Source organism: Typha latifolia, chromosome 4 (assembly GCF_019914945.1).
Source record: "Typha latifolia isolate L0001 chromosome 4, TyphaL0001v2, whole genome shotgun sequence".
NCBI lineage: Eukaryota > Viridiplantae > Streptophyta > Magnoliopsida > Poales > Typhaceae > Typha > Typha latifolia.
Window position 1 is genome coordinate 6644232 of NC_133089.1, and position 72089 is coordinate 6716320.

The 72089-nt window shown below is 36.4% G+C and overlaps 6 protein-coding genes across 13 annotated transcripts in view; 5 read left to right on the forward strand and 1 right to left on the reverse strand.

Moving 5' to 3' along the window:
- Positions 1-71, forward strand: part of LOC140787365 (UPF0496 protein 1-like) — a 5773-nt gene extending 5702 nt beyond the window's left edge. For both annotated transcript variants that reach the window (XR_012108835.1, XM_073136254.1), the window contains one exon: positions 1-71. This exon is cut by the window's left edge and continues 448 nt beyond it. The gene's annotated coding sequence lies outside the window, so the exon portion shown is untranslated.
- Positions 72-11948: 11877 nt separating this feature from the next.
- Positions 11949-16366, forward strand: LOC140787699 (uncharacterized). The gene is made up of 6 exons (XM_073136782.1): positions 11949-12406; positions 13915-14041; positions 15321-15460; positions 15710-15772; positions 15869-15934; positions 16037-16366. Exons 1-6 carry the CDS (start codon positions 12203-12205, stop codon positions 16106-16108), a joined length of 672 nt encoding a protein of 223 aa, XP_072992883.1. The 5' UTR covers positions 11949-12202; the 3' UTR covers positions 16109-16366.
- Positions 16367-17211: 845 nt separating this feature from the next.
- Positions 17212-25736, forward strand: LOC140786723 (pentatricopeptide repeat-containing protein At2g01390). Of its 4 annotated transcripts, none has more exons than XM_073135347.1 (4): positions 17212-18071; positions 18206-19526; positions 21708-21853; positions 24238-25736. In XM_073135347.1, exons 1-2 carry the CDS (start codon positions 17366-17368, stop codon positions 19198-19200), a joined length of 1701 nt encoding a protein of 566 aa, XP_072991448.1. In that variant the 5' UTR covers positions 17212-17365; the 3' UTR covers positions 19201-19526; positions 21708-21853; positions 24238-25736. The 4 variants fall into 4 exon arrangements, with proteins under 4 accessions (XP_072991448.1, XP_072991449.1, XP_072991450.1 ...); XM_073135348.1 differs by having other exon boundaries at positions 24242-25736; XM_073135349.1 differs by having other exon boundaries at positions 25018-25736.
- Positions 25737-27499: 1763 nt separating this feature from the next.
- Positions 27500-28914, reverse strand: LOC140786821 (protein SOB FIVE-LIKE 5-like). Of its 3 annotated transcripts, XM_073135504.1 has the most exons (5): positions 28259-28914; positions 28085-28171; positions 27919-27993; positions 27738-27806; positions 27500-27612 (listed from the first exon to the last, which is right to left on the reverse strand). In XM_073135504.1, the coding sequence occupies exons 1-4, from the start codon at positions 28604-28606 to the stop codon at positions 27747-27749; spliced, it is 570 nt and encodes a 189-aa protein (XP_072991605.1). In that variant the 5' UTR covers positions 28607-28914; the 3' UTR covers positions 27500-27612; positions 27738-27746. The 3 variants fall into 3 exon arrangements, with proteins under 3 accessions (XP_072991605.1, XP_072991604.1, XP_072991603.1); XM_073135503.1 differs by having other exon boundaries at positions 27500-27806; XM_073135502.1 differs by lacking the exons at positions 27500-27612; positions 27738-27806 and having other exon boundaries at positions 27814-27993; positions 28259-28837.
- A 26483-nt stretch (positions 28915-55397) lies between these two features.
- LOC140786924 (probable glycosyltransferase 7) lies at positions 55398-57046 on the forward strand. The gene has a single exon (XM_073135640.1). It carries the CDS (start codon positions 55535-55537, stop codon positions 56930-56932), a length of 1398 nt encoding a protein of 465 aa, XP_072991741.1. The 5' UTR covers positions 55398-55534; the 3' UTR covers positions 56933-57046.
- A 12927-nt stretch (positions 57047-69973) lies between these two features.
- Positions 69974-72034, forward strand: LOC140786271 (cyclin-D2-1-like). 2 transcript variants are annotated; one of them, XM_073134571.1, is made up of 5 exons: positions 69974-70601; positions 70701-70787; positions 70877-71159; positions 71246-71379; positions 71612-72034. In XM_073134571.1, the coding sequence occupies exons 1-5, from the start codon at positions 70350-70352 to the stop codon at positions 71879-71881; spliced, it is 1026 nt and encodes a 341-aa protein (XP_072990672.1). In that variant the 5' UTR covers positions 69974-70349; the 3' UTR covers positions 71882-72034. The 2 variants fall into 2 exon arrangements, with proteins under 2 accessions (XP_072990672.1, XP_072990673.1); XM_073134572.1 differs by having other exon boundaries at positions 70030-70601; positions 71615-72034.
- The last annotated feature ends 55 nt before the right edge of the window (positions 72035-72089 follow it).

Genomic DNA, 72089 nt, shown 5'->3' on the forward strand with positions numbered 1-72089 from the left:
CTCTGAGAAACCACTCACGTCCTTTTCTATGATTTTGATCTTAGAATAACAATAAAGCTAATCCTTCCATATTTGTTGCTTTCTAGCAAACAACTTTGATTGATTCAATGATCAGCTCGCATGTGAATACTATACTTTATATCAAATTTCTAACAGAAATTTTATCTTTGAAGTTCAGAGAATATGCTATCAGAAAAGAGAGTAGGTGTGGTGTTTAATTTGCTTCAACTGTCCACAGAAACATGCAGGATAAGTTGTGAAATATTCAAATCTCATCAAGCTCCTTGCCGAAAGTCTTAAATGCCTCTCAGAGATATGAGAATTTTTGTGATGGTGGAAACTTTGTAGCAATCAATCTAAATTTAGCATCAGTTTACTTTCCCAATTTTAAAGAATAAAGAATGGTGCACATCAAGGGGGGGGGGGGGGGGCTCAGACTGACCCAAGAGTACATTATTTTGAAGAAAAAGAGAGATTAGATTAATTTACTATTGCGATTACAAAAACCTCCATTGATGTTGGAGGACAAAAACTGCAATAAAAGCATTGAGAAGACTCCTTTCCTATGTGCACCAAAACCTGAAACAACCCGAGTACTTTTTTACTGACCTGCAACTGCCATTTTGCTAGTTCACATTCTTGGAACTGTTGATATATATTCCCACAAATTACTGGAATAATTTGAGTAGAGGTAAAAGAAATAATAGCAGAAGTCCTAAAGTTTGAGTTAAAATATGAGTTAATGACTCCTAAACTACCTGTAATATTGTTTATTTTCATATAAATATTCTTATATTTTTTTATGACATTTTAAGCCTTCCATTATATAAAAATCTCCCACTCTCTTGTGGCATCAGAAAAAAAAAAACTAGATAAAACAATACTCAAAGTTCCTAAACTAATCAATCCATATTTTAACATAAAAGTTAAATAAATAACTAGTGGAAGAGGTATTTGACAAGTTTTATATAGTTGAGAGCATCAAGGTGTCACAAAAATAAATTAAGAGACTTATGTAAAAATGAGCAATATTTCAAAGAGATTAGTGTAATTATATTTTAAGTTCCTATGTAACCACCTTGCATTTCAGCTTAACTAAAGAATATATGTTCTTTTAGAAAGCAAAGAATATGTTTTTTCACATATCAGTTCAGCAGTTCATCAGAAATATTTCATATATATACATAATATGAAATGAAAATTCATAAAAGATAGAATTTTTAATTTAATTGGATTTATAGATATGTAAAATAAAAGTTTAAGTGAAAGTTAAGACAAAGAAAAACAAATCTGAATTTGTTTAGGAAAACCGAGTCTTATTATGTTTAGAAAATTAAGTAAGAATCAAACTTTGAAAACTGAACTCGAGTGGAATTAGAAAACAAAAAATTCGAGTATGAATAAAATAAGAAAAACACCGCTAACACATCACAATATACATTTTTAACATGAAAAATCTATCTCACATAGAAAGAGAAAGATCATGAGCCCGCTAAAATTGATCGATCTTATTTTTTATAGAAATAGAATTTACTTACAACCCATAGCAACACTAATATAGTAATACTCAAGTAACTTTTTAAATATCAACTCTGTGATTAACTATCTTTACGAAGAAGATCAAGTTTATTTAGCAAACATGGTAGTGACAAATCAAACCTCAAGATCAATTGTGTTGATGGTGATGGATCTCCTCAGACAATTCAGCTCCTCCAAGAGTACTTTTTTAAAAAGAACAATAGAGATTAGATTAATAAGCATCGCAATTACAAAATCCTTAGTTAAAGTCGGATGATAAAACTACAGTAAAGGCATTGAAAAGACTCCTTTCCAAACAAAAAACCTGAGAGTACATTTTCACTAACTTCCAACTGCCTTTTTGTTGGTTCATATGATTGAACGAATTATTATATACCCCGACTAATTATTGGAATAATTTGAGAAGTGGTAAAAGAAATAATAAGTGACGCTCGTTTGCTTTGAGTTTAGGAACCTCATTTAACTAATTTAGGAACCCTTAAATCGGTTTAGTAATTAAATTTTTTTTTATCTTTTTTATATTTAATTAAGTTTACTCTTCAAAAAATCAAGACTAAGAAATGAGACTAACTAATCGAGTTCGGGGCTTAGTCTCAAACAAAACAATTCCTAAAATTTGAGCTATAAGAAAGGTTAGTGATACTTATACTCCTAAATTATTATTGATTTTCATATAGATGTTCTTATTTATTATTTATAACACTTGAAGTCTTCAATTGTATAAAATCTTTCACTTTCTTGTGGCATACGCGAAAAATTAGATAAAGTAGTCCTTAGATCGTCTAAAATTGATCAAACGATATTTTAACAAAAAAAGTTAAATAATTATAACACCCACCACCAAATATACGTGCTCCTCACGTGAGTGGAACCCATGTGATGTCCACATGAGATGTTGGTCAATATTTTAACACAATAAATTAAAGAAACCCACATTTTTATAAATAATACAGACTACAAAAGTTCATAACACCAAAGGCCACAACAAGCCTCAATATACTTATCTGAAAATATAAGCACAACTTAGGAGCTAGAAGTCATCAAGCTTAAATTTACATTGAAAGAAATAATTAAAAGAAAATATGAAAAAGATCCTAGTTAACTTCTCCACGAACTCTAGCTCATCTATAAGCTGAAAAGTATTTCCACCAAAAATAATGAGTATAAAGTCCTAGCAAATTTCTACTTCTATAATCTAAAAATATGGTAAATAAGAATGCAACAATATGGTAAATATGAATATGTTCCTCATGATTACAATCAAGGCATCAGTATCACATACTCATCATGATCACATTAATGTGCACATACATTAATATTCAATAATACGACATACATCAATCTGAACTATCGTGTCCTCAACCTCGAGCTCACAACAAGCCCCCCTTCTTATAGGCCATGTCAATAATAAACAATGAGATATATACATCCTTTCAAATAATCAAGTCTTCAACTCACACCCGAAGGCCACATTAACACTCTAGCCGAATAACACAAATACTTCCAAGGGAGGGTAAACCCTAGTGATAACTTGCCAATCCATCACTCGGCGAATAGCATAACCGATTGTTTGCCACCACAAACTAAGGATCTCAATCGTAAATTCATCACATAAGAAGTCAGTGTCACACATTAATACTATCATCTGAGCCTCAGCTCCACACCCTGATATCACCGTGCGAAAACTCATGAAATGTCTCTCACGAACGTCTTCACCCTACGTCATCTTACGCTTTCTCTTTCTAACTTGAATACCTTAAAATGTGTGACTTTTGTTAATCGACAGTAAATCGCCCACCCGCCTAGCGAAACAGCTGTCTGATTATTTGTGATCAACAGACTAATATGTGGGCCATAATATATATAAGTATAATAATATCTCCCACTTCTTAACCTTGGCTGGGGAGATGTCGATTACTATCAAGACACAAAAGTCGCTCCCTTTTATGGTCGTACACGTATACAAGTGGTATAATATTTTACCACACAAATAAGCATAATGGAACACACATCATTATCATATTTTACATGCTATCATAAATAATCATGCTCAAGAATATACATAGAAATCATAATACGCGTAATTTTGCCGAACAACAAATAAAATTAACATGTACTACTTGTATCAATAATAATAAATAAAAATATATACACATGCATGATATGAATGCAATGATGTCATACGCTAAGACATTACATTCTCAACACTACTCCTAGATTATAAATATTTTACTTACCTAATATCGTTTTCCAAACAACAAGATGCAACTACATCATAAGATCATCCTAGCATGGTAGGGAGTCTACCTCGATAATGAAGAAAATAAAAAAATATGAGCGCCACATTCCTATCAATGATTAATTAAATAATATTACCAACGTCCGCTACAGACATATGTAAGTCCATTTAAGAATTCCTAACTCTTAGTAAACAAGTAGAGCTATAACATGGCTTGACTCATTATAAAACGTAATTGAAACATTTTACCTCAAATTATCGCTCAAATCATTATTATCATATTATAGTAAACCACAAGACAACATTTAATTAATTTGCTTTGTTAACTAAGGTAATTTGCTTAAATCATTTATTTACATTGATTTGTATTAATTCTCCGCTATGAGCAATTAATACAGATACACACCGACTCTTTTGTTAAAATTGATTTATCCAAAATTATAATTGATCGCATTAAACTTCAATTAGACTAATTTCTCATTAAGAAAATTTAGAAACGGCACTCTCAGGCCACAGTCTAATTCATTATAATTGATTTAATAATTAATATAGCTAACAAAGCTATCCTCTAGAATGATTAATTAAGACTAAAGTTTGACAATGATTAACTAAATAAAATAGTAAAATAAATTAAATAATAATTAATTTATTTGGGTCATTCTAAAGTAATACGTTAGCTGCAATTAACCCAAAAACAACCATAAAAACTAACATTATCAAGCCCAAAGCCCAACCAACAAAGAAAACCAAGTAAGTCACTCAGGCTAGACCGTAGCCCAACCCACCAGCCCATGAGTTGGGCTTCACCCAGCCCAAACTCCAAACCACTTGGGGTTGGGCTGTGGCCAACCCACAACCCACATGGGTTGGACTATAGCTCAACTCCTAAACAACATAGGCTGGGCTGCAACCCAACCTAGCCAACAACTTGTGTTGGGCTCAACCCAACCCAATTCTGCTTAGGCTCGATTCAGCTCAACTTGAGCCAACCCAAACCGAGCCCAAATCGAGCTTGAGCTTGAAATGAGCCTATTATCAAGCCTCATTCAAGCTGAGCTAGATCGAGTTGGACCGAGCCAGATCGAGCCCAAGCTGATGGAGGAGGACAAGGCGACGGGTTGGCGAAGGAGGAGGACTACCCCGTCTCAACCCTGGTGGAGCCTAGCGTACTCAAGATCCCACCCGCATAGGTGGGTAAGCAGCGCGATGGCACCGCCTAGTGACTCAACGTAGAGAAAACATGCCGTGACGATGAGTAATTAGAGCGAAAGGCATCGAAGAAGGCAACACAATCATTGACGATGGGCTCAATGTTAGGGATGTGGGTGTTAAGACCCTTGGAGAAGCTGTGGCCTCGGTGGTCAAGCCTACCACAAACCCCGCCTTGGCAAAGTGGACCGTCGTTAGTTGGACTGTCCAGCTTGACTCCCCTGTGAAGCCGTGGATTACATCGATGGTGCCAACGATCTCGACTAGGGTAGGGGAATCTAACACTGGGTGAAGATGCGGAGGTCGTCCAGGTTGACGAAGAAGGAGGAGTGGAAGATAGAGTGGCGCGCATAGAACTCTGATGAGCTCAGCTACCCAAAGGAGCCATGCTCGTCCACCTCCGCTTGGCGGGCCACGGTGGAGGAGGAATTTGGGAGCGACAGGTAGAGAGATTGGGATTTGGGAATTAGGGGTTTATTAGAGTTTGACTTATCCCTTTTATACCGAGCCTAATAAGCCAAGCCTGAGTGAGCTGGCTCTAGCTCAAGCTCGGCTCAAAATTATTTTCAAGCCTTCTGGGTCGACTTGGGCTTGGCTCTCAAACCCGAGCTACTCATTTATTTTGACAGCCCTAGTTGTAGCCCACCCCTAAGCAACCCAATGCTAGGCTCAGTCCAGCCAACCCCATGCCCTCCCTCCTCAACTTAGCCTAGCCAAGAAGGAGGAAAGGGGCTGCCGACGAGAATCGCTGCCAGTAGGAGGGCTAGCACACCGACCAACACCTTGTTGGCCAAGGAAGGCAACCACGATGTCGACTAGCCGGCAAAAGGGTCAATAGTTACCCACGTCCCTCCAAACCACCTGTCAGTGTGGTGAGAGAGCTACCAATAGTCGTGGCCACCGGTAGTCCCAATCGACCCCACCATAACCTTTCCCTCAGCAAGCTAAAGCTAGCCGAGGGGAAGCCTACATACTATGGGAGACCAACGGTGAAGATCGTTCTCACCAAGACCGGCGGCTAGGGCAAGGGTCCACCCAACAGCTCCGGCCGCAAGGGCACAAATGCTAGGGCCCAAAGCAACTCCTCATGAAAAGGAAGCAAATCCGCTAGTCGGGCAGCCAAGTCGGCAATGAAGGTGGTTGAAAAAAATGCTAAGAAGTTGGCAATAGGAGGCTGGCTACAGGGTGTAGCCTCCACCGAGAGCCTAGAGTACCCTAGAAGAGTACCCAACGAGAGAGGATGAAGAGGAGAAGCTCAACAGACTTGCGTGGCGAGGCATGAGGCTGCTGGCTGGCCAAATACCCAGCGAGAACGAGAGAAGGGAGATGCAAGAGGAAAAGTACTAAATGCATAATTAAATTAAAATTAACTTCACAAGGTTAAAGGGGACTCACCAATGGTGTAGGCCACAAGATCAACGATCTCCAAGAGCACCTCAGCGCGACGAGAAGAAGAAGAGGAAAATGAGTTGTTGCGGACGAGGGGAAAAGAAGAAAAGGAAAAAAAAAAAAGAGGAAAAGAGAGAAGAAATAAGGGAGGGAAGGAGAGAAAGGGCACACATGCCCCACATGTGCACACTAGATTTTTTTTTTCTAGGATGTTACAATAATAACTAACATAACATAAGAGGGAGAAGCTACAACGCTTAGCTCAAGGATGGCGCATGCAACGTCGGCACAGAGCTAGACACAGTTGAAAATGTGTTGGAGGTATGTCGCAGAGAGGATATGAGATAAAGAGATAAGGGGGATAAAAGTAGGGATCATCAAATTTCGTTCGAATTCCATTCGAATAGATTTTAAGTTCTAAACTGACATTGTGTGTCATGTTTGAAAAGCACATGAATTTTTTGTGGGCATTTGAATGACCAACATAGTTCATTCAAACACCCGATGAGTATTCAATTGTTTGGGATCCGTTTCCTAAAGATATTTTATAATTGTAAGTCTTTGAGATTCAATAGGCATTTGGTTTGGTAAGTCATTTGAGATTAGGTAGACATTTGGTTTGGTAATTCTTTTGAGACAAAGTATGCATTTGGTCTCTGTGTTTTTGCGTTAGTTTTTCTCTAGTTTACTATTATCTTATGTTGATCGTTTGGTTTTACTTGGTTTAATCTATATACTATAGTATTTCAATCAACATCTCTAATGCTAATGTCCTACCACTACACTATTGTTCTCAATGGGCTATAAACTTTGCAATAAATTTGGCTCGAATGTACTCACGTGATCGGACAAGACTCAAAGATAAGCTTAATGCATAGTAACAATCTATAACAATAGTACTCAAGAATACAGATTTGTTGTAATGAAGATAACATACAAACAGTTAATAGGATAGAATTCAATTGGTTAAAGAAGTTCATATGGGAATCTAAAGCTTAGCCCAGGGGTGGAGAGCCCGTGTTCATAGGACTGTGTCGTAGGGTAGGGCCAACCAACTCGGTGTCCCCCACTCGTGCAATTGCACCCAATTTGCTTTGGCCCCCGCGACCTACTCGCGTGCATGTGATCAAAACCCAGCACGACTTTAGTTTTGGCACCTGGCAGGAGTTAGCCATGAGAGATTGTCTCCTTTGTTTTCTTTTGTTTTGTTTTGTTTTATTTTACCAAGTGAATAAATATATATATATATATATAATTTTTTAAAGAAGAATTGTCCAATCCACCGATCATCTACATTGCTCACCTCAAAAGAAACAAAAAAGAAAGAAGGAAAAAAATATATATAAAAAGAAGAAGAAAGGGAAAGGGAGTTTCACATTCCATTTAGTTAATAATAAATGAATGTTCGAGAGCATCCTGATGACAGCTTTTTTTAAAAATAAATATAAAAATAAAAATAAAAGAGGCAACCGTACGAGGGCCATTCTTTTGCTCTTCTTCTTTCGTTTCCTTCGAGTGGGGCCCAGTCGACCATCAAAGGCAAGCCGTTTTGGAATTGGAAGTCATGAGTGCAGGCTGCGAGGGAAAAAAGAAAGGAGGAGGAGGAGGAGGGGGAGGAGGAGGCGAGGAGGGGTTAAAAGCTAGGAATGGCAGCTTTGCCTTTCTTGATTGAAGGAATATTTAGGAAATTATTGAGGATCCAACAACAAAATCATTTGCATTGACTAATGTCACTCTACCTAATCATGCCCAATACTAGGATAATGGCACTGCCATATCCAACACCATATATATATATATATATATATATTGGATTTTTTTTAATAGAGTTGGGTTTTTACGCACAGGCTTTTTATAATTTAATTATATTTTATTTTTAGACCGGTAATAATAAGTTTTATATAAATTATGTGCATTCCATGATAGTCCCTACCTCTAACTATCTATTTTTTTTTATTAATAAACTTTTCTTTGAACTTATTTTTGTGACACATAGATATTTGAACTATTTAAAATTTCTCACTCTTACGTCATAAATAGAAAAGCTGAAAATACTAAAAATACTCCACAAGAGTGTAAGCGTATTTTGTTAAACTAAAATTTCTTTCTACTTAGAATTTCCCACTTTACATATGAATACAATCGAGCTCGCACACTAATCTTACATGCTCGAACCTAATCTTAAAACTTTATAGTTATCCACCGATCCGATTGAACCACGCTGTAAATTAATTGTACAAAACTAATTACAAATACAAAATATTGTCTAATATAGTATTATAATTCGTTTGAGATCAAACTACCATAAAACAAGAATATATTTGCTCACCCATAAATAAATATGTCATCAATAATATCAAATCCTTGTGTACTTTAGACAATGACTCCCTCCAATACTTAATAAAATATTACATCCTTATGAGAGGATAAAATATATGACCATGTATGATGAAGAAGGATTAAACTCTTGTACATCCAAACCATTAAAGCCTAATCATCTAATTAATGCTAGATAACAGCATAGCAATAATTAATTTCTTTTGCTGTATGGAACCATACAACTCCAAAGAGGTCATATTGTCCCTACTTCCATTTCTTATTAATAAGATGGCCTTTCCCCCCCTCTAAACTTGGAAATCATGGCATAAAGCATTTGAAGCTGATAAAAGGAATGGCTCCACTTTTGAGCCTCTCTTTATGAGAGACTCATCAACCCAACTTGTTGCAGTACAACTATATTTATCTAAAATTCATTAAATTGGCACCCTAATGTATAATATTATATGGTGATCAGCATATTAGTAACAAAACTTATCTTCAAACTTTTTTGTTAATATATTGGGAAGTGTCCATATCTCTTCAAACAAATTTGTATATAGTATTATATCTATAATCCAAGCCAAACAACAATTTGGTCCTGAAAGCCAACAATGACTAGCTTAATCGTAACTACAAACAATGGCAAATGCTACAAAGGCATATAGTTTAATATAGATGACAAAATAATCTAAATGGCCCTATTTTTATTTAATAAATATATATTTGGAGAAAAGAAAGTTAATGATGATCTTTTAGTGATGTTAAAAAAAAAGTTCATGGGGTAAGATGATTTTAATTTAAAATTAGTAGCCGTTTCTGAGATTAAGAAAAATAAAATCATAGATATCTTAGCCCCTCATATTTTGGTTGATATTATCAAATGGGCTTTTATTTTTGACCTTCTTAGTTTTAATCTACGTGTAATTATTAGTTGCTTCCTCCAAAGATGATTTGGATGATTTTATGTCAAGAATTACCAACTTTTAATATTTTACCATTTATTTTTATTTTAAAATTATTTTGAGATATTTTCAATCCTTAAACTTTAGAGAAATTTTCCAATTCCTAGATAATTTTTTTATAAAAGATTATCTTTTTTTTTTCAACTTATTACTCTAAATGCAATGGTATTAATCCTCTTAAAATTAATCAAAACTATAATGACCCATTTAGTTGCTGAATAAGAAAAATTAGAATTAGAATGAAATTTTGGTTAGAAAATAAAATATTAATGCTGGAATAAAAATATCTGATTAGACCGTGTTTATTTATAATAATTAGACTAAGTGATAAAAATAATTAAATTAATCTTATAATTCTTTTGAGAAGAAAAAACCAGAAATTTATTTAAAACTACTTTTACAATTCATGGCCAAAAAATTTTAATTTGTCATAATAGAAATAAAAAATAATTTTTATTAGAAATAAAAATTGATGATTTTATTATTAAACAAGACAAATTATCAAATTGATCATTTGAGTTCTTTAAATAAGTGGCTGAGTTAATTTAAAAAAAAAATAATAATTATGGCAAATCAAAATCTAGAATAAAGATGTCAGAAAAGTTGCCTCTCTCATGCAACTAGAAAAGCACAAGAAGTAGGTGAGAAAAAAGAGCAGTGGCAGGAACAATTCAAAATTTTTATTTTTCTTTCTTTTTTCTGAGGTTCTTTTTGTTAATTTAACTCTCCATCTAACTCCCAACTCCCAACGATCACGACATGACGATATAATGTCGCATCACGGGATTCCTCCCATCCGACGGCTGGAATCCCTTCCCGCCTCGTCCGACGGGCCATGATCTCCCGGACCCGAGATGGACGGCTCGGATTGTCCCTACCGCGGAGGGAATGCCGCGGTGGGAATTCGCTCCCAGATATTTCCCAGACAAAAGCGGTGTCGGATAAGACCCTAGACCCTAGTTGGATTAACGGAGGACAAACGGACCGCGTCACAGCACGCGGGGCCTACTAACGGCGTTTAATTTGCATTCCGTCTTTGCCCTCGCGCTGCTTACGGGGTTCGGGGAATAAATGCCAAAAAATAACGGAAAATAATTTTAATTTGCGAATTAACCCCTCTTTATGCAGAAGGATATTATTTTTCTTATGTATCTCTTTTAATTAAAAAAAATTAAAAATAATTTTGTCCTTATCCTTTTGCCCATCATGACCGTTTTATAGATAAGATTGAAAGAAAAATAAAACAAGGTAAATTTTCTAGTATTAGCTTTTAAGAATAATACCCAATATATGAAGTTTGAAAATTTTAGTCCAAGACTCAAATGAGCGTTACAATAAGTATGCTAAAAGTAGTGTATAGAAAATTACAAAAGTATAAGATGTACCGCGGTATGATGATAACCAATTTGATCTTTGTAACTATATAAGATTAGCTTTGTACGTGGTCCAATCCGCTTAATTTATAAACTCAATCGGTAAAATGAGAAAGATAAATTATATTTTATCTCGCTTGTTGTTAGGTCAAATTCTAAAGTAGCTTTTTAAAAATTTTTGTTTGTCTCGCTTTGCTCTCTCCTAGTCCCTCTATATTTTTATATTCGAAATGATGGCAAAGATAATTTTTAATATTTAAATTATTTAAAATGTATTTTATAAAATAAATTATTTTCCTAATTAGTGGTTATAAAAATATACTAATATTTGTCGGGTAATTATGTATATATTAGAACTATAAAGAGGTTAAACAAATAAAAGTTCACGACGGTTCTACTTAGATCTAGTAAATTATTGTCTAAGTTCAGTTATATCTCTTAAATATTATTTCCTTAGATTAATATTGACACATAGATTTTTAAACTATTAAAAATATATCAACATTAGTTTTTCATTATATTTTTATCTATAAATTATGATTTACACTAATTGTTATTTTTATTTGTTAAGAAAATAAATAAAATATAATAATAATGTACCCTTTTATGTTATATATTGAGAGGGGTATACGGAAGATCTTAGTAGATTTTTGTTTTTGTTTTTCAAAATATTTAAAGATAATAAAGGTGGATGGGGGGGTGCTGGTAGCTAACGGCAGTACAGAGAGGGCATTATCGTCATTTTAGATGATGCCTCCCCCTCCGTAACCGCTAGGCCGTATCCGAGGCGCGCCCATGTCCTACAGTACACGAAGGGCAGCAGTGACGCGAGCGAAGGGACACGCGTCTCATTCCGATTGGCTCCTTACCGGTCGTCGGGATTCATAGCAGCAAAGCAGAAGACAAAGGATAAAAAAAGATAGAGAGAGAAAGAGAAAGCACACTCACTCTCATTTCCTTCTCTCTCTCTCTCTTAATCAATAATTCCCTCCCGAATTCCCCCAATTTTCCCCCAATTTTTCACGTAATTATCCCAAAATTCTCCACTCCAATGCCCCAATTCCGATCTCCCTGCATTCCTCGTTCCTGATTCCTCCAATTTGTCTCGAATTTTTCCACTTAGATTTGGCTCAGTAGAGTAGCAGTAGTAGAGGAGAGTAGTGGAGAAGAGAATGCTGGAAGCCGTTGATAGAGGAATGAATGGTGCATACGGGCACGTGCAGCAAAGCTGTGGAGATAGTAGCGAGGAGGAGCTCTCGGTGCTCCCGCGGCATACCAAGGTGGTGGTTACCGGCAACAACCGGACCAAATCGGTGCTCGTCGGTCTCCAAGGGGTCGTCAAGAAGGCCGTGGGACTCGGTGGATGGCATTGGCTGGTAATTCGCTTTGCGCTGTTGACGAAATTTGGTTCTTTTCGGATGCTCTTTTTCGTATCTTTTGGGTTGTAATTCGAATTGGGTTTCCTTCATTCATCAAGGAGGCGATGTAAAAACGTGTCCTTTTAGTGTCTTGATGTGTTATATTGGTTTAATTGCACAATGCGGTGCAATTAGGGTGTTTAGGATTTCGATTTGAGAGTTTCGCAATTGGTTTTCTATAATTTTAAACTTGATCACTTTGGATCTTGTTGAATTTTCACGTTGTTTCTTTGCTTCTTTGGATTCTGGTGCCACATTTTTGTGAATTCTGAGTTTGCTAGCTGCAATTTTAGGAATCCTACTTTTTAGGGTTTGCTGTACTGATATATTCAGTAGGTCTATTCTCATTTTAGGGTTGGCGTTCAAGCTTTCATTCGAAAGCTTGTAATTTTAGGGTTTCTCTTCCTTGAGCTTTTTTAATTCAAGCAGCACCAATTCGGTCGCTTAATGGCATCACATTTTACTCTTTATTAGCATTAATGCGTAGAATACTTCCACCTTTCTTTAATTCCCATCACAATTTGCTCAGTGATTGTTTCTAGAGTTTCTTTGGTGGCTGTAGAGTTGCTTTAAAAACTGCCTTCTCATGCACTGTAGAATGTAAAGTACTATAATCAGGTCGCACGAATACTTTCATAGATCTAGTGTTTCATGCACTTTATGAAAAAAAGTCAGTTTCTTTGGCCAATTTGGGTTTTGAAATCTTGGTCGTCGCTAGTTTGGATGGACACACTGATCCTTCTGTAATTGTACTCCAGTCAGATCGTTTGTTCCAATTAGTGGTCTTTTGATAGAAGAGCTAGAAATCACGCTTAGCACAGCATGTTCTTCAGTAAATTTTTTGATGTCTCACAATTATTTGTTATTTGGTACATACTTATATATCTGTGTAGCTTTGCTTCATTTTTTATCTTTCTCTTCAACAACTTTGGTAGCCTATTTGAGATCGACTATCATATCATCTAAATCACATTTGTCTTCTTTTTGCAGCATGTTCTCTTTTCACTTTAATTATTATTTACGTCCTGACCTGATAAAATAATCTAGTTTAACAATTATAGATAGATATACACTATAATTTACATCTAGTTTAAGGTACTAGATAGCATTTATACATGGAGAGTACTCTTTGGAAGGATGTGTTCTCTAGTGGTTCAGGTCATATGTTTATGTTTTATGGTTTAGAATATCAGTTTGACTTTTCTTTGAAATTGATTGTATTTTCTTGGGTTTTCAACACTGTATAAAAAATTTATCCTTGTCCCAGTGATGAAGTAGTTTATCATTTTGGTGTGTACTTGCCATTCTTCTTCCATCTATTGTTTATTACTCTTGTTTTCTTATGTTTCCTGGGGTTTCTGGATGTTCTTATGGTTGATGGTGGTTTCTGTTGATCTCAACTTCCTCTTTGATGGGCGTAATATTGGTAAGCGAATTATCTTTATGCTTTATTCATGGAATTTCAGGTTCTTACAAATGGCATAGAGGTGAAGCTGCAAAGAAATGCCCTTAGTGTGATTGAAGCCCCGACTGGTAATGAAGATGATGATGAGCTTGAATGTGAAAATATGCAATGGAATGTTTCAGATTTGGGTGAGCTTTCTCTTGGAAATCCATATTAGCTATGGACATTTTTATTGTTAGCTGTTCTTGTGTCATTTTAATTTCTATCTTGAACAAATTATTTCAACTATTGAATTAAGATCTGATTGGGGTAAATTATTCTAATTATTTATTTGGAATTTGGATATCTTTATTTGTTATCAGAGTTTTTGTCCATTGCTATTTTAGTTGGTTCATCAGCAAGTTATTTAGCGACTTAAAGATAATATTTCATAGGCCAAATAGAACTGATTTGAGCTATTCAAATCTTTTAATTGAAAAACGTCTGATCCCTTCAAGGGTGCTAAAAGCCTAAAACTATCTTTTGAACTAGTGCAGGTAAAACTTTTATATTTCACTTCTACCATTATATCTAACTGGTAGATTTTATGCAGTCCTAGTTATTAACGTGTCCTTTTTCTTCTAATAAGGTTATTATCATTACACCATCTCGTCTTCGAATGGAGACTTGTAATATATTACGAAAACTTGAAAATGAGGTGTTTTTCAATTTAAGTACTATATGAATCTTCAATTTTTAACCAGTTAAAAATATTAATTTTGGAGAATGAGCCAGAATCCTGTGTGAAGAATATTTGATAAATAAAACTATATGAATGATAACTGAAAGCTCCATCTGATAGACAGTTTCCCACTCACTCTTGATTAGTGGTAGGCTGTATCTTAAATGCTAGGTAAACACAATGATTAAATGTGATTAGCTATAGCCTTTTGTGTGCTATATAGTTATTTGATCAATAGAGTTTGCTACAACTTGTCTGATCTTTGTACAGGAGAAAGTTAATCCATCTAATTACTCAATTGCAACTTCCTAGAATTGTTTAATATCTTTAATAACTCTTAATTATCTAGAAGAGGTGATCTACTGCCAGAGGCTCCTGAGTTTTGGGGAGCCAAGATAACCAACCGTCTTACACATTTTTTTTTTTTGGGGGGGGGGGGGCTGTTATCATTGCTTGAAGCCATGCTACCAGTGATTGCACAAGCTTTTACTATCACATCGAGTAGCACCCTCTATTTTTTTTTACAAAACAGACCGTATTATTCTACTTGTGAACAAACCATATCTCATCAGGATTCCCATGTGACCATTGAAGTTTCTTTAAGATTAGTAATTAATGCTACCTAGGATGGATGTACTTGTGTCATTTGTGGACTTATATTCTCAGAACATTTTTTTCCTGTTGGTATCGGATCACATCTTGCTTGGACCTCTTTACTAACCCTTTTACCATAACCAACTTTGCAGCATCGGATGACACACAGTTACAAAAGCCGCACAAGCCCAGAAGCAGGCAGCATAAAGTGTCAACTAACAAATCTTTGAGTCGGTCCCCTTCCTGTGATTCACAATCCAAAGGTTCTGTTTCGTCCTCCAGGAGTACCACTGTACGGTTCAATCTTAACCCCACTAATTGAAAATATTACAGAAATATAACTATGGAAACAATCTGTTTGGAGTCTTCCAGCACCTGGCAGAATGCAGTCCTGGTGCTGGAAGGAGCCTTGCTAGATACTGCCCAATTTCTTTTACTGTTCCTTTCCTGCTATTTATTTGGTTCCTATGGTCAATGTTTTCCATTTATTTCATTCAATGATTTGTCTCTCACGATTGCGTTGTTTGAATGGTTGGTGCAGAGAGTTGATCTGAGCAAGCTGGAAACTACAGCATTGTGGAGATATTGGCGTCACTTCAACCTTGTGAGTTTCAAAAATTGGAAATTATTTTCTTTTTCACGTGTTTTCATTTTATGCACTGCTTATTCCTTTTTTTTTTCCTTTTCTTTTCTGTTATAGGATGCCAGTCCTAACCCATCTAAGGAGCAGTTAATTGATGCTGTTCAAAGGCATTTTATGTCACAAGTAAGTTTCCAGAATTTCTTTTTCGATTTGAGATTAATATGGAGACCTCAGACAAATGCTGACGAATTCCTTGACATACCAATTGCTCTGTTTATCCTGAAGCAATTGGATGAGTTGCAGGTTATTGTTGGGTTTGTGCAAGCTGCGAAGAGGCTGAAGACTGTTTGCAATTGACTCGAGAAAAGTGCTTTTCCAGACTAACAGATTGCTAGTTACGCTTTCGATGTCTGTAGCTATATGTTATGTGTAACATATGTATTCAGAGTTCAGTTGCTGGAACAACTTGGTGTTCTAGGTTTCATAGCTGAGTTTCCTGTTAGTTATGTAATATAGATATATATGCTGGTCAAGACCTCGCAGACACTATAACTCTTTAACATTGCTAATGATGCACTACTGACTATCTGAGAGTATAACATTCTCTTTCTATCAGTGATGGCACAGAAACATTACCAGTCTTTTACCTTTGGTGAATGACTTAGTTGAATGGCATGTAATTGTGTTAGTTGTCAGCTTATCTTGCCATTGTAATCAAGGTATTCCATTGATGTACTTATTTAGAAGCTAGGGTCTGAAAATGCCCACCTGATATGTTGCTTGGAACTAAGACCATCCAATTTTGCTTCCAGATACCTCATGGCTCACGCCATCGGTTACAAGATCAAACGCTATATATATGTAGTTTTGTTTTGGATAGATTTATGTGCCTCAAGGCTAATCATAGGCTAGTTGGGTTTAATCTAGCATTCTCTCTATTTGATTGGGTGAAAAATTTATTAAATTTTAATATCAATGTTCATGAGAGGAGTTGAATTCATAACTTTCATCACACAATAGTTCAATTTTTTTTATCGTGTCCTTATAAGTGTTACTGAGATGTAGGTTATTCTATATATAGGTTAAAATAGTACATCAACATACAGATACAGCGCTTAACATGTGTATGGGGGAAATTAAATTTATACTTATAACCTCAGTTATGAGTTATTAAGATCATGTCATTAGACTACAGTGCTTTACTGTTGCTATATAAGATGTGTTACTCAGTTTTTTCTATGAGCTAGAAGGCTTTCCAAGCCAATCGCAGAGACATTAATTGAGTATAATCGTTAAGCTAAATTACTAATCTATTAAATAATTTTCACTATAATATTATTTAGAGTTGGAGTTAAACTCTACTAAAATTAGTTAGTAAAATGTGTTACTACTCGGTAGCATTTACGGTGACAAAGGACCGAAAGCATATTCCTTTGCAAGATTACACAAGGTGAGGACAGGGCCAACTATCTGTTTATTAAAAACCCAACGAATCTATAATAAGATTCAGTTGATTTGACCAAATTTAGGAGTTCACAGGCCATTTGCTGAGTGCTGTATGCAAAACCTCTATACTTTTCGCCTCTCTCTTCTCCTCCCCTTAACTCGACCAGAATGCCTTCCCCTATTCCCACCGCTCGCGCCCTCTCAACCCTTCTCACCCGCCACCCTCGTCATGTCTCCCGCAAAAACCAATCCAAGAAGAAACCCCACAAGAAATCCCCTAAAACTCCCGAAGAAACCCCGGCCCAAGCCCCCACCACGTACATGCGCGCCACCATCCACAGCATCTCCTCCATCCTCCGCTCCTCTTCTTGGGACTCCGCCCGATCCCAACTCCAGCTCCTCCCCCTTCGCTGGGACTCCTTTACCGTCAACCGCGTCCTCAAGACCCACCCTCCCATGGAGAAGGCCTACCTCTTCTTCCGCTGGGCCGACGTAATCCCCGGATTTAAGCACGATCGCTTCACTTACACCACCATGCTCGACATCTTCGGCGAGGCGGGCCGCATCGCGTCCATGCGCCAGGTGTTCGACGAAATGTCCCAGAGAGGGATCGTGCCGGACGCGGCGACGTACACCTCCGTGATGCATTGGCTGGCGAAGAACCGAGATTTGGACGGGGCAGTCAGGGCGTGGGGGGAGATGCGGCGGAGCGGGTGCCGGCCAACGGTTGTGTCGTACACGGCGTTGATGAAAGTTTTGTTTGATCATGGGCGAGCAGAGGAGGCTGGTGGGGTGTATAGGGAGATGATGGAGGTGGGTTTGTCGCCGAATTGTCATACTTATACCGTGCTGATGGAGTACCTTGCGGGCGCTGGTGAGTGATTCTTTAGTGTGGCAAGCTTCAATGCTTTTTTGTATTAGCATATTACGTATTTTAATCCAGTTGATAGAGCTATAAGCCTATAATGTTAATATCAATAGTAACCACTTCCTCTTAATCAAGGTTAGGTAAATTTCATGCTGCTCTTGATATTATGAGAGAGATGCAAGAAGCAGGAGTCTTACCTGACAAAGCTACATGTAATATTCTTGTCCAGAAATGTGCAAAAGCTGGTGAGACATCAGCTATGACTCAAGTTCTCCTATACATGAAGGATCACTCGATTGTTCTTCGATGCCCTATATTTTTGGAAGCTCTCAAAGCTTTGGAAACTAATGGTGAAAGTGATTGTCTCCTCCGAGAAGTAAACCCTCATATGTTGTTTGAAGGCATTGACGATGATTACAAATTTGAATCAACTGCTACTGATTCTATCTCTATGATTGATAGGGGCATTATTGTTAACCTTTTGATGAGGAAGAACTGGATTGCTTTAGAGCATGTAATAAGTGGGATGACCAATAACCTTATAGATTTGGACTCCAGTATCATATTGGAAGTTGTGCAAGATAGCTGTGCAAATTCTAAGCCATCTTGTGCACTTGCAGCATTTCATTATTGCTTACAAATGGGGAAGGAGCTCAAAAGATCTGCATACAGCTGCCTTATTGGTTTCTTTATTAGAGAATATTCTTTTCAACTGGTCTTGGAGATTGTTGAAGAAATGATTAGGGCTGGTTGTAACCTTGGGACATATCTTTCTTCCATCTTGATATATAGGCTAGGTTGTGCTGGACTTCCTTCTTATGCTGCAAAGATCTTTAACCTGTCGCCTACAGACCAGAACACAGTTACTTGTACTGCCCTTATTTATGCTTATCTTCAAGCTGGTGAAGTTGATAAGGGTATCAAGCTCTATTCAAAAATGAGAGGTCTGGGAATTCCTGCTTCATCTGGAACATATGAAGTATTGATACAAGGTTTAGAGAAGGCTGGCAGAATCCATGATGCAGAAGCTTACAGGAAAGAAAGAAGGAAATTACAGTGGCGTGAGTATTCTCCAAAGGGGGGTTTACCAGAGGAAAGTTTGTGCAATTGTCTCTTCTCTGGAGATCATGCTTAAAAAGAATATGAGTACTGTATTGTGGTCTCAATCAATTTATTGTAGATCCTCTCTCAGCAGCGTTAAGATAAGAAGTTGTATGCATTTGGTAATCTGGTTATTGGATGGAACCAGGACAGGTTGAACCAATTAGAATATCGAGGTGCAATATTTGACCCACAACAACTTGGAGATCATACACGGAACTTCTTTAAGGATGGGAATGAGAAGGGACTATCAGGCTAGCAACATCTATGACTACACTGAGGGTTCTATTGAGTTGAAGGAACACTAAAGAAAGAAGTTACAGCAGTGTGATTATTTCTCTAGAGGCGCTTTTACCAGAGGTGAGTTTGTGCAGTTCTCTTTTTTGAAGATAATTCTTAGCACACTTTAACATATTGTGGTCTCTTGAAGTTCTTTGAAGCTCCTCTCTTGTGGGAGTATCAAGATGAATCATGAAAGTCATGCATATGGTTATCTGGTTATTGGATAGGTTTAAAAAATGAGTTAAAGAGCTTGAAGGAACCTGGTAAGGTTGAATATCTTAGAATATATGAGGTGCAAATAACTGGTCTACAAACAACTGGTAGACTGAGAAGGAGAAAGAATAATTGGTCTAATAACTTCTATGACTATCCTGGGGGTGTTATTGAATTTAGGAAATTCTGAATTTGTTCATCAGTATATCACCACTCTGAAATTCATCATTGCAAAGCCTTTTCATTTGGTAGTTTCAACTTTTGAGTTGAGAAGCATTTTGCTAAAAGGCAGCATGTATAAAAGGTACAGAATGTAGATTTATGTGCTTGCAAGTTGTTTATATAGTTTTGTGCTACTCAATGGCTTTTCATGTGCACAAGCATAGAATGTAAAAAAAGAAACCTTCTAGTAGCAGGATTAATTTTTGTCATTGACAATCTTATGAATCTTATTACCAATTTCTGTTTGAAAAATTTATACATATTTGCGAATGATATCGGATGGAAGTATTAGGTATGTCAGGTCCTCTAGGGAAAGTAAGAAGGGAGAACTGAAGGCTTAGCATCTTTGTTATGCAGTAGACACTTAATAATGGAAGGTCCTTTTCCAATTTATTGACATTCTAGCATAACAGTCAACATAATTCCCTCTGATGATGGATTTTTGGCTAATTGCAAATTTACTTGTACATATATTAATTAATTGGTTTTTTTCCCATAGCTATGAATTTCTTTCTGATTTTGTTCTGTTCTAGCAATTAATTATTGAGAAACTTCTTCATTCAATTGTTTCTCCCTTAGACTATTATTCTACTGAAATTCTTTTGCAAGAAAACCATTTAAGTAAATTCTTTTTCTTTCTTATTACTTCAATTATGCATGATTGACGCTGCTGTAATTAAAATATACTATATATAAATGCTTTTCCTATGTTTTGCACAGGCTCAGGAAGAAATTGATTTTGATGGGAGGTTTACGATAAAGTTGGTAACTTAGGGAAAACCTACTGTGAAGCGAATATTGAAGTTAAAAGAAATTATGTAGCTATGATGTAACCCTAGGTTATGCAAGATCATTACACATGTTTAGATATGAAATCGATCATGTTTGGTCTCATTTGGTTTCAAATCAATAGAAGAGAGAAAAGAGGATGAAACTTAGCTCTGCCAAATGGCCCAAATCAGATGAAGTATGATTATGATGCTTACTTGGAGCACAAGTTTCATGGCAACACATTTGGGTTAAGGAACAAGAAATAGAGTAAATCTGGGAGGAACAAAAGAAGAAGTTAAGATGAAGAAGACGAATCAATACATTTTCCCGATGTCATTTTTATATATTTATAGAGAGAGAACTACCCTTCAACACATATCATTTGCATGTCAAACCTACATCGTAAGCTCGTACTGGGTTTTATTTGAAGATTGATCTTGAGTAAGTAAGGTTTTAAAAGATTGTAAGTGGTAGCCGGGGGACAAGGGATCATGTAGCGGCTAGGTGTAGGTGGGTGCCATTATTCAAGATGGTAAACAAATAAACAAATAAAAGAAATAATAGTTAGAGAATAAGTTAAATTAATCCTATAATCTAAATAATATACTATTGCATTCTTGTTAAGAACTATAGTAGCTATTGTAATCCACTAATTCAACATGTACACTAGCTTTGATTTTCAGAGCCAATCTATATACTAAAAGTCTAAAATATGATACCAGATGCTAAGATGATCACTTAGATGGGATCTAAACATTAGTTATATTCTGTCTTAAGACTGGAGCTTGAGCATTAAGGTGGAACTTTTCTAAACCAGTGTGAGTAAGCCATCAGATTATGCCACTATCTTGTAGATCCAGACCTAAGTTATTTATTTCATGGATGTATGAAGCATACCATGGTAATCCTCATCTGTATTGCATGTAGTGTACCAATAAGAATTAAGAAAATACTAACGTTACTTTGCTTCACCCCTTCCTTTCTTGTTCATCTTTTAAATTTCCACTATGTCAATACTTAGAATTTTTCCAACAAGCTCAACTTGCATTTCAGGGACTAATCATCCTCAAGACTGTCCTTAGACAAGCAACTAAACTAGCCCTGTAAGTTTGCCTCAAAATTGGCCAATGATTTTCTTCTAGCTCCGCCCATTCATCAGAGGAAGCTTGAAACACAATATGTTCCTCCTGTTCTTTAAGGTATGTGGACTTGACTAACCATATGATGACTACAATTTAAAAGGTTTATTTTTGTGAATTTGATTTTTTTTTTCTCGAATATAGTATGATTTAGTGTTCTCACTTATGCATGGCCACTTTTCTTTTTTTTTTTTTCCTTTCCTTTTTCTTTTTTTCTGTAACATCAGTAAGCATTCCAGCTTATCATTATATTGCCTATTTTCCAATATAGCAGGTTTTTTGTGGTTTTACTTGTGATGCCTTTTCAAGCTTTCACGACTAAACAAGCTAAGCCCAAGCAAGCTGGCACGTGACTGTTTTGGCTTGAAATTGCTATAACATATATCGTACTCATCAGTTGCGGTTTTCACTTATTGAACAATAGGGTTCTAGATTAAGGTTCATAGTGCCTCATTCCGTAGATACATAATGCTGAGTTGTTGGCTAGCTATTCTGGATATGCTACCTTGTTATCCATTTTGGGCATGTGAATTATTTAATTGTTATATTCATTCTCTTAAAAAGCTTCCACCTTAGATAGAATATAATTAGGTCCGCTTAGATCCCGCTTAGGTGACCGCCTTAGCATCTCGTATCATATTTTAATATGTTGATTGACTCTAAAATTCAAACTTATTGTACATATCGTTGAATTAGTGGATTCGAATAGCTTATTATAGTTCTTGACAAGTATGCATTAGTATATTGTTCTGATTATATATATTAATTTAATTTATTCTCTATTTATTTATTTATTGATCGTCTTGAATTCTGGATGCCCACCTAGGCACCTGTGTACTCACCTAGTGCCTAGGCGCTACTTGATCCCTTGCCCACCCATCTACGAACATTGGTTAGATTTATTTATTGGCACAGATAGCTTTGGCAGATGTTGTTCAGAATGAGTTCAGTCTAGTTCTTCATAACTTGGATGGGATAGGTTTGAATCAAACCAAACCCTGATCCACTGGTTGGAATTGAGTTCTTTTACTCTTACTAGCCCATTTACAATGTAGGTCCTAGTAGTCAGACAAAGCAGCAGACAGGCAGGGAAATAAGCTTGTCATGTCAAGTTGGATTAATGGATCTAGCAACCATCATAGCTGGATCACTATAGGTTGGCCATCTTTACTCATACTACATATGTGCTGATTCTCATCTGATCTACCGGCCAGCAGATTAAGTTTTTGTGATCGGAAACTATCTCTTTAACAAAGGGTTCTGGTAGAGATTTAAACTGTGATCAGAATCTGAGTTTCTGTTGAGAATTCTCCCTAACTAGTAGTATGGGTTGGGCTGTGGCTCCACTGAGTAGTATTGCTCCCTCTTAAATGAAATACATGTTTCTAATAGAATTTATTCTGAGATGTGTTGCTTCTTTTTCTGAGAATTGTACCTCAGCTTTAAGTGTGGAATCATCTTCTGAAAGTATGGGTAAATGGTAGAGATTGGTATTTTAGTAAGTTACCGACAGATATTAATGGCATTAAATGTAAGTTTAATGGTCAGTGTATTGAAACGCGGTTTTGGCAGCCATCCTAGCAAACACACTATACCTCCAAATTATGTGGTTCAAGGCTTTGGCGGGTCGATTTGGTACTTGGCTGGCCGATTTGGTGTTAGTTAAAAAGAAAAAAAAACTCATCTGCCATAAATCCTCTCCTCTCAATCACTCTATCGATATCTCTCCTCTATGCCTCTAGATTATGTGCTACAAGGCTTTGGTGGGTCGATTTGGCGCTTGGCGGGCTAATTGACGTTAGTTAAAAAGAAAAAAACTTAGCTGCCCTAAATCCTCTTACCTCTCGGTCCCTCCCTCGAGCTCTCTCCTCTCTCAACTAGGGGTGCATTTGGGCTGAACTCTTAGCAAGATTGAATTGAGAATAATTTCGAGTTTAGATTTGTGATCTTTTTCAATTTAAGCAAATATTGAGCTCGAGCCTAAATAGGCGATCAGTAAACAATTTTGAGCTTTAATTAATTCTAGCTAAATTTCAAGCTTGATCAAACTTAAATTAAATTAAGCTTGAATTAGGCTTGAATCAAACTTAAAATAAGGCATAATTTAAAATGTTAATTAATAGGAATATTCATGTATTTAGAAAAATATGTATTTAAAAAAGATATGATATGATAATAATAGAGAAATAAATTTTACAAGATCAAAGTACATAACAATCCACTTAAGTAAATTTTAGCATATAACAAAAAAATATAATATATATATATATATATATATATATATATATATTAACTATTTTGAGTCTTATCAAGCTGGCTTATGATCAAGCTTGGCTCGAAATTATTTTCAAGCCCATTTTGAAGATTAAGCTTAGCTGACCCCATTTTTGAGCTAGCTTGATCAAGCCTTATTGAGTTGAGCTCGACCTGACTTGATTGTTTAGACAGCTCTATTCTCAACGGTGGACAACAAACAATGCACGACGACATGGAGGTCGGGCTCATGTGGCAGTGTGGAGGTCAGGCTCATGCAGTGGTCTGGAATGGAGATCCCCTTCTAGGATTTCCCATCTTCTCTAGCTAAAATGGAAGTGCGGAGGTGTTGGCAAAGTTGGGAACTTCCGAAGCTGATTGGTGTTTCTTTGCTTTGTGACAGCTTTGGTTTTCCAAATCCATATCCGCATTGGAGATATATGGAAGATCCAGTGTTGACTTGATCTGTATAGATGATGAACTTGTGGATTGGGGCAAGTCAGAGAAGCAATGATCCAACTGCAACTCCCGTGGAGATGCAATAATGTTTGTTCGTGTTGAGTTATGACTTAACTAATACATGTACATAATAAGAAAGGCCAAATTTGCAATCAAGATTTAGTTTATTTGCAGTTGAAGCTTAAAAATGCTGTGTGCAGTCGGAGCAGTAAGCTATTAGAATTAGGAATTAGTTGCTATTCTGCTGATTACAAGTGCTAATTGGTGTAAATTTTTTTAGATATACTATTATTTAGTATTATTATACAGTATGTATAATTTATTTTTTATTTTTTATATATTAAAAATGTTAGACTGTCTTAGCAACCGCATACTGTTTAGACGCTACGCGGTCGCAGCCGCTCGCAAATCATGGCTGCCTTAAAGTATTGATAATGATTAGTAGACCTCCAGACATTTTAATTATTAAATATAAGAGATTTAACAGAGATTTTATTATTTTCATGCTTAAGTATGTACAGAAAGTTGCACTATTCATCTTCTGACTCCTTTATTGATCTTCTTCGGAATATGCTGGTCTCTGCCGTCCCGGAAACAATGCTTTCTTTTACCTTACACTGGCCACTGGTGGGACCGATGAAACTTCATTCTGAGGTGAGATAGATCAGATAGATTCAAAGGTGTGGCAGAATGAAGATATAAGAGGAAAGCTGAGTCAGTTCTGGAAGTTCCGTTTATTGATGAGGCCTGCATGCTTGAGTCTTGACACCTAGTGTCCCCTCCTATCTGAACCATGCATTGCAGAATGGAGATGACCCCCATCCTGATCCTTCCAACAAATCAAGGGATTACAGCAGTCCCCAGTCTCATGACAAATCTGGGTGCTCTTAGGTTCCTACCTGCACAGAGGATCAGCAAATCAACAAAGTATTTCTCCATACACTTGAACCCTTATAAGTGCCAGCATTAAGGATATCTTCTTCTCTATAACTTTCAAGTGGATACTTTTGTTTCTTTGCCCTTATGAGTATCATGCAGCTGGCATTCAGATTATAGAGTTGGACATCAAAAAGATTTCTGTTGTAGAGTGTATATTTTTTAATGATCCAATTCCTATCACCTAACAGTTCTTGCATAAATTCTGTGTCTTGTGTTCTTGGGACCATTTGGTTATGAAGAGACACAAGCATAAATAGTGCTTCCAGAGCTAATCAAGTGAGGGAATTTAGCATCTCTGATTGTGTTGGCCACATTCTGCAATGCAGGGCGGCATGTGCCTGCCTGGGCTCAGCTACAGTATTCTTATTCCATTGTTGGTCAGAGACTACTACTACTACTAGTTAGTTGGCTTCCATAGTGTGTCATCACTGACCAACCCAACTCCAACTTGATCTGTGCTTCATCTAAGAGACTGTGTATTGGTTTAATATCCTATGACTGATGCATATGTAGCCTATTTTTATGAAATGAACGTTGGAGCGCATACCGGTGCTCGCACGTGCACATGTGACTGTGTGCATGCTTTGCGTACCGGCGCACGTGTGTGCATGTGCTGCTTGTTCAAAACGAACGAGTCAGCTTAAATAATGTTCAGGAGCACTAATTTATTTCTTTCTTTATATTTCTACAAAGGAGTTAAAAAAGGAGAATTTGGGTTCTTGTGATCCAGTATAATAGACCGGTGTTAGGCAGGGGTATTTTAATGCTCTCATTGCCAGCTTTGCATTTTTATATGTTCTTTGCTCAGGAGATCTTGCACTTGATTCTCAATTCCCAAATGTTCTTCTCTTTTTTTCCATTGTTTCTCTCTCGCTCTCTCTGTTTGTGTGTGTGTTTCGTGAGCAGAGCAATGCAGGAGACGAGATTGACTGCAAAAATACTTAAGATTTTGATTGCACGCCACATGACCAAAGGATGGGGTCAAGGGAGACAGCCTTGGATGTCCAAAATATTATAAAATGGATACGTATGCAGTTTGTGTTCTAACTTCGGTGACTGGCCATGGAATCGTATATAATTGGCATCACGTTTTGGGCATGGAAGATCGAAGAGAAGGATCTTATCTGCAGACTTGAAATCCTTGAGATATTCCTTCCACATTCCTTTGGAACCTCCTCTTTGGCATCTTCATCAGTCTACCAAGTATATTTTACCTTTAAGAAAAATTAAACCAAACCCAGTTCTATCATCTCTAGATTCCCTATATAAGAAAAATGATTCGAGTAGTTCAGCAAAGTGAACAATAAATAAATGAATGGTACCCCCATAAAACCAGAGTCCTTTAAATTTTCTTTAAAACCTCATAATAAATGTATTTACTTGTCCATATAAATCAATAGGCTGAGAAAATACAAAAGAAAATTAGCTGTTGCATCTTTGATATATACATTTATGTCCCTTTTGTTCAATTACTGCTGGCATTAGAAGGAAATCTTCCAGCTTGATTTCTCCATCCAATGTGAGGAAAAGATCACTCACTGACACACCAATAAGATACGCTGTCCATCTTGCACATCAAAAAGGTATGTCTTTGGGCCACCCTAGTATTGGAATTGGCCAATCCATTGGAACTCATTTGGATCATTAAGTTCCTTGTGTTGCCCTAACTCAATTATTAACTCTGTGAAGTTTCAATTCTCTCTCTCTCTCTCTCTCTCTCTCTCTCTCTCACTTTTTGTTTGTTAATAGTACACACAAAAAAAATCTATTTGTACTATTTTAAAAATTAAACTTTTCTCTTTTGTGCAAATGGCCCGTCAATGGGCATACACATGAATACAACTTTTTGACATAGTAATTGCACCTGAAAGAAATGACTGGATTTCTGGTTTAAAGAAGATAAGTATATTATTTATCTGAACCACACAAAGATCTCATTTGGATACACATGTTTCAATTGTAGATAACATTGTGAATAGCTAAGAGGAAAGCAGTGAGTAGTGAGGGGACACAGCCTGGTGCCAAATAAGACCATAGGCAAGTGAGGACAGGAAATTGAACAGAAGGTACCACTCCATCTTGTTACCATCATTCAAGACAAAAGAATTTGATATGAAGAAGAAAAAGAAAACAATTTATTTCCCCTCTTTTGTTCAGGATGTTTCCTACTGCATTAACAGGGCAAAAAAAAAAAAAAAAGATTAAAAGAAAGGTAAAATAAGGAAAATGACAGAGGAGAGAAGAAAAGAGAAATAAATGAAGGCCAAAGAAGGATCTTGGAAATCTATACAACCTCTTCCATTCATTTCTCCTGAGTAAAGGAGTGGAACTTATCACCTCTTTTACCTTCTTCCTTGCATGCCTGTTGATATAAACAACTGGAGTGAGAAGTTGAGAGCTTCAGTTCATATGAAGAAGAAACAAAGAATGAAGGAAAAAAAAGGGGAAAACAAATTAGGAATCGATGACATTACTGGTCTTGGTGCTGTTTGCTTCCTAGGATTAAAGGATTGAAGGTAGCCCGTTTGCTTCTGCAATGTAGACTTCTCCTGCAAGACATTGGGAAGAAGAGAAGAGTAATTAGTAGAACCAATTAAAAAAGTGTAGGAGAACAAAAGGAAGAACAGAACAAAAGTCTACCTTATAATGTGTTGCAGAGGATGCACAGGAGAACTCCACAACATTATCCATAGTTTCTCTCATGTTGGTAGTTGTGGCATTGATGCTCTGCAGAATATCCACAGAACCAAATGAGAAAAAGATGGATCCACAAAGAGGGTAACAGAGGGAGAGGATAAAAAATGGGGTCAATACCTCAGAGTAGCTCAAGAAACTGGAACTGGCAGTGTCATCAAGTAAGGAGGAGAGCTCCTTGTGCTGCTCTGACTCCACCCTCCTCTTCTTCCCGCCATTATTTCTATTAGACAAAGCAGCAGCATCAGAGGGAGTGGAGACACGGAAGCAATAGTATTGCTCCTCCTCATTGAAGTGTGGTGGCCCAGATGATGCATCTGAGACCATCGAAAGGTCTTCTTCTTCTTCTTCTACTTCTACTTGAAAGGAACTTCCTTTCTCATAAGACTGGTCTAAATACATGGTCCAACCGGATTGGCACCCACTGCTACACTCAGAACGCTCTCCTCCTCCTTCCCCTAGCATCATTGTGATCAATGGAGTAATGGGTCTCGCTCTCTCTCTCTCTATATATATATCTATCTATCTATACATACCCAGTGTGAGTTCTCTCTTCCTGTTATTGTTTGTAGTTGGAGTTGCAAGATTTAGGTGGAAAGTAGTAGGAGGGGGAGGGGTTGCAGGAAAAACGAACAGAATCGCACCCCGAATTCCAGACTTGTTTTGTCGTGTTGCACATGACATCCTTCCCACCTCCTTGCTTTGGTTTCCTCGGTGCAGATGATATTAAACTTGCCAGTTGGGCCTTGAGGCGCTTTGTTTGCTTTCTTGCTGACACAAGAGAGAGAGGAGAAAGAGAGAGAAGATAAGAGAAGGAGAGAGAGAGAGAGAGAGAAAGAGAGAGAGAGACGCACACACAACAACGCATCACATGAAACGCAGCAAAGCTGTGTAGTGTACTACCCGCCCATATTAACCCATTATTTTCTTTCAAATCCTCTCTACTAGCGCATGTCATTTGCATTTAGGAAAACTTATCAAAAACATCATTCATCTTAAGTACCTTTATTGTCATTCATACCGTGTTATATGAATATTTATTATTCTATCTCCATATTTTGCTTTCAAGGTCTATAAGCATTCCGATATTCAGACAAAATGACCTTCGTATCCCTTGATTAATTTATTATGATTAAGATTAAAAATAACTAGGGAACCGTGTTTTAAGGCTAAACGAGATGTATTTCTAAGCTCGCACCTCCAAAGACAATGTTGCCTCCTCCAAGCTCGTGCCTCAGAAAAACATGCCTTGAAGGTAAAGAAAGGTAAAGGATTTTCTGTTGTATTTTCTTTTTTTGGTCGTGAATAGTAGGAAATCTCTTTCCTTGGCATCTCGAGTTGATACCAGAGGGCCGCCTAATGCAACTGAGCCTAAGCCGTGTTTGAGCTTAAATTGAGCCTATTTTCAAACCAAATTCAAGCCATGTCATGTGGGTTCCTTAGCCCAAAATTCCTTAAGGTTGTTGCTAAGCCAACTTGTGATGGGTACCCGTACCCATACCCACCTCTCTTTTGGAAGCCATGAAGATGTGGAGGATGACTTCCTCTCTAATGCGCTAGATGCCTTGGTGCCCAAACAATGGGGTATTGGAAGATTTAGGTCAGGTTTGATAAAGCTTTGGGTTGTGCTCTATAATTGTAAATGGTAGTAGCTTTCCTCCTCCCTCATGTATCAACAGGTCCAAGGCTTGTAAACTAGGGAGTTGGCCGCCTCCAATGCAACTTTGAGATTGCTTGTAGGATTATTTCTAGATTGGAAGCCCTTGAGGCTTCTATTTGCACTCTTATCTAAGGAGAATCTCTAGTTGGGTGTGGAAATTAACCATTTTAATGCTTTGTCTAGACATATCTCTATTAAATGGATGTACAAATCTGGGCTCAATTGGACCAAAGATGGTGATTGTAACACTATTGGTCAATTGTTGTCATCTCTCCTATTGAAACGGTCTTGTCTTACTTCCGATCTCCCTCATTCATTGATCCCCCTAGTCTCCATAGGGTCGGCATACTTCTTCCCCATATTCACTTCTAAAGTATCAATCTACCTATTCATCACTAGCATCATCAATCATCCACACTCTCCCTCACCATCTACAAGCTGATCAACCCTTGCTACTCTTAACTGCAATCGCCACCACACCCGCCACCAACGCTTCCCTCGAACTTTCGACCAAATTCAACCTAGATAGAGTGTGAATCTATTGAGAGTTTGAACACCAAAAACGTATATATAAAAGTCATGAAGCTATTCCAACTGTCCATAAACTTTTTGGCATCATGAGAATATTTGACGAATATTTTCTCCAGATTGTGCATTAATTGCTTGTGTTTCGAATCGACCCCAACTCGATTCATATCATGTAATCCCTCAAGTTTGAGGTTGCCAATTTTTGAGCCATAACTCATTTTTTTAGGGTTATTGTTATGTTCGCAGACATTTACGATTTTAACATCCTGACAGATGGTTCTTAGGCCATTAATAGTAATATCCTTAATCTAACTAGGTGGAAGGGGAATCTTCGCCTTCACTAGATGCTTTTGACATAGTTTCGATCAGTCTGAATTCACTTCCTAGACTTTGTTGTTTGAATATTGGAGACTAAGCCTCTTTGACAGAGTTAGCTAGTAAATTTAGTCATCCCTCCATTGTGCATTGATGATACATCGATCTATAAACTCTATAGATCACTGAGGCCTAGGTCATAGTTGATCTCACCAAGTCATCAAATAGAGGGACACGTCTAGAGAAGGATAAATATTACTTCCAACATATAGTTGCTTTATGAGGAGATTCTTGTCTTTAAATGCGGGATGGTGGTGGCGGGTTGGGAGGGCATCGCCACCTAGATTGCCCTCAAATGAACCTCTCTAAGGTTGGTGTGGCTCTCCTTGTCTCCAACTATTTAGCTGATGGTCATGGAGGGGGTTGAATGCCTTACAGAATGCAAGGTTCCTGCCCTCAATGTAATAATTGTATCCATGGGTTAGGGAACACTAGAAGTATGGAGGGCACCTCTCTCGTAGAGGAGCTAGCTAAGAAGAGGCTAAGAACTTTATGTTGTTGGCCCTTGGCCAGGGATGAAAAACCTCCAACTTGACCTGCTATCTAACCTGATTCACATCGAATTTAGATAAAAAATTTCTACACGACTTGAATACGGATTCAAACTCGAATTCGGATACGTAAGAGTTTTGAAAAAAAAAACCCTAGATACAAATTTAGATACGGGTAATAAATTCAGATAAGGATATAGATACTGGTCGGATATAATAAGATACAAATATTAGATATCCGTTTAAATGCATATTATTTAAATAATTTATACTTTTTAATTTAGTTATTAAAATAGTGAATATTGATATTGTTGTTAATAATGTGTTCTTTATTGTTTTTAAAACTAATTTTACTAAATTGTTATGTATTTGACGAGTAAAATTTTTCTTTTTTAAAACTCTTAACGGTTTGTGTTAATTGTCTCCTAAAAAAATATCATAATTCATTTAAAATTTGATCCACATCCGATTAAGATTAGGTCTCCTATCCTAAAATTATGTGATCTATATCTAAAAATTATTCGTATCTATTTAGTCAGGATATAGTCAGGATATAGTCACTGACCTGGTTCCACTGATCTTGTTCCATCATACTAGGTAAATCAGTTTGGGGATCTCCTATGAACATATTGGCCCTTACATTGTCGATTGCTAAAATATAGAGTTAATTAAATAGAACATCTAGGGATTTGGCTGCCTCCAATGCAACTTTGAGATTGCTTGTAGGACTATTTTGTTAGGTTTTTATTTATTGGCAATTGTGTACAAAATATTTTAAGTATATTTTTTCATGTATAAGAGCTTTACACAAGTCTAGAATATCTCTGGTTTGAAGAATTGCAAGATTATTGGAGAAAAGCCGTCGAGTTCACACCACGTTCACAAATGCGTTCGAACGCGGGTACTGCGTTCACACAGATAGAGAGCCGCATTCACAAACGCGTTCGAACGCGGGTATTGCGTTCACACAGACCGAGAGCTACGTTCACAAACACGTTCGAACGCAACCTAAAGAATTCAAGTTGTCGCGTTCGAATGCACTGGGCCCGTTCGAATGCACCTGAGTTTAAGTCATACCGTTCGAACGCACCCGGGCCGCGTTCGAACGCACCAACGAAGTTTGATAAAATTGGACTTTTGTAAGTACGAATAAGACTTGGATTTAGCTCTATCTTAGAGATCATATATAAGGATTGTGATGCCTTATCTTGAGAGTGGTTGAAGAAGTATTATTGAAGGAGACTTCTTGAGGCTACATCGGTTCTTCAACTAACAAGGTTCCACTCATCATTAAAAAACTTAATCTTTCGTCTTAAGGGCTATCTAGACGAAAAATCAATCTCGAGGGTTACTGAGATTGGACTTCAATCACGAGAAGTAGTGAATCGTGGGTTCTAGCGAGCAAGACTGAGAAGAACAAAGTCGTTTGGATCGACGGGTTGTTTTGTGAGTTAGTCTTGTAATTGCTAATATTCTAGTGATTGTATTTTATTCGAGTTTGGATCCGTAGTTTTTTCCCGTTTAGGTTTTTCCACGTTAAAATCTTGGTATTCATCTCTACTTTCGTTCATAATATTTTTACGGACTTTTACTTAAGCGAACGAGTGATATCATTGCCTAGTATTTAGATGCATACTTGTGTCTATGGGTTTTTCAATTGGTATCAGAGCAGGTTCTCTCATCTTTGAGAGAGATCAGATAGACATGGATTTTCATAGAGATGGACCATCATCTATTAGACCTCCTATCCTAGATGGATCAAATTATGGATATTGGAAAGCTAGGATGAGAGCTTACTTGAAGTCTATAGATGAACGAGTATGGTTTGCCGTTGTGAACGGTTGGAGTCCACCAATGTACATGGTGGATGATAAACTTGTTGATAAACCGATAGAGTCATGGGATAGGTTAGACTATGAAAAAGTTGGATGGAATAGCAAGGCAATAAATATAATTTTTAGTTGTGTTTCCTCGGAAGAATTTAGAAGAATCTCTACTTGTGAGATAGCAAAAGAAGTTTGGATGATCTTAGAAACTACTCACGAAAGAACTATGGCTGTAAAACATTCTAAACTTCAGAGGTTGACTACTAGTTTTGAAACTCTACGAATGGAGGAGAATGAGACATTTGATGAGTTTTATGTAAAGCTGAGTGATATAGTCAACTCCAGTTTCAACCTAGGAGAGAAAATTCCTTAAAACAGAATTGTTCGTAAGATCCTTAGGTCTCTTCCAGAGAGGTTTCAGGCGAAAGTTACAGCTATTAAGGAAAGTAAGGACATTGATTCTATGAAAGTTGAACAATTGGTAGGAAATCTACAAACATTTGAGTCCAGCCTTTCAAAATCGAGGAAGTCCAAAGGGATTGCCCTATCCACAGTTGAACAAAGTATAGAGGAGTCTGATGATGAAAGTGATTTAGATTTTGAGATGTTGGCCATGTTCGTCAAAAAGTTCAATAAATTCTTTCGGAAGCCAAACAAGTTAAATGCTGAAAAACTTGAGAAAAGCAAAGCATTTGTGAAAAAGAAGAATACTGCTAGTTCGAACACAGGTGTGAGCAACAATGGTGTCAAACAGAAAAATAAGAATTCTGAGAATAAAGTTCGATGTTTTGAATATTCTGGTTTTGGACACATAGCACAAGAATGCCCTAATCGCCTTAAGAAGAAAGGTAAAGCTATGAAAGTTACTTGGGATGACTCAGATGAATCTGATGATGATTCTGGAAAAGATGAAGAAAACTTTGTTGCTTTTCCCTCTTCTCTACTCAATATTGATTCCGTTGTTGATACTAATAGTACAGATGATCATGATATGTTACCAGCTGAAAAAGATAAATCTAAAATATAAAAGGCATATAATGACCTGTACCTGGAGTCGTTTAAACTCAAGAAAAGCAATCTTAGACTACATCAACGACTCAAGGTAATCGAACTTGAAAATTTTCAATTTGAGGAGAAGTACAAATTGGAACTTGAACGTTTCAAAGACCTTTCTGAACAACTTGACAATGCAAAAAATAAAATGAAGGCTGATAAAATTGAACTAGAGCGACTGAATAAGAAAGTGACATTTCTAAAAGGGAAGAACAAACTTGACGAGATCATAAAGGCTCAGATCTCTGAAAAAGACAGGTATGGTGTTGGATACACTAGTAATTCAAATAATAATAAAACTGTCTTCGTTTATGCACGTATACAAAAGGAAGAATATCTAAAGTCATCAACCGCATTTATAAAACAATCCTAGATGAATGCTTCTAAACTGAAGGAGAATCTACAAACTGGTGAATCGTCAACGGCACCAAAGGTAAACTTTAGTCACACTCCTCGAGAAAAGGTGAGTAGAAAATGGTTTGTTCCGACATGCTATCATTGCGGCATTCTAGGGATATTCGACCTTATTGCAAATTTTTGCAAAAACCTAAAACTGCTTTTATTTATGGGATAAAAACAAAGGCCATATGGGTCAAGAAAAGTGATTTGAATTGTTATGTTGTGCATATAGCTTTGAAAGCTTTAAATTCTGATTTGTGGTATTTAGACAATAGCTATTCAAGACATATGTCGGGTGACAAGTCGTTATTTTTTAATCTTGAAAAATATGAAGGGGGAGTTGTGACATTCGGAGATGGTAATTCATCCAAGGTAATAGGTAAAGGAAAGGTAAGTTCTCCGGGGATTCCTATTCTTGAAAATATTCTTTATGTTAAGTGCTTGAAAGCAAATCTTCTGAGTATCAGTCAATTTTGTGATGAAGATTATGAGGTAAAATTCTCCAAAAATGATTATACTATTCTAGATCATGGTGGTAATGTTATATGTTATGGATCTAGAACATCTGATAATTGCTATGTTGTTGGAACGTCACATAAACTGAAATGTAACAGTGCCTCTTTTGACATTGCAGATCTTTGGCATCAACGTCTTGGACATGTGAATCACAATGAATTATTTACTTTGTCCAAACAAGAAGTGGTAAGAGGAATACCTAAGATGAATGAAATGTCAAAAAGAGTGTGCGGTTCGTGTCAAATTGGAAAACAAACTAGGATTTCACATAAGAAGGTAAATGCAGCTAACACCGACCGTGTGCTCCAATTAGTTCACATGGACTTGATGGGTCCAACAAAAATGGAAAGTCTTGAAGGTAAACGTTATATATTCTTAATGGTCGATGATTACTCCAGATATACCTGGGTTGCCTTTCTACATGAAAAGTCTGAAACCTTTGAAGTTTTTAAATCACTATGCTTAAAATTGCAAAATGAAAAATCTATTACCCTAGTTAGGATTCGTTCTGATCATGGTAGAGAATTTGAAAATGAAATTTTTTCCATATTTTGCGATTCTCTTGGTATTCAACATGAATTTTCAGCTCCTATAACTCCACAACAGAACGGGATTGTGGAAAGAAAGAACCGAGTTGTGTAGGAAATGGCTATGGTTATGCTTCACGCTAAAAAGGTTCCTCAAAGGTTTTGGGCAGAGGCGGTCAATACAGCGGTACATGTGATAAATCGTGTTTATCTAAGACCGGGTATAAAAATGACTACATATGAAATTTGGAAATGTAAGAAACCTAGTGTTAAATATTTTCGAGTTTTTGGTAGTAAATGCTATATCTTGCGTGATCGAGAATATTTGACTAAATTTGACACTAGAAGTAACGAAGGCATCTTCTTAGGGTATTCGAATAATAGCAGAGCCTACAGAGTATTTAATCTTGACACTTCTACTATTATGCAATCTGCTAATGTTATGATAGATGAATCCACTACTGATTTAACTAAAGCTACTCCTATTTCTGTTTCTGCAGATACATATGACGAAGAAATATGAAAGGGGCTGTATTTGGAAATTGAGAATCAGGACGAGGACAAAGTTGAAATGAACAAAGATGAGTGCAACGTACCGGAACCATCTGCTAGAGTGAAATCAGATCATCCACGGTCACAAGTGATCGGAGACGTAAATGAACCAATTAAGACAAGACGACAAATCCAAAGTGAGGTATCATTTACTTGTTATACATCTTCTTTTGAACCTAAAAATATGAAGGAAGCGTTGTTAGACGATTCTTGGGTTAATGCTATGCATGAGGAATTAGAGTAATTTTCTAGGAATGATGTTTGGTATTTAGTTCCTAGACCTAAGAATGTGAACGTCATTGGAACAAAATGGATTTACAAGAATAAAAGTGATGAACATGGCAATATAGTTCGAAATAAAGCTAGACTCGTAGCACATGGATATACTCAGGTTGAGGGTATAGATTTTGATGAGACATTTGCTCCTGTTGCTAGATTAGAATCTATTCGTATACTACTTGCTATTGCTTGTCACTTAAAATTTAAATTGTTTCAAATGGATGTTAAAAGTGATTTCTTGAATAGTACTCTGAATGAAGATGTTTATGTAGAACAACCAAAAGGGTTCGAAAATCAAAAATTTCCTTATCATGTGTTTAAACTGAAAAAGGCCCTGTACGGGCTAAAACAAGCTCCAAGAGTTTGGTATGAGAAGTTGACCACTTTTTTAGTGGATGCGGGGTTCACTCGAGGGGGAGTGGACAAGACATTGTTCATTAGACGGTCAAACAAGAGTTTAGTTGTGGCACAAATTTATGTGGATGGCATTGTCTTCGGGGCAACGAGTCGATTATTAGCCAAGGAGTTTGCAGACCTTATGCATAGTCATTTTGAGATGAGCATGATGGGTGAGTTGAAGTTCTTTTTGGGACTTCAAATTACTCAGTCGGAAAGAGGGATATTTATCGCTCAAACCAAGTATGCTAAGGATCTTGTGACTAAATTCGGTTTAAAAAATGCAAAATATGCTAGAACACCTATGAGTACAACTACCAAACTAGGTAAGGATATTTCAGGAAAAAGTGTCGATCAGACACTGTATAGGAGCATGATTGGTAGTCTTTTGTACTTAACTACTAGTAGACCTGACATTGCATTTAGCGTTAGTGTGTGTGCTAGGTTTCAGTCTGAACCTAAGGAGACACATTTGTATGCTGTGAATCGTATCATAAAATATGTCGGTGGCACAGTTGACTTTAGGTATCTGGTTTACTTATGACTCGGGAGCTATCATATCTAGATACACAGATTCTAATTGGGCAGGTTCATGTGATGATAGAAAAAGTACCTCTGGTGGATGTTTTTATATTGGAAATAATCTGGTTGCTTGGCACAATAAGAAACAAAACTCGATATCTTTATCTACTGCGGAGGCCGAGTACATTGCAACGGAAAGTTATTGTTCTCAGTTACTATGGATGAAACAGATGGTCAAAGATTACGACATTGAACAAGATACTATGGTGCTTTATTGTGACAACATGAGTGCTATTAATATATCAAAAAATCCTATTCAACACTCGCGTACAAAACATATTGATATCCGACATCATTTTAGACGCGAGTTAGTTGCAGACAAAATAATAGCACTAGAACATGTTGAGACGGAGAAACAGTTGGGTGATTTATTTACAAAACCTTTGGATTTATAGAGATTTGAGTATCTTCGTACTTCTTTAGGAATTTGTGCTTTGGATTGATTTTCTTTTTGTTTTGGTTTGCGTGCTTTGGTTTGCATGTTTCATTTTTATTATTTCTTTTCGTTTCTTTTTAGTTTTTATTTACTCTGAAATTTTCTTTGCTTTTAGTTTCAAATTTGTCGAGAGTTTGTCATATATAAAAAAAATTTGATGCACTCCTAGATTCAATAATATACTCTTGACATATAAATATGATTTTTCTCTTGATTATGAGTTATGATAGTCAATTCTGTCATCTTGCAGTATATTATATCATTTCTAATTTGTTCACTCTCTCGACTTCTATGACAATTAAATTAAATTTAATGCACTTATAACGTATGTATTTTCTTGAGTGAGCATGACATCGTGAAATTTTTTGTTAAATAGCTCACTATTGACGTTGATTTGCACAGTTTGACCTCATGCTTAGTCATCACAAATGTGTTCATAAAAGATCAATGAAAAGGGCTACAATGAGTTTGTGTGAAAGCCATCTTGTTTAGAGTCCAGTTTGACTCAGTATATTGCTTGCAAATTAAATAAAATTCTTTGATGTTTGTGAATATCTTCTTGCACATTGGTTGATATGTACTACAAGAAAAAGGCTATCTACTCATGTGTGAAAGCCATCATTGCACCTATATGATTTATATATAAAAAATAATAATATAGGAAAATTTTCTGTTCGGTTATGGAGAATAAGTCAAAAAATGCAAATTTAAATACTAAGTCGGTTTGACTACTGTGTTGTATCATTGTTTAAATAGAAAAATTTATTTAAGAATAATGTTTCATGTTATCTATGCTCACCTTGCATATGTATATTGTTATGATCAATCAAGATTAATTTAATTTTGAGTGATGCATTAGAATTGATTATAATATGTTTTTGATGATTTGATTAATCTGTGTATGACTTATTTCATTCGATTGTCATATTCTATATCTTGAATCTATTTTGAATTTTTAGAGGTGCATCTCCAAAAAGATTTTTTAATTTTTTCTTAGATTTTTCACTTAAAAAAAAGGGCGTTCGAAGGCAAATTTTTGAGTTCGAACGCGGTGACTGGCGCGTTCAAACGCGCAAACTGGTGCGTTCGAATGCACTCGAGGATTCTTTATATATTGCGTCCGAACTCAAGGGTTTTCATCTTCCATCTTCCAAACCCTAGAAACCCTTCATTTTCTCTCTCTCAAATCTTCAAGATCTTGGTATTTTTCATCAAATTTCTCACTACAAACCCTTTTAGAGGGTAGTTCTCCTCCGGATCTAGCGTCTTTCGGCCGAATTTCTTAGTTTTTATTCACTTTTGCGAGGTATGATCATCCATCAATTTTCTTATTTTTTATTCAATTAAGTCTCTTGATCTTGATTGATTTTGTGCGTTTTCGAGTTTTGATCACGTTAAAGTTACTATCTTGATGTTTCTTGTGTGATTGAACGTGATATCTTAGCGTTTTCGAGTGGATGATGGATTTCATTTAGGGCCTTCATGGTTTCTTAGATATTTTTTATTTCTTGCTATCTTTTTGTTTGCTTTGGGCATGTATTGAATCTTGCATCTTATTTCTTTCTCAAAAATGCCTAGAAAAGCTACAGTTTCTAAGAAACCTAGGCCGCCATCGTCACCTACTTCGGCTCCAAAGTTTTCTACTTCAACGGCTGCCGGGCGATACAAACATAATTTTGGAACCCGTCCTGTTATCTGTGAACGACCCGTGGTCATTTTCGATTTTTCTACTTTGGGGATAGAACAGATATTTACTGAGCGAGGATGGTTATTAGTGTGTCGGATGAGCGGGACTGCTTATGTGGAAGTTGTTCTGGAATTTTTTAATAATGCCACGGTTTTAGAACGCTATATCCGTTCTACTGTTCATGGGGTGTCTGTATACTTGGACTCAGATGTTATTCGCGTTGAACTTCGTCTTCCTGATGGTGAGTTCTAGCCCCCATGTCTGCTCCACTTCCTGATGTCAATGAATATGCTGACACTGTACTGATCAAAGGGGAACGTTGGAAGGGGAACATGATGCCGCATGCGAAGCTGACACTAGTGGCTCGCATGCTTCACCTGTTTTGTCTGTATAATGTCACCCCCAAGACTCGACATTCCAGTATTAGTCTGGATCGTGCATTCCTTCTTCATGCAATGTTATCTGGGAGTCTCGTTGATTTGGCTACGGTGATCTATGATTCGATTCTCACAGCTGCCCAGAAAGAAGCACCTCGTAAGGGGTTACCGTTTGGCATCTTTATTACAAATTTGTGCACTCAGAGTGGGGTGCGTGTGGATGCTTCGGAACCTTCCCTTACTTCGCACAAACCGTTGGATCGAATTACACTTAAGCGGAGTCAAGCTCACGACCAGTTGTCTCCTCTCAAGCCGTCCTCTTCCGCCGCTGGTCACTCATCGCACCTCGATAGTTCTAATGATAGCTCTGACGGTGACACATCTCACTCTGAGGGGGAGTTACCACAGTACTCTGACCGTTTCGATCAGCTTAGTACTCAAGTGCAGGATCTCCATTCGGTAGTGAATGATTTACGAGCTGAGCAAGCTCGTCAGGGGACTGTCCTTGATTCTGTGTTGACGATTCTTCAGCGTCAATTTCTTCCAAGTTCCTAATCTTTGGCATTTCTGTCTTTCTAATCTTACTTATAACTTTGCTTGGAGAAATTGTGAACTTTGTTTGTTTAAGTACTTTTGAACTTATGCTCCATTGATAACTTGTGTTTGGATTGTTTATTCATTTCAAGTTATTTTCACTTGATCTTGGATTGGTATATGTTTATTTGCAGGGATTGATGTGCAAAATATTCTAGTCTTGTTGATTGCTCAATTTGAAGTCTTTGTAATATCTTGTAACCTAGGTGTTTTGTCACAAATTGCCAAAGAGGGAGATTGTTAGGTTTTTATTTATTGGCAATTGTGTACAAAATATTCTAAGTGTATTTTTTCATGTATATGAGCTTTACACAACTCTAGAATATCTCTGGTTTGAAGAATTGCAAGATTATTGGAGAAAAGCCGTCGAGTTCACACCGCCTTCAAAAACGCGTTCGAATGCGGAATCTACATTCACACAGACAGAGAGCCGCGTTCACAAACGCGTTCAAATGCGGGTACTGCGTTCACACAGACAGAGAGCCGCGTTCATAAATGCGTTCGAACGTGGGTATTGTGTTCACACAGACCGAGAGCTGCGTTCACAAATGCATTCGAACGCAACCTGAAGAATTCAAGTTGTCGCGTTCGAATGCACTCGGGCCCGTTCGAACGCACTTGAGTTTAAGTCATACCGTTCGAACGCACCCGGGCCGCGTTCGAACGCACCAACGAAGTTTGATAAAATTAGACTTTTGTGAGTACGGATAAGACTTGGATTTGGCTCTATCTTGGAGATCATATATAAGGATTGTGATGCTCTATCTTGAGAGCGGTTGAAGAAGTATTATTGAAGGAGACTTCTTGAGGCTACATCGGTTCTTCAACTAACAAGGTTCCACTCATCATTAAAAAACTTAATCTTTCGTCTTAAGGGCTATCTAAACGAAAAATCAATCTCGAGGGTTACTGAGATTGGACTTCAATCACGAGAAGTAGTGAATCGTAGGTTCTAGCGAGCAAGACTGAGAAGAACAAAGTCGTTTGGATCGACGGGTTGTTTTGTGAGTCAGTCTTGTAATTGCTACTATTCTAGTAATTGTTTTTTATCCGAGTTTGGATCCGTAGTTTTTTCCCGTTTTGGTTTTTCCACATTAAAATCTTGACGTTCATCTCTACTTTCGTTCCTAATATTTCTACGGACTTTTACTTAAGCGAACGAGTGATATCATTGCCTAGTATTTAGATACATACTTGTGTCTAGGGGTTTTTCATATTTCCATATTGGAAGCCCTTGAGGCTTCTATTTGCGCTCTCATCTAAGGAGAATCTCTAGTTGGGTGTGGAAAACAACCATTTTAATGCTTTGTCTAGACATATCTCTATTAAATGGATGTAGAAATCTGGGCTCAATTGGACCAAAGACGGTGATTGTAACACTAAATTCTTTTTCATATATAGGACTAGGTTGGTGTATAGGCATAGAGATTATTTCAAATATATTGAAAGATAATGTAGGTAAACCTTTTATCTAGTGATAGTAGTGAGGAGTTCATTTCTTTCTATACTAAGATGTGGAATCTTGCTTCGTCCAACTAATAGAAATGGTTGGTGGCCTTCTTCGCCCATAATTGAGAATATAGACTATTTTGATTTGACAATGCCCTTTTCTATCTAAGGAGATTTAAGAATATTCTATGGAGTATACCTAATTTGAAAGTCCTTGGGATGAATGACTATTTATGAAACTAAAGGTACCAATTATTTAGTTCTTTGCTCAACTTTCTTTTGCTCTCCTAGGAACTAATCCCTAACTTGTTTAGGATTATTATTCTGCACACACAAGATCTTATTTGGGAAATAATTTAACACTGTCTTAATGATTTTTTTTTTATTTCTTTTACAAAGTTATCTCTTCTATTTTGGCACTCCACTGATTCATTGAGCCAGTGAAATGAGCTCAAGAATTGACTGGCGAGTTTGATATTAGAAACCCAACACTATATTATTTTATTGGAGAGAAGAGTCACGCAAATTTTGAATAAATTAGAGAAGATTGATTTAAAGTTAGATAATTAAAAAGGTTACCATGGAAGTCACAAATAGAGAATATGGAAGAATATGGATGGAGGACGAGATGATTTGGAATCCATGAATCACAGGATTCTAGTAATTTAAGGGGTGTATCTTTTTTTTTTTTTTTTTTTTTTCTTAAGGGGGTCAAAATGATTGAGAGAAAAAGATATGAGGGTCAAGATATAATCAAACCAATAGAAAACTCATACCTTAACAATGTGTGTTAAAATCTTTACTAATATGTAGACTTTCTTTGGATAGTTGATATACTAGAGATGTTGCCTAATTGACAAACAATTTATGCACTTTTTGGAAGAGCATGATCCTGAATTGGAATATAGCGTTTGACGTGTATTGGTACAAATAAATTTGTATCGATTCATAAATTGATTAAGTAGTGTACTCTTCTATGAAGAGTAATAATAATTCTGCATTAAATTGGTCTGCAGTGGTAGGATAGGCTTAAATGAAAATGGGGAGTTAATAAGTAATAGCTACCTCCAAGATTTATTAAAAATGGCTCTCTTCTGTTGAAATAATATTGATCATCTTCATTAAATCTACAAATTTTAAAATGAAATATATGATTTGTTGTGAGGTCCACTAGGAAGGAATAATATACTAAAATAAAGATTCTAATGGAAAAGACATTTTAAGAGGAACTGGTCTTAAAATTTTATGAAAATCAAAATTTTACGAAAATCAAGAATTCGTCGATGGGAAAACAACGAACTTACTTAAGAAAATCACTAATAAGAGAAATGGAATCAAGCTACTTACAACCCTCTTCATTCACATCGACCAAACATGGGCACTGATCACATACTATTAATTGTAAGCCTCCCCCAAGAGATGCTTATAATACATTTGAGCCCAAAAAATTAGCTGGCTCGACTCATTTAGAGTTTGATTTGAGCTCATTCCTTGACAACCCTAGTTATGTTTGCCTGAACTACTTTACCTTATTGATGTAGAGAAAGGAGAGATTTGGATATTGCTCTCTAGGTTCTCTTATCGGTCAATAACTCCAAGCTTGGTTGGAGATGATAATTGGAACACTTAGAGGCAAGATTTGCTTGAGAGAGAGTTAAGCAAGAAGAGATCATATGTTACAAACTAAATCTGGACCATTTGGACATAAGAAAACTATGAAAATTTAGGTGGTGATAGTCTCATGAGTTAGAGTTCTACGATTACGATTTACTCTTATGAAGATAAAGACAATCTAACTACTATGATAAAATGGTAAATATGATAATAAAAAATAATTAAACTTAATTAATTCTCAATGTTTGAATACTTGGATTCCTAAAGCCTTGCCCCTTTATATATAGAGGTCGTGTATAATGAGTCTTAGTCGAACTTAACACTAAAGACTTATATGACTCGAACTAAAATTTGTCTTAGAGGCTTACATAACTTAATTAAAGTTGCATCAGTGGCTTACATGACTTAATTGAAGTTGTCTTAATGGCTTACATGACTTAATTAAAGTTGTCTTAGTGGCTTACATGACTTAACTAGACTTGTCTTAAGGGCTTACATAAGTATGAATTAAATAAAAGATAAATAGGCTCAATCCATCGAGCCTACCTCATGATGCGATCAAATATGACACGGTTGGCATCATCATCTTGAAAGGTTGTATGCCCATTAAAGTAGAGAGATACTTGTATCTCATAATAGTAGCCGTGGATGTAGACTGATTTTGGATGAACCACATATATTCTTATGTTGTGGTTGTGCTTGTAGGTATTTATCTACATCCGTGCACTTCTTGGACACATGTTAGTGTTGCTAGAGACAAGTGATTTGGTGTTGGAAGTATTTTATTTATAGCAGTATGAAAAAACACCTAGACACACGTATGTATATAAACCCTAGGCAATAATACCACTCCTTTGCTTAAGTTTAAAATGCAAAAGCAAAGATGAACGCTAAGATTCTAACGTTAAAAAACTCAAACGGAAAAAAACCACGGATCTAAAACTAATCACTAGAATAGTAGCAGTTACAAGACTAACTCACAAAATAACCCGTCAATCCCCACGACTTTGTTCTTCTCAGTCTTGCTTGCTAGAACCCACGATTCACCGCTTTTCGTGATTGATATCCAACATCAGTAGCCCTTGAGATTGATCCTTCGTCTAGATAGCCCTTAAGACGAAAGTTTAAACCTTGTAGAAGAGATGGACCTTGTTAGTTGAAGAAACGATGTAGCCTCAAGAATTCTCTTTCAATTTGCCTTTTCAAACCCCTCTAGAGTTTGGGAATCATAATGCTTATATATATATCCAAGATAGACTCAAATCCAAGTCATATCTAAACTCACGAAAGTCCAAAAATTTGCATATTACGTAGGTGCGTTTGAACGGCCTAACTTGTTCTCAAGTGCGTTCGAACGGGCCCAAATGTGTTTGAATACGGTGGCTTGATTTTCACAGGTTACATTCGAACGGCCCTTAAATGCGTTCGAACACGCAAAAACAACACTCTCTGTATGTGCGAACATCTACGCTCGCGTTCGAACGGCCCGAACGCGTTTCTCGTATGTGCGAACACCTGTGTTCGCGTTCGAACGGCCTGAATGCATTCTCTCTATATATGTGAATTCCTGAGAGCGCGTTCGAATGCAGTGTGAACACGAAAACTTTTCTGCTTTGATCTTGCAATTCTTCAATCTAAATACTTTCTAGACTTGTATAAATGCTCATGTACATATGTAAAAATACTTAGAATATTTTGTATACAATTGTCAACACTAAAAACCTAACATAGTATGAAAAGGAGAAAAAATAGTAAGAGCATTTTTATCCATCTATTTAGTTAATTTTTTAAAAATATTTCAACAAAATATCTAATCGACTGCTAATATAAGAGTCTATATTTAGATAATTTAGAAAGTGTATATGTTGATTATTTTTCTTGAAGTGGGATAAAATGAATATCGAGTAATAGTTATCGAATCAAAATATAATCAACCCTTTTTTTCATTATTGGGCTATATCCCGTAAAGAAGAAATCAGCACCATTGATATATGAAGGTGAGCTATTTTTCTGCCACCTCTTCTCATCATTCCGCCTTGTGGTGGCTTGCACTGGCTACCGTGGACCTTGCCTGCCCTAGTCCCGACTCATCTGTGCAAGCCACCATTGACCTACTTGTATTTCGTCCGCCTCACCCCGCTTCAAGAGTAGATGTCTACCTAAATCGCTAGGATTTCCATGGCTTTGCTAATTTGGATTTTCAAATTCTCTGTTTGTGGATGTAATCGATAGGGAATCTACTATTTTCTAATTGTCCCCATTTATTTCCTTGTTGTTTTTGTTTGCTCTTGGTTTTGTTCTTAGTTTCACAGGTTGCTCAAATAGAGCCTTCAAGCGATTTCAATATAATCGTTGGATTTTGTGAGTGTTGAGTGTTGAGCCTTTCAAGACTCATGTTATTTTACCTGTAGTGTAGTTGGCCAAACGGGAGGCTTATTTCTAGAGTTTTGCTTTATCTCCTTTTTCTCTTATTTTGCATGAGTGTTTGTTCTTGATACATTGATATAATTGTACTTCAGTCTATAATACAGCTAAGTATAGAGCTTGTTATTAGAGTTCTTACCACATTTTTCCTCCTTTTTTTGTATCAAGTTGTAACTGGTTGATGAAATTAATGACACTATCAATCTGATAACTGTTTTTCAAGAAAAATAAGATGAACTATAGAATAGTTAGGACAATTAATAAGTGGATGCTCTTTGAGAAGAGAAGATCCAAATACTTTGATGCCTTTGTGTGTATTTTTTTTCTTATATAAATTGTGTGCATTTTATTAAAAATATATATATATTTAGTATAAAAAATAAATACATTCAATTTAAGAGCCTAATCTTAACCCCAAATTACATCAATTCAAGTTCGAATGTGAGAGAGTTGGAGGGAAGTTGGCATTGGTACTTCAATTTATGGCCCAGTAAAGCTGAGACAATAAAAGGTAGCAGAAGAAGTTATTAAGTTTCTAATCAAATGGTCACATGATGCAGTGGTGAAAGAGGTGTACTGTACCCAGTAAAGTAAGAAAGTCCATATCCAAGGCACTAAATTCTAATGAAGAGATTAGTACTTACTTTTGTTTTGTATGAACCTCAAAAACTCTCTTATTTGGGCATATGATTTTCTAGATTTCATATTTACATATGTACGCTATATAACCTATGAATTTTGCATGTGATACTCTTCAAAGTTATTTTCTGCCATTATAAGTCTAAAATGAGATATTGCTTAAAAGTCACTTATTTGGATATGCGATTTTCTAGATTGGCATTTGACTTTGGTAGCGTCAGTGGCCAAAGTCTATTTTGGAGTAAAGCATTAAATTCAAGGTTCATATCTTCACGCCACTTATGATTCTGAGTTTTCAAGGTTAGAAATAGCAAGGGAAGAGGATATCTAATAGTTCCATTTTGTAGGAATTCGACGTTTAAGAGTTACCATTCCATGTGTAGTAAGAGTTGGAAGTCCAGGAGATGGGGCAACGAAGTCCAATCCAAGAAGAAGAAGAAGAAGAAGAAGAAGAAGAAGAAGGGTGGCTGAATCTGAAATAACATTCATTGCAGGTGGCAATGTATCTTGTGCAGAAAATGCGTGATGAACGTTAAGAAGGAAGAGCAAGTTGAGTCGGTACGGAAGGCTGCTTATTTAATACCTTTTTAGAGGTCGAGATAGGTATACAAGGCATAGTGTTTGACATAGGAAGTGAAAGTAATATTGAGTGAGAAAGGTAAAATAATATGAGAAGAAATAGGAGAAACAGAAGTTGTGGAAGGAGAAGATTTTGCACCTGGGAAAAATGAATCATTAATTGAAAAAATGACATGTAAAGACACAAATACTAGCTCTATCAGCGATCTAAGTTAAGATATTGTAATCACGGTAATTATGACTATAGAGAGATACGGCCAACATGCTAACCTAAAATACACGTAAACAATGAATAATATTGTGAAATCTTACCAAGAAGATTGCGTAGAGTTGGGTAATCTATTGCTGCTAATGTATGGGCCAGGTAACAAGAAAGGAATTCTCCTAATACTTGTGAGGTGCGGAAGGTTGAGTAAGTAGTGATAATCTCATCTCTACAATTTGATGATGGCTTCTTTTAATAGCCCAATCTGTAGATAATACAAGGTCACTCGATGATCAATGCCACAGGTTTTAAAATATTGATTCAACCTTCTCTATTTCCTCCCCAGTAAGTTTGGATAACTTTCATTTTCTTAAAAAAACCTTGGCATTCTACAAAAGATTGGAAATGATAATAGATTCAACTTCAGACTAGAGCAAGAGGAAATAGCTAAATATATTTAGTGCAATCTTCAACAAAATCTCAAGGACAGAAATAGAGATTAAATATAAAGGCTCCAAGGGTTGAAAACTAGACAGGTTGAACGATAAACAATGCATCTTGGATAGGGTGAGAACCGATCGGATTTTATTCAATCTGACCTGCTATCCAGCCCGGGTTGGATCGAATACATGTCAAAATATTTTACCTAGTCCAAATTCGGATACGGTACGAATAGCAGTTTATTAAAATATCCGGATCCGAATCCAGATATAAGTATATCATACTTTTTGGATATCCGAACATCCGTATACTATATAATACTAACAAACATCCTACCCTTAAAATCTATCCCAACCCATTAATACAAAACCCTCACCCAATCCGTCAGCTTACCCTAACTCCTCATTTCCTCAATAGTCCTCATCTCTTCACCATCAAGCCACCACACTCCCAAGTCCCAGCCCATCCCCATTAATCTCTCTCACTCTCTCTGATGATCCATCGACTCCCACGGCCCCACCTCACTCTGTCGATGAATTGCATTGATCACCACCATCGTCCCTAGATACCTCCGCCTTGATCTCTGCCACCTAGACTGTCACACACCGCCGAGTGATTTCAATCTAATCTTATTCCGTTGACAATAGGATATGCAGCATGTCCAAGTCTTCGATGGCAATCACTAAACCCATGTTTGCTTTAGGTTTTTTTATAGAATAAATTTTTTAACCCCATGAACTTTTTTAGGTACACATTGACCCCCTAAACTATTAGAAACTTCACACCCCTGACGCCGTTGACGGACAAATTGCCCCCCTCCCCCCTCCCCCCTCCAACACTTATAATGGAAGAATAGGTATGTGGCTTAGCTAATATTAAAAAAAAATTTTTTAAATTTCTTCATTTCCCCATTAATGTCAGAAAGAGAAAGAGGAGGAGGTCCCAAGCCTTTCACCCTTCGTTGTTCATTTATCCCTCCATCATCTCAAACCCCTACCTTTCCCTCTATTGTTGAAGAGCTTGCCAAAATGAGAGGAACAAAGATTTGGAAAGCTACTGACTTTTTTTTATTTTGGGTTGTCTCCATTAGTTGGGTTTTTTTTTAAGATTCTCTTACATGAGTTAGTCGGGGAGGATCGGAAGCTCCATTGGGGTGCTTTAATGGTGGAAGAGAAAGTTTGGAGCCAAAATTATTAAGAGAAAAAAAGCTTTTGAGGTCTATGTGATTGATATGAGGAAATGGGATTGGGTTAGCTTTCATTTGAAAATCTAAAAGGAGATGGGAAAACGGGTCTATAAGATGCTACAGTTTGAAAAATAAAAGGAATGGAGGTGGGAGGTTGAAAATTTAGAGAAAGGATGGGATGCTACGGAAATTTGGAGAAAATTATGAGATCTAAGAGTATTTTCATCATCATAAAAGCTTCTTTTGAGTTGCACATGACTTGCACATGCATATCAGGGTATTATTGTCATATTGTTGTCACATGATCATCACATGATAACTTATTGACGAAATAGGTAATAGAACCCTAACGGAAGGGTTCAAAAGATAATTGTGTACCAAAACAAAATTTAGAGGTCATTGAGAAAATTGTGATAGTTTAGGGTGTGAAAACCTAATTAACCCATTTTTTATTTATTATTTTTAGATTAGGGAGCACTACTGGAGATTAGAAACCAAATATCGAATTATCTTTACTTTAGATTAAAAATACTATTTATCAAAATTAAATATTATATCGCACAAAATTAATTATACTTTTACCCTTGATTTGATTAAAATTATTTTTAAAATCTTCTCTCCTTTCTTCCTATTCATTTATCTCATTCTACTAACAAAAAAAAGTTCTCACCTATCTTCTTTCTTTTACTACACAGTGTTCTCATTTTTTACACGAATATATATGCATTGCATGCTTACAACTAGATATTGATATGTAATAATTGCATACATAAAAAAATGGTGATATATAACATTGCATACATAGAGAATAGATACGTAGTTATTACATATATATATATATAGAGAGAGAGAGAGAGAGAGAGAGAGAGAATGTTAATATATAGTCATGCATATATATAGAGAATGTTAATATGTAGTCATTGCATTTATAGATAATAGTAAAGCATACATAAATGAATAGATGCATTGCAGACACATGCATCAAGCCACTTTGTATTCCATATCAATATCAATATTAAATATTATACCACCATTCTAATTTATAACCAAACATTACCCTACTCTAAATTAAAGATGCAATTTTCAGAGTAAGAATCTAGAAAGCTACTCTAATTTTTTTTCCTTAATCCCAAGCCAAATGGGACCTAAGAAATACTTAAAAATTAAGCAACACCTAAGCATTTGACTACCGAGGTGGAAGAGAAAGATAATAAGGAGCATCAAATGGTGGATCTTGATATAGTATATTCTAGGAGTAATCTTTTATTATGAAATAGAAACCATGAAATATAAAAGAAGCATTGTCATCTTGAGCAAAACTTTGCATGGAACAATTCAAGAAATTTACAAACCCACACAGTATTGCTTAATTGAATGCGATCACTTCCTTAATATCCTTCATTTCTTAGTTCGAGATTACTCATACAGCTTAAGGATTAGGATTGTTATTGTTGTTGGTGGTGTTCAAACATCCTGGCCACGAAAATACAACACTAATCGCGCTTTCCATAATAGAAAATTGTCACAACTAAGCTCGACATAGTAACGTTAGTAGGATAATGATACCACGTACAAAACTAGTACAAAAACTCGTGTACATAATATACCTATAGAAGACACTCAGAATAAGAAGTAGAAAAAAAAATAGTATCCAGTTGAGAGTATTCACACTTTGTTTCTGTTCTGTTCCTTCTCGTTGGGTTGCCTAGAGAGCCCATGTCTATATAGCTAAACCCAATTGAGGCCCTCTTTGGCTTCAACCCAACCTTAATTAGCCTGCATGGTTATTGGATTATGTCGACATTTGGTTTCATGTGTTTAAAAAGAAACTGCATCTGTGCACCTAAAGTATTATAAATCATTTATCTTTCTACGTATTAGGAAGTATAAACTAGTGACGCGTGTATAGTTAAATGAGGCCATTGTAATAATAAAAGATAAAAGGAAAAAAGGTTGGCACAATCTCATATTGCTTCTCTTAATAACTCTAACATACGTGGTAGAGATATAATATAAGCCAAAAAATGCCAGCTTTACTTTGTACTGTTTTGGTTGCTGGAGTCGTCGTAGCAGGTGGTGCGTGGCACAAGAAGCACATCTTGGGGGAGATCTTATGCCAATATCTATCTATCTATCTATCTATCTATCTATCTAAATAAATAAATGAAGACGAAAAGAGTGCAGCCAAAGCCCAAAGGTCGAAGACGGTTAAGCAGTTAAGTGGATGGGAACAAGAGGAAATCGCGGAGATCACAGGCTTCGGCCACGTGTCGGCATGTCTGTCACGTCAATATGCAATGCGATATCGGAGTCCGAGGTCCGCAAGTTCCTCACCCCGCATATGTGACTCGCTCACGTGGCAATACTAGAGCCGTTGATTACTTTCCAGTAATGGCAGCCAGACGGTTCTTTGAAGGCCATATGTATCATTAAATTAAATTAAACTAAATTATTAAATAATTTTTTTATAATTATTATTTAGAGTTAATGTCAAACCCTACGACCGCTTTAATCGTGTAAGAGGTACCTTTTAACATAGTCGGATGGTCTAATGCTTGTAGACTTTCAAAATATTATTTTCTTAGTTAAATCTAACAAATTAGAATTAAAACGAGACTTTGATTAGAAAAACCATTGTGCGCTTTACCAATTATTTTAAATTGTTCAAAAGCTATTCAATATTTTCCCATCATCGTAGTACAAGAGAAAATATACTTTTTAGACAAGATAAAAATAATTGATAAATATTATGTACTCTAAATTTAATAAATAAAATTATTTTAGCCATCTACGTGTGTTTATTAACTTTATGTAATGAACGAGACGAGATTTGGGATCCATGGGTGGAGGCACGGATTCTTAGGTATAAGACTAAGTAGTTGATGGAGATGGCTCGGCAATAAATAATTGTGGTGGCGGCTTGCGGATGTGGATGTGGATGCGATAGATGGTTGAAGGCTATGATTGGCATACAATTGTGGTAGCGGTAAAGATAAAAATCATACAGGAAGTCGATTAAGATAGAGAAACGAAGGGAGAAAAGTAGGCCTGCCCTACGGGACTATAGGGATTGACGGTAGAGAAAGATTAGAAGCTAAACGAGACTGTGTCAACGGAAGAGGTGGCGCTGGCCGGTGAATAGGGAGGAGGGAGATGTAGGTGGCCTAGTTGAGAGAGATGCCAGGACAAAAGCCAATTAATCTTTCATTCCAAGTATATCTAAGATACAAGTCATAAGGCCCTAGAGATTAAATCAAAAAGTCTAAAATAAATTTAACTAAACCAGTCTTCCTTATCTTCTTAGATTACCTTTTTGTTTTGCCGCCGATAAATTCCAAATCTAGAGAAGTTGTGAATACAAATGTGTAGATTTGGCGATCTTATCCAACTGATTTGTTATTATTCGAATATCTATATAATATTCTGCAAATATTTTACTGAAACTGCGCAAAGTTGAATTTAGCTAATTAAATAAAATTTTAATCTACTAAGTTTCTAACTAAGCAAATAAGATAACTAGATTCAATCTATTGAGCCCAATGTCTTTCGAGATGATCCGATCTAGTCCGAATCGCATCACTTTAACAATTAATCTATTAGAAATATTATATTAATATTAAAGAATCAAAATATTTAAGTGATAATCATAATTTTTTTAAAATATATACCAATAATTATAATATTTAAAAAAATTTAGCAGTAATTATGTAAAATTGGTGGAGAATCCACAAGCTAAACATAAGGGCTAGCTGCTTATAAGAAAATTGGCCCACAGATGGGTTTAACCTATAAGCTACAACAAATTTAACCAAGCACATACATGCTCAATCTAATTTAATTTCTTTAATAAAAAATAAATGCTTAAAAGAGTTTGAACTTGTGATATCTTGCCATGGGTGCATGGGTAGTGTCCTACCATTATGTTCCAGTGGCAGTCGTAATTACTAAGAGACATTATCATATACATTTTTAATACTTTTATCTCATTGGGTGATAATTAGTTGCGAGCAAGATGTAGGAATGTTGCACTGGGATTAATATAGGCAATAGAAGGCTGCTGAATAAAGTTAGGTTTTAGGTTTTTGCCTAAAGATATAAATTTAAACATGAAGGATTTAAATTAAGGGATAAAATGATTCTACGAGATATATAGTTAATATCTAAATTTTATTGGATATAAGTTGAGAACTTTTCACTCACCTCAACATCTAAATACATATCAAATGGTTCTAGACTAATACAAATATGATGTTGAAGAATAATATCTCGACCCATATCCATTTATCTATTCAATTTAAATTATAATAAAAATATTAAATTGAGAGTATAATAAGACCTAACTTTAGAATTTTTAACTAAATTCAAAGATATTGTTTGGTTGGTGTAAATGTATTTATTTATGAATAAGATCTTCCTTAAACATATTTAAGGAAGAAATATTTATTTGTATATACTTTGGTCAAATCTTACATAAAGATAATTCACATAATAAATTATGCACAAGTGGAGGAATGTGATAAAGTTATACATATTTCTAAGCAAGATTTCTATGACCTAAATATCCTCATTTATATCTAACATTTTTACACTTTTTCTTTTCTTCCTGCCAGTGTGTAATTGCTTTTCTCTATCTGAGTGTTCTCATCTCTTTAGTAAGGTTCGATTTTGTGATCATATTTGTTCTAAAATAATTATGATATATTAAAATAATTTTTCATAGCAAGTTATAACTATTTATCTTACTTTTCTCTTCAGTTTCACATGATCTTTTATTTGGGTATTTAGTCTTTTTCATCTTAAAATAACCTAATTAATTATACATATTCACAATCCAGTAATCTAACATAAATTTTTATAATCAAATAATTAAATTTAAGTAAAGTTATAGAAGTATCTAATTTATATTTAAAATATATACATAAAGTTATATTTGGAAAATATTTTTTATGTATATATAGTAATTGTGTTATAATAATTAATGTATAGTTTTACAAGATAAATTCACATAGACCCGATTAGTATTTGTATCTATATTTACTAAATAGTAGACTTATTTATTTTTACTTCTTTTTAAACTTGTTTGGCGACTGTCAATATAATGTTTGTTGCCTTTATGAAAATAAGATTAACATGTATAAGTAATGTATAAGTAATAAGATTAGAATCCTAACACCGTTAAAATCACACATAAATAATAATAATAATAATAATAATAATAATAATAATAATAATAATTCCGAACCGTTACAGATCAGATAAGGCATGTTTGTAACACTAACATAATTAAAAACTAAGGTGGTGTGATGTGTGAGATTATCCTGAACTATTACCTATTTCCACCCATAAATAATATTAAATAGTCATTTTATGTTTAACTTTTTTTTTCTCTCTAAAATAATAATAAAATAATATTTACGAAACCTAAAATTAATCACATGACATTCACATAAAAATTTAAGGATAACTAACAAAATGGCACATTGCGGAAATTTTTTTATAGTTAAAAAGGTTAATATGTCATGAAAAATAAACCACGTATTTATGTACAAATAGCCAACCATTCGAGTAGTTTAAGTATAATTATTGCTTTCCTTTTAAAAAATTTATAAAAATAGCATCCCTTTTGCTTTTATTATTGCTTACAACTTATGTATATTTATTGGTACATTTTTTTAATATATTGAAAATATCTTGGGTTAAGTTTATCCTAACAGTAGTTAATAGAATAAAGAATATTTATTATGTTTTGAAAATTAAAATTAAAATGCCTAAAACACCCCCTAGTTCTACTTTAAATTTATTCTCTATTTATTTTTGTCTTATCTTAAATAATTTAATTAAAAAATATTATGGTTATTTTGTATTTATAGTTATCTTAACTCATCTATACAATAACAGATGATATAATAAAATTAATGACAGAGTATTTAGAGGAAAAATTTAAGAAAAATGTAACGGTTGAATAGCAAATATCTATATAGTAGGGTGTGAACGATAATAAAAATAAAAGATACAATCAAGGTTGTAATCAAGTGGAGCTTGATTAGGGCCGAGCACATCAAGAAAACTAATTTCACCTAATTATAGAATCAAATTTAAATTGAAATAATTTCAATATATGTCTATTTAGAGCTAATTTTGAGTTGATCCTAAACAGGTCGATCAACAAGCAATTTCAAATCTGGATCAATTCAAGCCTATATCGAACTTGATCAAACTCTATTTAGACTTGAATCAAAGTTAAAATAAGGTCTCATCCAAACGGTGAATATATAAGAACTAATATGACAAATAATATAAGCCTTTAGATCTTGATTTAAATGTTCATATTAGTCATGTATATTATATATTATATAATATAAATTATTATTTTTGAGTCTTATCGAGCGATATATATATATATAATTCCCTTCCCATCTTTCTCTCTTGTCATTCACACTCAAAACTCGAGAGTGTGTACGAGAGAGAAAAGAGGGAGGCAAAAGAAGCCATAACCAGGTGGCGTAACACCTTTGACTTGATCCCCCCTAAAGGCTAAAGGCCAAACTCTCTTTCTCTTAGTTTTCTCCCATAACATAACAATGCCTCCTTCCCATCCTCCCTCTCCTCCTCCTCCCAAGAGCAGCACAAACCCAACAACCTCCCCCATGGCGCGCTCCCCCAAACCCTCCTTACTCTCCGACGCCATTGTCTTCGCCACCGGCGCCTTCGTCGCCCTCCTCCTCTTCCTCTCCTTTTCCTCCTTCCTCTCCCCCGCCACCTTAACTCCCCCGGCCACCCTCCTCTCCTCTCCCCAATCCCAATCCCAATCCCAATCCCAATCCCAATCCCAATCCCAATCCCACCTCCTCCTCGACGTCGACCTCGATCCACCAACCCAATCCTTCTACGACGACCCCTCCCTCTCCTACTCCATCGACCACCCCATCTCCAACTGGGACGAGAAGCGCCTCCAATGGCTCAACCTCCACCCCTTCTCCTCGAGCACACACGAGCGCGTCCTCATGGTCTCCGGCTCCCAGCCCGCACCATGCAAGAATCCGGTCGGCGACCACCTCCTCCTCCGCTTCCTCAAGAACAAGCTCGATTACTCCCGCCTCCACAACCTCGACCTCTTCTACAACACCGCCCTGCTCCACCCCTCCATGCCCACCTTCTGGGCCAAGATCCCCATCCTCCGCGCCGCCATGCTCGCCCACCCGGAAGCCGACTGGATATGGTGGGTCGACTCCGACGCCGCCTTCACCGACATGGACTTCTCCCTCCCCCTCCACCGCTACAAATCCCACAACCTCGTCGTCCACGGCTGGCCCGAACTCGTCTACGAGGCCAAGTCTTGGGTCAGCCTCAACGCCGGGGTCTTCCTCATCCGCAACTGCCAATGGTCGCTCGACTTCATGGACACCTGGGCCGCCATGGGCCCCAATTCCCCGAACTACGATTCCTGGGGGAAAACGCTCAAATCCACCTTCAAGGATAAAGTCTTCCCTGAATCCGACGACCAATCCGCGCTTGTCTACCTCCTCCTCACCGGGAAGGATAAGTGGGCGGATAAGATTTATCTCGAGAATAATTACTACTTCGAGGGGTACTGGGTCGAGATCGTGGGCCGCCTCGATAACATAACGGCCCGCTACGAGCAAATGGAGAGGACGGCCCCGAAAGATCTCCGCCGGAGACACGCGGAGAAGGTCACAGCCAAGTACGCGGAGGCGAGGAACGAGAGGCTGGCGGAGGAGGGGATGGCGGTAAGCGGACCGGCGGGGTGGAGGAGACCGTTCGTGACGCACTTCACCGGGTGCCAGCCGTGCAGTGGGGACCACAACAAGATGTACTCCGGCGAGAATTGCTACGAGGGGATGACGCGCGCTTTAGACTTGGCGGACGATCAGGTCCTCCGCGCGTACGGCTTCAGGCACCACCGCTTGGGGAGCTCCGACGTCACGCCGCTGCCGTTCGATTTCCCCGCCGCACACTGATCCAACGGTACTGGGTGATTAATCTACTTTATTAGTACCAAAAATAAAAAAAAGTAACGTGTTGTTCTTTTGAGGGTAATATTGGAATAGATATTATATACATTTTGAAGCAAAGCAAAAGTATAGCAACTCTTCTTTGCATGCAGAGGAGCCCCTGGCTCTCTTCGTCTTTTAATGAACGAGTGTAAAGTTAGAACAGGATACAGCTGACACGTTGCTTGATCACATTGTTTAAGAAAACGTAAGTGGTGTGTTGACACGTGGGAGATGGTTGACTGAGGTAGGGCTCCAGGAGGAGGGAGGCTTAGATTTGGGTAGTGATAGTGATAGAGATAGTGATAGTGATAGGGAGATGGAGTTGAAATAGAGTGGCCCAGCTGTTGTGCTATTCGTCTCAATGCCATCTTCAAATAGTTAGATCATTAAGTTTGATGGAGTGGCATCTTTTTGCGTTTCTCTATAAATGATTAGCATATTAATTAAATATAGGGTCTCATTAAAGCTGAGGAGATGTAGATCATAGTAAACTCCTGCTTGCTTTTGGGGCTGGGAAGTGGGAAATACCCAAGTGTGAGTTTGTTTTGTTTGGGGATATAGAAAGTGGGATTGGATTAGTATCTTTTTACATTTGATACGAAAACAATAGATGGACCATCCTGGGATGGGATGATGGATAAGAGTCTTATTACTAGAATAAACAAACTAACTATCTTAATTACTTAAAAGTTTATATTTACAGCTCTAAACATTAGAAACTTTATTTATTCTTGTTAGTTTTTGTTTATGCGTTTACATTTTCACAATAACTATAGAAGCAAAGTCTCTGTACAAAACTTTAAAAAATAGCTAGCTTCAGAAAACAAGGGCTACAAACAGTAATAATATGGACTTCCTCTTTATTTATACTTAGTCGATATCAAGATATATAAACTATGGAATGCATAAAAGGAAGCCTCTTCCCTTGCGCATGAAGTAAAAGAGCTGCATTTATACAATGACCTTTGTAGAAACTTTCTCAATTCTAGTCCAAGTGAAACATAATTTGATACAAGTATTGAAACTTTTTATTATTATTTTTTGTTTCTTCTAATATATGATTAAAATCTTATATGTGATATTTAACAGTCTTCTCCTTCACATGTACTCCACTAGAGTTATTAAATCTTTCGTACTAAGCCGCTTTAGAGTAGTCCAAGATCGTCGAAACATTGATTTTGATACTAATTGTAATTAAGAGGATAAAAAGGACTCTTCATCTAAGTGGGTTTCATACTTAAAAATCTAACACAAAAAATTAAAGCTATTAATTAGAAGATCCAAGAGGCTATGCATGTGAACTCTTATCGTTTTTTCTTTCTTTTGAAATGTCACTCTCAACAAATAATATTCAGACAAATTTATTATTAATTTGATACATGGTTGAATGAATTCCATCTTGGTAAAACCAAAATAGATTAGTATTATTTCCTAATTATAATATAAAATCCATCAAATTAATCCAACTTCTGGAGCTTAGTGGTATCATCCATTGTCTGACATGATTGTTTAATTACATTAAAAAGATTTTAATTTTACCCACATAGTCTGCTGAATTATTACATGTAACAAATAGTAATGAAATAAAACAACATTCCTAATGGCTAATGCTGCTAGTGGAGACCTTTTTTTCTTTCCTTATATTTGTCTTACAAGTCAAGCAAATGTAATTGGGAAGAGTGCTTTAGGTCTCACACAATAAGTGACAGCTTATTATGCTAGTACTCTATCATGAGCTTAGTAATTAACAGTGCTTTTGTGTTACTAATTATATTCTTCATTCCACTAAGAGTGTCAATTTATATATTTTTCCCTTTTATTAGATTCTTGTTAGTAGTTGGTTGGCATCTGAAATCGAGTAATTTCATCATGATATTTGAAAGTGATAACTTATAGTTGAAGTAGATCATAAATTCATTAAAAACATAGGTTGTCAAATCTAACATACAAGTATATTAAACAAGCAAAGAAAAAACTTAGCATTTTGAAGTACATATGGACCAATCTTTTCAGATGGGCTCTCTTTCTTTTTGTCTGCTTGATAGTTAAAAGTGACAAATTGGCTATCCTAATTTTGAACTTTCCAGTTAAGTTGCCTCTACTGATGAAAAAGTACAAATCTAGTTTTTTTGTATCACTATTTTCATCATATTTCAAGGTATATGAATATAACGAATATTGATTTGGATACTCCACTCAAATTCGAATATCAAAACAGATATTAAAAAAAATATAATCTCATCTAAGGATATGAGAATAGTATACGAAAATCTCAACCTTTGATCTTCTAAGGGAGTGAGATCTTTTCTTTTGCATGTCAAATTGCCCATTTTGAGCCGAAATCCGGCCCAAGCCACCATATATGGCTCTAAAAGTAACAAAAGCTCGATCAAATCTGACACGAACTCGATTTGGGTCGGAGTTTCTTATTTTGAGCCTAATGTAAGTAGTCTGGTGTAAGGCAGGGTTGGCCATGATATATCCATTCAATCAGTTTGTCTAAAATGTAAATGACTAATTTGTGTCTTTAGTACTAAACCTAACACAGTGTAACTTATGATAAGTTTTTATAGTATATCAGATTATATTTATAGTAAACATATTTTTGTAAATTATTATAAATTAAGTTAAATTATTTTTTTTCACCAAGAATTATGAAAATACAACAATTGTAAAATAAAATTATAATTTATATTTAAAATAATAATAATAATAATAATAATAATAAATATCTATTAACATTAAATTATAAAAGCATAATAATAATATACATTCAATCATTTTAGCTCTTTTCCTTCTATCACAACTAGGGGTGTAAATGAGCCGAGCGCACCGATGCGTGTAAATTATAAAAGCATAATAATATACATTCAATCATTTAAGATGAGTTAGGTCGAAAATGATTAGAATTTAGCTCGGCTCCACTCGAGCTTGAGACGAGCCTAATAATATAGGCTCAGCTCGGCTAGATAAAACATTATCGAGCTAGCTTGACTCAGGTGAGTTAGCTCAGTTTCCATATCATCCTATTTGAGATTAAAGTGCATTACCAACTATGATATAACATATTATTATTATTATTATTATTATTATTATTATTATTATTATTATTATTATTATTATTATTTATTATTATTATATGTCAAACTACTTCGATCCGAGGTCCAGCTCGATTCTTTGGCTCTGCGTAGGCTTGATTTGGCTTGGTCCAGCTCGATTCAGCTCGATTTGAATGAGGCTTGATGATATGCTCATTTTAGGCTTGAACTTGGCTTGATCTTGGTCTGACCTGGCTCGGGCTCAGCTCAAATTGAGCCGAGACTGAGCCCAATTCTAAGCCTCGAAATTAATTTTGAGTTGAGCCTGAGCCGGAGCGAGCTCGCTCAAGCTCGGCTTATTTGGCCATCCACACTTGCTCAATAATCCTAGCAGCCTTCGAGGCAAGGTAGTCCCCATCAATAGAATCGCTTACTAGTAGCCCGGTGAACATCATGACCGATCATCTGCCACTGCAAACTAGTAACTCTAGTTTTAAGCCCATAACAAAAGTCAGTATTGCTTATCGATATGACCATTTGAGCCGCGGCTCCACATTATCACACCACTATGCAAAAACTCATGAGCCATTATTCATGAACCCTCTTACCTTGTGTCATCGAGTACCGCTAAGTCTACGTCATCCTACTCTTATTCTCTAACTTAAACATCCTAAATGGGTTGACTCGTATCAATCAAAGAGTAAATCACCATCGCCAGACGAAATGTTTACATAAATTTTTGGAATCCACAAACTGAGACCTCATGCGTGTGTCCTACTATATAATACTATAAATATCTCCTACCCCTAACCCTAGCTAGGGAGGTGTCAAATACTGTCGAGACGTAGAAATCATTCCATTTAAGGTTGCGCATGTATGCAAATGGCATGATAAGGTGAACATAACTAGCATAACATAATTCTAAGCAACGATATTTAAGCATGTGGATGAATGCACATCATATTTAAATTAATAAAAAAATTATGTAAAGCAACATGTTAATCAAATAGGTTTTGCTATAATACATAGATTAGCATGTCATATATGCTTATGTTGTCATTCATCACATCAAGCCATAACCACTTGCCTAGATTCACTAAAATTCCTATCGATGAGTAGTCCCTACTTAATCACGGGTGGTTCCAAGGTGAGTGCTAGTCCCAATGTGCTCTAAGACAAAATCATTAGGTCAGCACCAAATTCCTAAATTTACAAGGTAGAGAAAGAGGGGATAATCAAGAATGCTGAAAATGTCTCTAAGGATGAGGAAAAAGAAAACTCAATTCAATCCCTACCTAGCCCAAGAATTAATGAAACAAAATCCCAAAAAGCTCGGCCTGACGAGCGGAGCTATACTAGCCCAAGACAGAGCTGGTCGGGCTAGGTCAAGCCCAGTCCACAGCCAAGGTGCTCGGCTGGTTCCAACCCAGCCCGAGCCCAAACGCACGGGCGTGCTCGAGTTGGGCACCGCTCAGCCTAAGCCCGGCATGTTCGAACTGGCTCCACCCAGCCCGAGCTCGGCAGTCCGCAGCTTAAATAAGCTGACACTACATCAGAGGGGAGGCACCATGCAACGCCGCCGCCCGGCATGGGCATGTGCACGCCCATGCGCCCACACGGCACACGCGCGGCGCAAGCGACAAGTCGGGCGGGGCCCGTCACGCACAGATACTCTCCTATGCACATATAATCATGACATCATCAAATAAAACCTGCTAACCTATCCACGATCATGTAATCCATCACTAGATAAATCATACTATTAACCAAATAAACCTGTTAATATATGAATATCCCAGACCACAATAATATACATTAGACCACTACATAATCTGGCAGGACCCACACAGGCCACAACAAACCATCAAGATACAACTAAAACAACTAATATAAGAGTACACTATTATTCGACCTATATTATACAATTTATCGTCTAATACAAAAGAGTACAAATATCAAATACTAGTACAACTCAAGTCCTATATAAATTATCATCTATATCATCTCGCATCTATAGCTCACCTCATCATCGCTCTAAAATATATTCTCAAGATATCTTAAATCGCTATCACGTACCTTATATCTGAGGGGGTTAGGATAGAAATAAAGAGAGTTATGAGCAAAAGGCTCAGTGAATAGACCTTACCCCGAATCAGTGATGCCAAATAGAGAGTAAATCATGTACTAAATAATATGAATCAAAAAGAGCATCATGCCATGAATGAGTATATGAATGTTCCTCGATAATACATAAATGAAAAATAGATAACATGTCATGTCATAACTTATAAAATATATAATCCTCGACAATGTATAAATAAATCTCTATGGCATACCATCATCATAACTCTCTCTCAAATATGACACATGATGCATGTCGACCATGACCATGCTATGATATCTCAAATATAACCATACCCTGCCATCCGTTAAGGGTATCAACATCCATCCAGACCGGGCACTCTTCTAGCTGATAGAAATCTTGTGAGGATAACTCGCTACATATGCCCTGACGAACGTCATGTGTCCGAATGTCTGTGGTGCACACAGACTAACGACCTCGGACGTAAGGCCAACAGGATCGCGACTATGTCGAGCGATCAATCATTCACCAAGCACGTCCTAACCCTCGCGCCCACTCGGGTATCCTTACGCTTTCTATCAACTATCTTAGCAATCACATTTCATGCTTTCATTCTAAATGATTCACATGCATATATCCAGTACGATAACGAGTCAATGTATAACAAAAATTTAGGTGGAATAAGAATCAAGAGAAAAATGATGCAATGTAAACTTCAACCATGTATCTAACACATGTATAATCCTACTAGTCTATCACATGCACACTCATACTAGAAATCACTCTAACACAAAGTCATAACAGTATAATCATCTCTAATCATCTCTATTTATCATCACCATACTCATATTCAAGATCAGCCTAATCAGGCACATGATAAAATATGCTCGACTGTAATCATCTCTAGATAAAGTCATATAATCATGCTGGAGGCCAAAACATGCATATACATAAGATATAATATATCCTTATTTGAGAAATACATCTAGGGGATAAGACTACTCACCACCACTGCAAATATCAAACAACCACTCGTTCACGTTGCTACGACAATGATCAAGCCTCGATAGCTAAGTCCATGGGATCCCGAATAGGGGGGTCAGAATCTGAAATTATTTAAGTAGTATGATGTTAGTCGTTTATCTGATTAAAATCCGTTCATGTAATATATGATAATTTAGAAGGTTTTAGAATTTCTACTTATCTTTATAACTAGCTAGATTTTTAATTACAGATAAAATAATTATATCTTGATTAATTAAAGATTACTTTATAAAATAATAAATAAATACATAAGCCTAGTATTTTATTTGTTACAAAAATAACAATATATAACAAATTAATAGAATTACTTAAAATGTATATCATAAGAATATTAGAATATAAATCTAATAATTATAATTTACAAATCTATATATTAATCTAGTATACATATAAGTAAATAAATAAATAAATAAATATAAGTATTACCTATATTTATGTGTAATAGTTTATAACCTAATTAATCATCAATAAACTTTAATTAACAGTAATCATAATGATGAATATGTATTATTATTAAAATAAATAATGTCTAAATCTATTTGTATTAATTAAGACAGAAATACCTAAATAAATAAATAATAAAATTAAAAGGATAATGGATCACTAGTACTAGTGATGGGCTTGGCCCAGCACTGGCCTGCTATAGTGCTGGGCCGAGCCGAGCACTGTTGTAGAAAAATAAAAAGAGAAGAAGCAGCTGAGGAAGAAGAAGAAGAAAAGGAGGAGGAAGAAGGAAGAAGAAGAAGAGAAGAGAAGAAGGGAAGAAAGAGGAGGGAGGTGTGGACCCGGGCCGGCGGGGAGGGCACCGACAGCTGGTGGCCAGCCAACTGCCGACCTCTCGCCAGTGGCTCGGCTCCGACGAGCCCGAGCCCAAAGTAAGAAAAAGAGAAAGAGAGAGAGATAGTGAGAGAGAGAGAGAGAGATGAGGCTCACCGTGTTAGTGGAGGTGGTGGCGGCGATGGTCGCAGGCTGATACCGGCAGAGGGAGAGAGAGAAAACAAGAGAGAGAGAAAGAGATCTTTAGAGGGAGAGAGAGAGAAGCGGTGGGGGGGTTTTTGGCGGCGGCGCTGGCGCCCACTATGGCCAACTGCGGCTGCGGCCACGCTAAGGGGTGCATGGCACCCCCACGCCATGCCCAGCTAGTTACACACCACCTCCCTCCCCCACTAACCACCATCCTTATGAGGAGGGGAGAACCTAACGTCGCAGCCAACCGCCGCCGCACCACCAAGACGGAGGGAGGGTGAAGACGGAGGGAGGGTGAAGACGCAGTGCTCAAAGCATCATGCCGTCACCGCTTAGAAAAGAAAGTATGATGGGGGACTCACCGACGACAACGACGAGGACTTCGTTGGCCCTACTACGGTAGCGACAATTACAATGACGATCAGATGGAAGAGGGAATAGTGGAAGGAGAAGAAAGATGTGCGGAGTGAACCTCACGGAGGGAAAGAAATAAGGGGGTGGAGAGAGAGAGAGCAGAGGGCGGCGGTCCTCTGCGAATGTCGACGGTGACATGCGTAGGGGGCTAGGCCTGCCCTCCTCTACCCCCTTGGCTTGACAGAGACACTACTTTGTCAGGCCACGTAAGGCCAAGGGAGAAGGAAAGGGGGTGAGGGTGGGCATGAGCGAGGCACGTGCCTTGCCCTTCATTCTTTCTCTTTTTTTAGTGTTACACGAAAACTATTTCAAGCCAGAAAACCTAACTCAAACAAGTTAACTCTAGCTCAAGCTCTAAATTAGGTGAGGTCACTAGCTTTTTTGATAGCTCTAATTACAACTTGGGCCGAGATAAAAATTAGCCTTAAATTTATAAGGTTTGGAGGTAAACTAAACATCATCTTATCGCATTTATTATTATTATAATAATTATTATCCTTGTTACAATTAAATATCAAATTATAATTGGAATAAAATATTTCTTTGTTTTAAAACAAGTCTGTCGTTTTAGCTGGACTCTATTTTTTTTCAACCAAACAAATATATGAGAGGATTGAGCAGTGGTTGGAGATATGGATGATAGTAATGGATGTGATGTTCGGCCATATATAGTGCATGCAAGCATTGTCCCATCAATTAAAGTTCGAGCATGTAGATGATTGATGCAAACAGTGGCATGTTGGCCTTACGGCTGTCTCTTTTTTATAAGGAAGACAAGAACAAAAGCAAACGGCCCTTCAAACTTATTCCAAGCTTAGGCTGCTACAGTAATGTTCACCTATTTGTGTAGTTCAATGCATGTTCATAAATAAAAGTTGCTGGCTGACATCTTTGATGTATTATTATTATGAGTCCAAGGAGCAATATTATGATATCATGGAGGATGTCTCCACCAAAGAAGGATCAAAGAAGCTCACCCACCTGCCCACTTTGTTCTTTGTTTTTTTTCTTCCTTTTCACTTTCTTTGTTTGATAGGGCTAGCCCAGTGCATAAGGATGATTTTGGTTTGTGAAAATATGAACTCTACTTGTTTGATCATTTTGAGAGCACTAGCTTCTCTTAGAATGTAAATGTATAAGAATAATAGAATCATTTATTTTTTAATAGGTTAAATTTTTTAAATAGTTAATGAGTTGATACGGTGTCGAAACGAAGGATATGAGTTAAAATCAAGTTGCTAGATCTACTGGCCATTTAAATTATAAAACAATAGTAAAAATATAGTTTATATTTATGTGGTTAGATTTAAATTCAAAGTGTATACATGAACTTTTATTTTTATCATTAAACCTCCTTGTAGTTCTAATTTGTTTTCATCTGTCTGATAAATGTTAATTCTAATACGAAAATCTGAAAGACCATTTTTGTTTTACAATACCTAATTGGAAAAATAATATGTATTGTGAAAACCATATTCTCTTATGCATCTTTCATCTCAATTCTTCTCACTTTTATATTTAGATGGTTCAAATATTATAAAAACAATAATATAAAAAGTAAAATAGTCAAATATTTATGTTCCAATAATAATTATATTTTGCCATTAATCTAGGGTAGAAAAATTAACAATTGTATAAATATTAGAACTATAAAGGAGTTAGGTGATACAAAAAATTTAAAAACACTTTAAATTTTAACCAGACTACAAGAAGATAAAATGCATTCTCTCCTTTAAAGAAAATAAATTTTCTGAAGTGTTAGTAACGAAGGCCTATAAGCTTCAAATAACTCACTGTAAGTTATATATATATATATATATATAGAAGTTGTGGCATTTGTTGCTAAAACTTTTTGATACTTATGTTAAAGATAGGATTGACCTCATTTAAGCATTTCCCTGTGCACCACATCATGTCTAGAAAAAATGTCAGTCTTCTCTATGGATTACTGTAATTTGACTCCCAATATGAGAGTAGATAGTAGAGATCCATTTGAGTCCAAAAATCCAATTGACATAATTGTGAAAAAGAATCTGGATTGATTGTGGACTATATACCAACCACATTATTGAAGATATTTTGACAATCAAAACGCATTTCATATTTATAAGGAAGTAAACCTGCTATTGATTGGTTAGCAAAGACTGCTTGTATTATGAATACAAGCAATTTCTTTCTCGGTGTAATTCTCAGCCCCTCCGATCTAACCATCATCCTCTCTCATGACAGTCTGTATGTCTTATAGAAAGAGTTTTTTTGATAGCCTCTCGGCTATCTTCTTCCATTAGAAAAAGAAAAAGAAAAAAGAAAGAGTTGTTCAAGTTTGTATTAAAAAAAGTTCATATTAGGAGACATTTCTATCAATAATATATGAAGAATTTTCTGATGCTATTCCTCTACAGTACTCCAATGGCAGCCCTTTTAAAACAACCATGTGATTTCTCAGTATCACCTTACATCACTACCTCTCTCTTTTTTTTTCTCTTCTTTTTTCTAGATTTATAATCGGTGGAAATTTCAAATTTTGAGTACAATTAATCTCTTTACAGTTTAGAATGACAATGCCAATTTATTCAATAAACTTCAGTATCTAATGATAATATGTGAACAACTCAAAGTGTTTTCTTTTTCATAGATAACGAGTCTATAAACTGATCATTAGCCAATACTGCTTAAAAAACAGAGTCACAATAGGTTCAAATTATACTTCTATGATACTGTAGTAGAAAAATCTATACATCAAATATTATCATACTCTACTGACAATGCTTGAACAACCAATTGAATAAGGTGCATGGAAAATAATTCTAGATGGGATTCAGATGATTAGAAAATAATAGAATTGAAATGAAATCCAACATAATTTTGTTGTTTGGAATGAGATATTATTATTTTTAGTTATGTTCATTTTCTCTATTTTTCCTTTAGCATCAATAAGGATGTAAGAAATATGAATTAATTTTGGAATTTAGAGAAGTTATGCTCTACTTAAACGAGGTAAAAAAAAGTAAATACACTTGGATGATCGGTTAGTGAGCTTTGATATCCAACACTTGAAAAAAGAAAAAATTTCTAACTTGAGGAAAACGATAATATGAAAGTAGGTAAATTTATAGAAAATTTAAATAGTTATTACACTCACTATTAATTTCTCTTGTCCAATCTTTTGTTTATCTAATAGCTAATCTATTTTCTTGCTAGTATATCGTTACTCTAGCCTTTTTAAACAAAATTTTAAAATGTTATATATAAATAAATAATATATATAATGCATCATTGGGAGAAAAAAATGATTTAAAGATTATTTTCAACGTGTTTACAAACACAATAAGTCCAGCCCCCTCTCTTTTTCTCTTTCTCTCTCTAATCTTTATAAATAATTGAATAGTGTTTAACAAAAACACTTCACAATATAATGAGAACCAAACAATGTTTATAGATCCTTAAATGTAATATCTATAAAACCATATATTTTCTAATACAAATGCACCCAAAGATACATAGAATAAACATCCCCTAAAATATCATCAATTACCATCCTTTGAAGTGTAATCTATACACAAAAAAAAAAAACTATTTATAAAGTGTACAATTTGACAACATTTTAGGCTATATTTGCCAACCCTCACAATTGAGTCTTTCTTTTATCATTCTAGATTTACATATAAAATATTATACTCCAATAAATGAGTTACAAATTTATTTACATGATTATGTGACTTTTAATCTACTTAGGTGCAACGTCTCAATAAGGATTGCTAATTTGACCATCAATTATTACATAGAAAATTATAGGGTTCCTATTGAAATCCATTCAACAATTTTTATGTATAAATGTTTTTTTTCTACCCAAGTGTATGTAAAATTGCTCATAGTGAAAGTAATTTATGTTAAATAAAAATACGAATATATATATATATATATATATATATATATATATATATATGTATGTATTACCTCTTTTAATTATATCTAGAAACCATGGACAGAAGGCAAATGACAAACTTAAAACCAATTAGAGTATAAATACAAAAGAAAAGGAAGAGAAAAATACCCACGGCTTCCCTGCTTTCATGTTTTACAAGCTACGACAAGAATCATATGACTACCCTACCTCAGTAGTATTAAGAGGGATTAATTATATTTTGACTCTATCAACTATCTTCCTATACTCGATTTAATTTATTTTAAATATATATATATATATACTGAATTATCTAATTATATGAACAAAAGTTGCCTACTTTCTTTTAGAAATGAATTTTAGAAAAATTAGGGAAGATTAATTTAGATTTTTGAAAATTTGAGGAAGATAGAATTCCTAATTTGAATTATTCTGAGGATATGGAAAGTAAAATTACCAAGTCATAAGTCAAAAATTAAATCTAATTTGGTTTAGATTACCGAATCATATCAGGTTTAAGAAAATTGAATAAGAATCAAATTTAAAAACTTAAACCGAGTAGGAGATGAAAATTTGATTGAACTAATTACTCTAGCAATAAAAATTGAACTTAAATTAGTAATAAAAATCTGAGTAAGAGTAGAAAACGAAAAAAAAACATCAGGACTAAGAATAGAAAACTTAAACACAACAAATACATAACCATAATTTTTGTAAACTGAAGAATCTCTCAATGCATCAAGAGAAAATGTAATAGATCCACCATCAATCTATATCATATCATTCATTAAAACTTTAGATAGTCTATCGTGTCTAAGTTTTGAAGTATGTGTCTCTCGCTTAAAGTCTACCTAGATTAATTATTTTATAAAAGAAATTGCCTCTACAAAGCTCTTCATGGGTCAATATTGATTGTCAATGTACATGACTTGTTTCAACTCCTCCAATGCTTTTAGATATTCTTTTTATTAAAATACAAGCACTTGAACATACGTAGATTTTTATCCTCACAATATATAGAAAATGTGCTCCGTGAATAATCCTAAAACTTTTAGATGATTTATTTAACTTTCTTAAGTTTTCACTAGATGGAGATGGAGCCTCCTAACATTTGGTTCAACTCTTTTTTAAAGTCCTACAAAATGTAGATGATGTTTAAAGAAGTTGTAGGACTTTAAGCGAGAGAAAACCAAAATTTAGGAGCTTCACGAACCCCACCAGCTTTTTTTGACAGCTCTATAACTCTCTATCTCAAGAATAAAATAGTAATTAAAAAAAATATAAAAATATTAGATGGAAGGAAAATAAAAAAAAGAAGAAGAGAAAAGTATATGTGTGACAAAGTAGTAGTTGTTTACTTACCGTACCAATATAAAAATACTTATATTAGGATAAATCAATTATTATTCCATATAAAGTGATCCGAGGGCTAAACCTTTTATGCCAGTTAAGTGCCACGAAAGAAAATTCAAATAAGCAAATGCAATTTTGGTTCATAATAGTGTCGAAAAGTATGTAAAAATTACATTAAATACAAATTTCCCTGCGAGAGAAAAAAAGTAAATAAAAGAGAGTAGAGTATACGTAGCTGAAGCGAAACGTCCTTCCCCTCGGCGCACGCGAAACATATCCCATCTCCTTGCAGTCAAAAGATCTCTCACCACACTTCTCCCCTTTTCAGCAAACAAACAAACATAGAAGAAGTAAGAGAGAGAGAGAGAGAGAGAGAGAGAGAGAGAGAGAGAGAGAGAACTAAACGATACCTTTCTCTCATCCCTTCTTCTCCTCCTTCCATGCCCAAACGGGCCAAACCTATTGCCGCCGCCGCTCGCTTCCCCCCACCCACCACCAGCCACGGAAACTCCACCGCCAACCATGCGTCTTCTCCGTCTCCCCTGAGCCCCGTTTACCCTCCGTTCCCCACTTCTCCCCATGGCCGTCACACCCGACCTCCTCCACTCTGCCTCGTCTAGCCTCCTCTGCCCCGAGGACGCCGACGACGTGGCGTCGTGGGGCGTCGACTGCGCCACCTCGGACGAGTGGACCTTACCGCTACCCGACCCAGGCGGCAGACAGGTGCCCGATCTCCTCGCGGCAGAGGCTGAGCACGTGACGCACACGGGCTTCCCGGCACTCGAAGGTGCTACTACCTCTCGTCAGGACGCCGTCTACTGGATCCTTAAGGTACCCCCTATTCCTATCTCAAAATAAGATTTTTTTTTTATTTTAAACCCACCACTTTTTTCTATCTTCTTAATTAATAAATCATTAACTAACCCTCAGGTGAACGAGTTCTACGGTTTCCGGCCGGTGACAGCGTGGCTCTCCGTCAACTACCTCGACCGGTTTCTCTCTACGAACGGTCTCCCGGTAAGCATTACCTTAACTTCGCTATTTGCTAATCAACCCCTGGATTTTCCTTAAATTAACCCAAGAGAGAAAATTTCCCTCAAACGTAGGCGGGGAGGTGGGCGATGCAGCTCGTGGCGGTGGCGTGCTTGTCGGTGGCGGCGAAGATGGAGGAGACGCACGTGCCGCTCCTTCTCGATCTCCAGATCCTCGAGCCCGAGTTCGTGTTCGACCCCCGCACGGTGCGCCGCATGGAGCTCCTCCTCATGTCGGCGCTCGGGTGGCGCATGCTAGTCGTCACCCCCTTCGACTTCCTTCCCCATTTCGTCCCGGAAGCACGTGCCCAAGTTCTCCTCCCACGTGCCGCTCAGCTCATCCTCGGAACGCGTCGCGGTAACGTACACTCTCGTGTTTCAGAAGATAACCTGTTTTTAAAAATAAAATGTAGCTTAATTTTTCTTTTTTTAATTTTATGGCAGTCGTCGATTTCTTGGGGTACAGGCCCTCTGTTATTGCGGCCGCGGGGGTACTCTGCTCGGCGAATGAGATCGCCGATTACGTGGCCGAGGGATTCGACGCGTCACTGTTGTGCTTCGACAAGTGGGTTGACAAGGTAAACTCGTTTAGTACTCGATTATTTGTTAATGTTCACCTTTTATTATTAAAGAATTCGAATAAAGCTCTCTTTAACTCTCCCGGTCATCCACCGGGGGAGGGGGGGTGTGACGGACATGCACAATGGGGTTGGAGAGTCAAATCCTAGCAGTAATTTCCTTTGGCGGTAGTGGTTTAAATATACTACCTTTAATTATTTGTTTAACACTTTCCTACTTGCCCTCGAGAAGCAGGACGCGGTAACCAGATGTCGCCAGCTAATGGAGGAATATTTAACCGACGCGTGTCCTTCATCCCGACTACCGAAACCACGCCATGAGCCGCCGAGCCCGGTCGGCGTTCTGGATGCCGCCGCTTGCGGGAGCTGCGACACCCACAGGTCCGGCGCCGCGCCGCTTGTCGCTGAGTCAGCCGGTGCCGAGCAGCCGCCTCTCAAGCGCCAGCGGTGTACAGCCAGTATAGATACGGCGGGCGACGGCGGTAAGCCTAAAAAACCTTAATGGTATGACTAAGGAACCTTTCTTTCACCTCCTTGGTATAAATTAAGACTTCGGTTTGGTCCTCCGGAACTATGGAATCCTATTTTTGTTACGTTGTCTCTATTTGTAATAATTCATTAATAGAGGGATTAAGATAGTAATCTTGTTACTTAATCATGCTTACACTTATTCCCAACTTTATTCCAAACACCATGTGCACTTCCGTCAT

Bases quoted from the DNA above. Each gene is read 5' to 3' on its own strand.
- LOC140787699 (XM_073136782.1), top strand. From the start codon at position 12,203: ATGCTGGAAGCCGTTGATAGAGGAATGAATGGTGCATACGGGCACGTG. The intron at 12,407-13,914 runs GTAATTCGCTTT...ATGGAATTTCAG, and splicing joins TCGGTGGATGGCATTGGCTG to GTTCTTACAAATGGCATAGA. The intron at 15,461-15,709 runs GTACGGTTCAAT...TGGTTGGTGCAG, and splicing joins CGTCCTCCAGGAGTACCACT to AGAGTTGATCTGAGCAAGCT.
- LOC140786723 (XM_073135345.1), top strand. From the start codon at position 17,366: ATGCCTTCCCCTATTCCCACCGCTCGCGCCCTCTCAACCCTTCTCACC. The intron at 18,072-18,205 runs GTGAGTGATTCT...AATCAAGGTTAG, and splicing joins GGAGTACCTTGCGGGCGCTG to GTAAATTTCATGCTGCTCTT.
- LOC140786821 (XM_073135502.1), bottom strand. From the start codon at position 28,606: ATGATGCTAGGGGAAGGAGGAGGAGAGCGTTCTGAGTGTAGCAGTGGG. The intron at 28,172-28,258 runs GTATTGACCCCA...GATATTCTGCAG, and splicing joins GTTTCTTGAGCTACTCTGAG to AGCATCAATGCCACAACTAC. The intron at 27,994-28,084 runs GTAGACTTTTGT...AATGTCTTGCAG, and splicing joins CCTCTGCAACACATTATAAG to GAGAAGTCTACATTGCAGAA.
- LOC140786924 (XM_073135640.1), top strand. From the start codon at position 55,535: ATGCCTCCTTCCCATCCTCCCTCTCCTCCTCCTCCCAAGAGCAGCACA.
- LOC140786271 (XM_073134571.1), top strand. From the start codon at position 70,350: ATGGCCGTCACACCCGACCTCCTCCACTCTGCCTCGTCTAGCCTCCTC. The intron at 70,602-70,700 runs GTACCCCCTATT...ACTAACCCTCAG, and splicing joins CCGTCTACTGGATCCTTAAG to GTGAACGAGTTCTACGGTTT. The intron at 71,380-71,611 runs GTAAACTCGTTT...GCCCTCGAGAAG, and splicing joins TCGACAAGTGGGTTGACAAG to CAGGACGCGGTAACCAGATG.